The sequence below is a fragment of the Microcebus murinus genome, chromosome 8 (assembly GCF_040939455.1).
Source record: "Microcebus murinus isolate Inina chromosome 8, M.murinus_Inina_mat1.0, whole genome shotgun sequence".
Lineage (NCBI taxonomy): Eukaryota > Metazoa > Chordata > Mammalia > Primates > Cheirogaleidae > Microcebus > Microcebus murinus.
Window position 1 is genome coordinate 37001984 of NC_134111.1, and position 71640 is coordinate 37073623.

At 41.4% G+C, this 71640-nt stretch overlaps 2 protein-coding genes and 2 non-coding genes across 7 annotated transcripts; 1 reads left to right on the top strand and 3 right to left on the bottom strand.

The window, feature by feature from the left end:
• Positions 1–6108: 6108 nt before the first annotated feature.
• NR4A2 (nuclear receptor subfamily 4 group A member 2) lies at positions 6109–13859 on the bottom strand. Of its 4 annotated transcripts, none has more exons than XM_076005548.1 (8): positions 13529–13859; positions 11677–11793; positions 10326–11191; positions 9406–9535; positions 8849–9012; positions 7734–7936; positions 7157–7335; positions 6109–7007 (listed from the first exon to the last, which is right to left on the bottom strand). In XM_076005548.1, the coding sequence occupies exons 3-8, from the start codon at positions 11187–11189 to the stop codon at positions 6751–6753; spliced, it is 1797 nt and encodes a 598-aa protein (XP_075861663.1). In that variant the 5' UTR covers positions 11190–11191; positions 11677–11793; positions 13529–13859; the 3' UTR covers positions 6109–6750. The 4 variants fall into 4 exon arrangements, with proteins under 4 accessions (XP_075861663.1, XP_075861664.1, XP_012598179.2 ...); XM_076005549.1 differs by having other exon boundaries at positions 10326–11013; positions 11677–11797; XM_012742725.3 differs by having other exon boundaries at positions 11677–11797.
• An 8721-nt stretch (positions 13860–22580) lies between these two features.
• Positions 22581–59218, bottom strand: LOC142872320 (uncharacterized). Its single transcript, XM_076005393.1, has 4 exons — positions 59132–59218; positions 23448–23925; positions 23179–23348; positions 22581–23038 (listed from the first exon to the last, which is right to left on the bottom strand). The coding sequence occupies exons 1-4, from the start codon at positions 59216–59218 to the stop codon at positions 22976–22978; spliced, it is 798 nt and encodes a 265-aa protein (XP_075861508.1). The 3' UTR covers positions 22581–22975.
• Positions 59219–70181: 10963 nt separating this feature from the next.
• Positions 70182–70253, top strand: TRNAA-CGC (transfer RNA alanine (anticodon CGC)). Its single transcript has one exon. It is a non-coding gene; the product is annotated as a tRNA-Ala (tRNA).
• Positions 70254–70535: 282 nt separating this feature from the next.
• TRNAG-GCC (transfer RNA glycine (anticodon GCC)) lies at positions 70536–70606 on the bottom strand. The gene has a single exon. It is a non-coding gene; the product is annotated as a tRNA-Gly (tRNA).
• Between the last annotated feature and the right edge of the window lie 1034 nt (positions 70607–71640).

Consider the following 71640-nt stretch of genomic DNA (forward strand, 5'->3'; position numbering starts at 1 on the left):
TATTTGATATTGTGGTCCAAGAAGTTTCAGCAAACAATGTTCAGACTTCTTATACTTTTGCTACCGTATGCAAAGCACTCATAATTTTTATTCTCTTATTCTTTCATTTCTTTGGAAAAACAATTCAGACAACAACCCATTGTAATAACTTCACAAACCACTAATGGGTCAGGACCCTCAGTTTGAAAAACACTGGCCTACTTGCAGCTTATTGATGGAGAGTCCTCTCTGCCCTTATCCTGTGCCCTTTCCCAAATTGCAATTTAATTTGAGTTGTCAAAACAACTCTGTCATCCAAGCTTTCAGAGCAGGATAATCTTAGTGGGCTCAATCCCCTCTGAAAGTCCCTCTAGTACAGATTATCTGGTACAAACCATGCTAGACAAGTAGTCTTCTCACTGGCAGCAGCCCCTGGGCCACCCTCTACTGCCCCAGAGAAGTCTCTAGCAGAACCTCGGGCACTGTATTTGCTAGAACAGGTGGCACGCCTGGAAGCACGTCCTGGAAATCCTAGACCATCTAAACATAAGTTTAGATTTAAAAAATAAGAAGAAGAAGAAGTAGGAGTAAGAGAGATTCAGGGGGTTAGGGGAGAAGAAATGCGGAGGAAAGCATTGAAGTGGATGTCTCCTAGGATCCAGGTGCTGGATCAACGCTGCGTTCAGTTCAGTTAAGCGCGACAGAGCTCAGCTCAGCCGAGAAGAGGGCAGTGAGCGGCCCCCAGTCGGTGTCTTCAAGAGAGGAAGGAGCGCTCAGGGTCTCAGGCAGATAGGCTTAGTGGCGGCCCGGAGGCCCCTCCAGGCGCGCAGCACTGGTCTGGCCACTTGACTAGATGCTCACTCCCGGGCGCGCAGGCCGAGGGTTCATTACACGCGTCTCGAGGAGACCTGAAAGCGCGGCGGGGACAAGCGAGATCTACCTTCAGGCTTCGGGTCATGAGCACACGTGTGGAGCACGCTCTTGCATGGGTGTGGGGGCCAGTCCTTCCCGAGATGCGGACGCACCTCTGTCCCGCCTCTTTGTGTGCCCCCACAAGTAGAAAAAGAGTTTTCCCCAGTGTGACAGGAAGCCCCAGCCCAGCTTAGCACTCCAGAAGACCCGAGACCCACCGCGGACCGGTGAGTGCAGGGAGAAGCAGGAGGCGCGCTCGGCCGCACGTGCTCGCGCCCTGATGCACCTGACCTGAGCAAGCGGCCACTGGAGCCTGTTGCGCCTCTTCCCTGGGGGAGGAGGGGGTGTAGAACCCGTGGGAAAGATGCGGGGAGCAGCTGGGGAGGGAAGGAAGAGACAAGGAGGAAACAGAGTTAACCCGGGCGGGTCCGTCCTAATTGCTCCAGGGCTGTCTCCGAAAAATCTACCCGTGCAACGCAGAGTCAAACTCTAAATCTCCAAAGCGCAGTAGGCAGGCAGGAGCGCTTGCGTTTCCACATTCGCCCCAGGCCAGACTATGGACATTTGTCCTCTCCAGTAATCCTTGAGCCTCAAAATCAGACTAGGTGGGGAGAGGCGCCTAGGGAGAAGGGGTGGGGCGAGGAGAAAGCGGCAAAACCCCGGTTACCCGGAGTTCTTCCGCCACTGTCTGCAGGGCACTGAGTGCACGTCGTGGATAGGGACCCGGTGCGGCTCTCCTACGAGCGCCCCCTGCGTGGGGAGGGGCCCCGCTTCCCCGCGCACTGACCGCTGCACCAGGCGCTCGCCGACGGAAGCCGCACTTCTCCTAAGGAAGGGCAAACTCAAAGTCAGAGGAAAGACCCTGCGGCCCCAGCGGTAGCTCCTAATCGTGGTGATTAGAAAAGAGACTAAAGGAATATGACTTTAAATGAATGACAGTCTCGCCATCCTTAATGGTTATGTGTAATGTTTTGGTTTCTAGCAAAATTAAAAATTACAAGGAGATTGCCATGTATTTATTTTATTATTAAAAACGAATTACTAAAAAATGACTTGTTTGGAATTCATATCTTGCTTTACTAGCAAAGTCAGCCAGTATCAACTGAACCCAATAAATGCAGCAATGCAAAATGTGCTTGCTTGGGTTCGAGTTCTCTCAGATGCACGCATCTAAGAAGACCCTTTCGCGAAGACTGTTGCAACCGGGTGCGCTTTTTTTTTTTTTTTAATAGCTTAGTCCTATGGAGGAGGGGGTTAACTAGGCGTCAGCTGAGACCTCCGATGCCAGATGTCCTCCGGGAACTTCAAAACTGAGTAAAGTCCCTGCCCGAGGGGTGCTTGGGAAGTGTGGATCGCTGTGAAATTCCGGGGCACGCCCAAGAAGCAAGAGTTCCTATTCTCGAATAGCCAGGACAGTGGGGAGTGGAGGGGGAGGGGACACCAACTCTTAAAACCTCGTTTGGAGGAGAATGAATTAGAGGCACTCACTTCCAGACCTCTATCTAACCATCAAAATAATACTGAGAAAAAGTTTTTAAATCTGCAGGAGCAGATCCTCTCCCTTCCCCTTCCACCTTGAGGGAACCTGTCTCCATTTTCGACTTGGATTTGGGAGCAAAGGCCCTCGAGACAGGCATGTGTCCCTCTGAGGTAGGCGAGGCGAGGCGAGGCCCTCTCGAAAGACCCCCAGCCCCTCACTCTCCGCCGCCACCTCCGCGCTGCCGCGCGGCGGAAGAAAAAGGAAACGGAGTGTGCGCAGCGAGGCCGGGAGCTGGTGGCGCAAAAATGCGCAACACACGCGATGCCTGGAGGTGCTCTGGTGTCACTGCCCTGTATAGGACCTGGAGAGATGGAAATGTATCCTGTACTGGAAAACTCTGTGATCAAAATATTGCAATGAAATAAAACTTTTCCCTCGCAGACCTGTTTGTGTCTTGGAAGTATCTCTTCACTTCCAATGCCTAGGTTTAAAATACAATTAGATAATTGGATATTCGTGTCGACGCACTGACACCGAAAAAGCCAGAAGATTAGCAAGGTATAGTGAAATAGAACCTCCAAATGACATTCTTAAGTTGGCAAGAATATCTGTGTCTCCTTTTTTAGACTCTTTGCACTCAGAGAACCAGTGGCCCATAAGACTTATGACCTATATTTTTTGGAGAAAGACACCCAAATTATCTAGGGATGGTGTCGGGCACCCAAAAGAAGCACAAAAGATAAGGTCGTTGGGTGCCTCTATCACTGCGGGGTGCTGTCAGCTCCCGGGGTCATGCATATCTCTCCGGTTAGAATCAGGACCCGAAATACGATCTGTATCTCTGGCTCTCTCTCTCTCTCTCTTTCTCTTCCTGTCCCTGGACACCCTCACCTACCCAAAGTGGAATGTCCGAGCGAAAGCGGGCAGGGCACCCCGAGAGGCTGCGGCGGTCGCCCAGACCGAAGAAAAGCAGAACACAGCAAGGAAGGAGCCGGGGACAGCGCTGCTAACCCGAGCTTTGAATTAAGGGCATCTCTCCATAAAGTCAGAGCGTTCTAGGCAGTCGCTCAAATTGGGGCTAGACCGCGAACATTTAAAATTAGATCTTCTCTCAGAACTGAAAAGTGTATGGTCCTGTCTTCCTAACAATGATTATGTATTTTCCATTGCCGGGACCATACGCAATAGCTGAAATGTTTAAAAGGACGTGGGAAGACGAGGGCGATATGAAGCCCTCATTATATAAAGTTTTAATCACTTTCTAAAGAACGTCCATTTAACGTCTGGCTTTGGCGATGCAGCCTGTTTGTTGCTTTTCCTGAGCTTTACTCCTAGAAACACTGGGACAGGAAAAGTCCTCAGTCGTGCACATCTCGAAAGATGCGGAGCCGGTGCGCGCGAGGCTCTTTACGCGCACAACTCGGTGCGCACACCGGAGTTGGAAAGCGACTGTGTGAAACAGAAAAGGCACTGGCCACTTTGCAACTTAGGAATCACAATTGATTGTACGCCGAGCTGGCACAGTCTGCACGCGGACAAGGGAGAGCGCCATCCCTCCCTCCCTTCACCCCAAATTCTCGGGAGGCGCACGACCCAACGCCCCGCTGGCCTCGGAGGTAGCGCCGCCGCTTCCTTAAGGGAGAACCGTCAACAGAGTTCGTTTCTGGGTTGAACTCTCGGGGATTCTGTGACGGAATGTAATTGTCTCGGGGCTGCAGACACCTGGGAGATGAGCGCTGAAGGCTCTTCAGACTCCCAGCATTTCTAAAGAGCTTTCTCTTTCTCTCTGCTTATTAGTTTGCGGCTTTGGCTGGGCGTAAGATATGAAAATGAAATGACCAGCCTCATCTTTTCAAGAAAGCCAGGAAATTGAACATTTCGTTATTATTTCATCTTTTAAGTGGCCACCCTCTTGCCCCTGTTAGCCAGAGAGAAAGACATCGAGTAAAAATAACCTTAAATTACCACCAAGACCTGCCTTCTCTCTTTTGCCGACCCGCAAAACACGTCTTTTAAAAAGAGAGGGAAAAAGAGCAAAAGAAAAATAACCTGAGAGCTCTCGTGTAAATTTACTTTTCTAACTCTGCATTTTAAAAACAATAACGCTCTTTATAAATTTCAGTGCCCCAGTGGCCATCTGTAATTCACCAGGGTCAGCGAAAGAGACAGTCCTCATCTTGCACTCTCTATGCTTTCACAGCTGGCCGAAGGCGAAATTCGCTGGACCTTGTCCGCCCAAGGACAAGGGCTCCGAGCGGAAGCTCAGACTGTGGCAGCTTCTACAGCGTTAGTTTCCTCTCTTTCCTGAAAGTTGGTGCTGGATAGAATCCTAGAGACCCTGCTACAACTTGCTTGTACCAAACCCAGGACCTGACAAATGGATATTGGATTATTTATCTGAGAAACTTACAAAGCAGAAATTTTATAGTGAAACTGCAAATTGCAAAACTAATGGTCATCATCATCCACTGAAGTAGGAAAAGAAAAAGTTGCAAGATATGCCTTTACTGAATTCGGCTCTGTGCCAAAGACTGACCCAAGGCCCAAAGGGACCCAGATGGTTAGGCCTTCCTCTAAGACCCTTTCCAACAATTTTAAGTGGAGGAATTCAAAACTCAAAGGTGCTATACAACACTCCTCAAATCCGTATTGACTTCTTGAGTCTTAAAAAGATACTTCTTAAACACTGTGCAAGACAAGAACTTGAGGAGACTTGGGGCACTATAAAAGTTCAAAAGATTTTTGGTCTCCTGAACTTTTCTTCTGAAAGCTATACTTACTCCAAAAGTTAACAGAAGAGTTAAGAGAGTCTGAATCGATTCTAATAAAGATAGGTTGTCAGACTGGAAAAGTCTGGTTAGGGGAAAATGTTGTACTGAATTCTCTTGATAATTCCTTTAATTCTCCAAGTTCCTTTTGCTAGAATAGATTTAGATTGTCAAGTTTGAAATTCAGATGTCAAATAAGTGACCTAACCCAAATTAATCTCCAACTCTTATTTTATGTTGGCGTCTGGCCATCATTTTTTGCTGACCCCAAAAGAAGACAAAATTTTGTTCATTTACATGGTTTATTGTTGTAAACATTAAAATTGTCTTTCCCAAAGAAAGAATTTATCAGAAAAAAAATCAGCGTCTCTAACTGTCATACACCATAGAAAAAAAGGCAGTGACTCATATCATGTGCCATACTAGAAATATACAAAGAAAAATACTACAGAATATGGCAATATTAAAATTCTTACTCAAACATAAAATAATATATTAACTGACAATTTTAGACATTAAAAAAACAAAAAATTCAAAGTGCTCAGTAATTTCCAGGGAGTTATGTATATTATAAGCACTCTGGAAACAGTCAAAAGCTGCTGCATGCAAGTTTTGTTTAGCTTTAGACAACAAAATAATCAAGATATAAACTTTCTTTTATCAACATCAACAGTACATACAACACTTACAAACAAGGAATGTTGGACGGTGTTACAAACACTATGTGTCCCTTTTGTCAAGATTTTCTGATGTGTAATACTTGTGCCCACCTATTTTACAATTGAGAAAATGTTTAAGTTCAGATAACTACCAATCTTTATAAAATCTAACAGACTACATAGTGTCTGAAATACTATTTATATAATATAGACATTACTGAAGTAGCAAGTGCCTATAACATTTTCAACCTAGAATCAACATGCTTGTCCCTTTTTTATGTATTTATTTTCTTTTTTTTTGCAAACACACTTATCTTTTAGAATTTGTAATATTTATTCATAAATAGGCACAAAATAATTTAAAAAGCCAAACTGCATTGGATAAATTTACAAGCCTTTGCCTTCTTCAACTCATGCCACCCACGCAACATTTAGTTTTACTATATATTACAGCTTTCTTTACAGCAGAAAACTTTGAAGTCTTGTTAAAGGGCAATATTTGTGGGTCCCCTTTAAGATGTGTGTGTGTGTGTGTGTGTGTGTGTGTGTGTGTGTGTGTGTATGTTACCTTGTCTTAACTGCAACAACCAAGCATGGCCAAACATTTCCCATCATACATTAGCAATCTTTCTTCTGAACAATAAACTGATTTTTAAACTGATAATAAAAAGTTTATACCACTGTATTGTGAGTAGTCCGTGTTCTAAATCCAGGATGCCCCGGAGCCAAAATGCCCTTTCAGGTTCTGCCTGCAGGTTAGGAAATAGCAACAGTTTTTTGTTTGTTTGTTTGTTTGTTTTCTTTAGGGATTGAGGGGCTAGGGGAGTTTACAGAAGGGGGGGGACAGCTTAAGCTGAGACAGCTCAGGGGGCTATCTCTGCCCACGTGACTTGCCCCTTCTGGACAGTTTCAGTTTTCTTTCCAGTTCCTTTGAAGTGCATGGGATGAGGTCTTAGAAAGGTAAAGTGTCCAGAAACAGTTTGTCAATTATTGCTGGTGGTGGTACCAAGTCTTCCAGTTTCAGGTAGAAAATGCGCTGTAGCCCCTGTGTGCAAAGGGTACGCAGTTCTGGTAGCTTCCCCAACAGTTTGGACAAATAATTGGGGCGATTCAACCCCCCATTATTGAAAGTCACATGGTCTTTGAGACAATTTACAATCTTGTTTTGTAGTTCTTCCACTCGCTTGGGTTCCTTGAGCCCATGTCTCTCTGCAGAAAACAGAATCAGAAAGAAAAGAAGAATGCACAAGGCAGTTAGTTAGTTGGCAGGATAGGAGAGGATCTGTGACAAAGGAAAGCCAGGACAAATCCTGCTGGGAAGTTCTGGAGGGGAAGTGCCCTGCACCTGCAGTACTGACCTGTGACCATAGCCAGGGCAGCAATGCAGGAGAAGGCAGAAATGTCGATGTTCATATTCTGCAAGTTGGAGGAGAATTCAACAATGGAATCAATCCATTCCCCAAAGCCACGCACGCATTGCAACCTGTGCAAGACCACCCCATTGCAAAAGATGAGTTTACCCTCCACTGGGTTGGACCTGCAATTAATACCAAAGAGAGAGAGGGGAGAAAAAGAGAGAGAGAAAAGCTAAACAACTAATTACTTGAAGAGCAATAAATGAGGGATTTAAGAGGCACCTAATTACTGAAGAGTTAATAAAATGTAGACCAGTGGACCTTGAACGGGTTTAATTTCATAACAATCAAGAACGCCCCCCTATCCCAACTCCATTCCACTCATACAGGGCTTCTGGGCTGCTCCTTTCCTTCTTTTCCTTTTGTTTTCTATCTTTTCCTTCCTCTTTCCCTCTTTCATTTCCTATTCTGTCCTTGTCTCTCCCCCACTCCTCCTTTATATAGCCCTTTTCCTCTCTTTCTTCTGCTTGTTTGATTCCTCTCTTGGCCTCTCTGCATTGCCTCCTCCCTCATTCATTACCTGTATGCTAATCGCAGGACAAATAGTTCTAAGAACGCGGATTCAAAAAGCAGGTCCTGGTCGGCTTTGGGCAGGTCAGCGAAGCCGGGGATCTTTTCCGCCCAGCCCCTGATGATCTCCATGGAGCCAGTCAGGAGATCATAGAATTGCTGGATATGCTGGGTGTCGTCTCCACTCATCTGATAGTCAGGGTTCGCCTGGAACTGGAATTTCATTTTAAAAAGCACTTAATGAGGTTCTCTAAAATATATAACCCGTGAAATTGCTAACCCTGTTTCTAGTAGGGGAGCCAGGTTTTTATAACAATTAAACCTCTCTCTGACCAGTAAGGAAATTAGATGTTCCGGGGCAATTAATTCAATTAGGGATGGTGCTACGAGGTCGCCGCTTTAAATATGTAAATTACCATTTCCATACAGACTAAATACAGTGCCATCCAGCCCTGGGAAACGTTCACTCTTATCTCCACAAAACAATTGACACGTTAGTATTCATGCTAGTCCCAGAGTGGGTCTCGAGCTGAGATGTCCTCTGCAAATCTTAATAAAATTGCAGTCATGTCTAGGTTTGCCCAACATACTTTCTCCAATTAAAGTCCACATATTTTTCACAGCTGGAGTAAGAAAAGGAATCTGACCGCTTGATCCCCCCACCCCACTGTCATTCTTTGTACCCCTCTTCTTCCCTGACCCCCCTGGCACCAGGCCCCACATCCTTCCCCCAACAGTGCCAGAAAGGATGAGAATGAAAGCATCTCTTTGGAGGGCAGGGGGTGAAGCAGATGTGGGGGGATTTTGCACAGCCTCTGGTTTTTGCACTAGAGATGTTGGTGTGCATGGTGAGGGGAGGGGTCGTGGGGTAGCGGGAGTTCACTGAGCTTCAACCACTGTTGCATGTCCCTCTCCTCCTTTCTCTGCCCTGTCCTCACGTCTGTAGATACACGGATTGTCTAAAGGTCTAGGGATCTCCGGAGGCCCTGTCCAGAGCTGTGAGGCATATAGCTTTGCTTGCCTCCTTTACCCCTTGAGTCTGAGGGTTAGTGGTGGGTGGGTGTGGGGAAAGGGTCCTGCCCATCCGTGGGTTTGTCCACATGATACCCCCCGCCAGCTTCTTACCCTGGAATAGTCCAGGCTGGTCATAGCCGGGTTGGAGTCGACATGGGCCCTGACGAGGGCACTGATCAGACTCACCGGGGGCGAGGGGGGAGAGGGCTCCTGTGGGCTCTTCGGCTTCGAGGGCAAACGACCTCTCCGGCCTTTTAAACTGTCCGTGCGAACCACTGCAAAGGAATAGCCCTGTTAGCGCGGCTCCCCAGAGCCCAGGCCCAGCTGCTGCCTCAGCCCCTCCCCGGGGAAGGCGGCAGCCGCGGGGCGCCAGGCCGGGGCGGCGCAGGGCCCCACTGCTTGTAAAGCCTTTACTGACGAGAAGCATAAAAAAAATGCGGGGTTTTTTATGCCTTCCTCCAAATGGATTGTACAGTTAAAGGGGAGAAGGGCCTGGTGGCTTTCTCTAGGGGAGACTGGGCAAGCAGGCAGCTGCGGGGGCCGGGAGGCCAGGCTGGGGGAGGGGGCGACCGGAGATCCCAGGCTCTGGGAAGTGTAAAGTGCAAATGGGGTGTGAGCAAGTTTCCCAAGGGCGCAGACTGGGGGTTCAGCAGCCTGCCCCGACCTACCTTCTTTGACCATCCCAACAGCCAGGCACTTCTGAAATCGGCAGTACTGACAACGATTCCGGCGCCGCTTGTCCACTGGGCAATTTTTATTTGCTAAACACACGTATTTCGCATTTTTTTGCACCGTTCGCTGCAAAAGGAGACAATATAAGCCAAAAATTATTTTATTCTTTTGAAATTCCAGCAACTCGCAGACAATTTCTTAATGGCTGGGATCTACATTCCCTCCCCACAAACAAACACATACACACAATTCCTTTTCATTGTTTTTCTTTTCCTTTTCTTTCTCCTTCTTTTCTTTTTTCCTCCCCCAGGGCATTTAACTGAAGAAAATTGATAGCGTTAACATTTGAGCTAACCTTGCCGCTCCTTGCTGTGTTTTATATGCCAAGAGAAGGAGAAGGAGACGCTCAGTAAATACAAATCCGTGGGCATTCATATTATTTACATTCCTTGGAGACCTTCTCTATTTAAAATGATAAGATTATTCAATCAGGATGGCGAAATAAAGAGATCACTTAATTTGACCATAGGGAATTCTGTTCCACTTGGTTAGCTCAGACACGGTTCTCTGTCCTAACCAATTTCATTCTGAACAGAGAAGACAGCTCCTAGCACATGCAAATGACCCTCTTCCAACTCCGGCTCTGGCAACTTCGGGCGGGGGCCAGCCGGGTCGGCTGCGCGCGGGGGAATGCGACCCGGGGTTTCCTCGTCTTACTGCTTCCCTGTCTCAGATACCCCGAAGCCCCCGCCGCAGTCCGTGGGTGGCTGCAGGGCAGCCTCAGCGGACCCCGGAGAGTTAGGCCTTCCCCGAGCGAGCTGGGGCTGGGCTGCCGGCACCAAGGCAGAGGACACACTCCTGGATCCTGGGCACTAGGGGGTCCTTACCTGCCTACTCCACTCCCGCCCTTGCTCACCTTAAAGAAGCCTTTGCAGCCCTCACAGGTGCGCACGCCGTAGTGTTGGCAGGCCGCGTTGTCGCCACACACCGCGCACAGCCCCTCGTTGGAGGGGGAGCCCCGCGACGGCGGCGAGGGCACCTGCGTGTCGAGCAACTGCGAAGCGTGGCCGATCTGCAGGCCCGGGAAGCCCATGGACGCGGGCTTGCGAATGGGGTTGGGCACAGCGAAGGTCTGCCCATCCACCACGTGGTGGCTGCCCGCGGGCTCCGTGTTCATGGGGACGTGCAGGGGCCCGTCGAAGCGCATCTGGCAACTAGACACCGGGGTGCCCGGGGGCGACTGCTTAAAGGAGAAGAGGGAGAGGCGGGAGACTGGCGTTTTCCTCTGCTCGATCATGTGCGTAGTGGCCACGTAGTTCTGGTGGAAGTTGTGGAGAGACCCCGGGTCGTCCCACATGGGGCTGTGCTGCACCTGGAAGCCCGGGGTGGTGGGCGTCGGGGGTGAGGAGGGCTTGTAGTAAACCGACCCGGAGTGCGGCATCATCTCCTCGGACTGGGGGGGCAGGTGGCTGTGTTGCTGGTAGTTGTGCATCTGAATGTCTTCTACCTTAATGGAGGACTGCTGTCCGGACAGGGGCATTTGGTACAAGCAAGGTGGCTTGACGTCGTAGCCTGTGCTGTAGTTGTCCATAAAGGTACTGAAGCTGGGGAGAGAAGTGGTGGCAGTGATTTCAGTGTTGGTGAGGTCCATGCTAAACTTGACAAACTCTGGAGTTAAGAAATCGGAGCTGTATTCTCCCGAAGAGTGGTAACTGTAGCTCTGAGAAGCGGGGCTGGCTCCTTGAGGCGAGGACCCATACTGCGCCTGAACACAAGGCATGGCTGGAAATGAAACAGGGTGATATACACTCAGCCTGGTCAACTGAACACTTCCTCCCGGGCTCGGGTACACCTGGAGCTACACCGGCAGCCCGCGGCGGTCAGAGAGCGTGGAGGGGCGCGAGAGGAAGGGCGGGAGAGGGCGGATGCTGTCGAGCAACAGTGCAGGGGTGGAAAGACCGATCAAAGAAAGACCCAGAGCTAGAAAGCTATTGAGGGTCTACACTCCCGAATATTTTCAAACACCTCCCTCGACCCCCCCTTTTCACAGACAACCCCTCTTCTCTGAAGCTCAGGTTCAGCAAGCTCTATCTAGAAATGACCATCTAGAAATGAAGTTGAATCGCGCAATGAGAAAGTTGTTCCCGAATGCGATGGGTCCAGCAAACCTTAAGTCACAGGGTTTGCCGGAGAAGATGCCTTGCCCTGTTCCTTGATGCTTAGGGAACTCGGGAGAGGAAAGGAAAAAAAAATGAAGTTGCACTAACCTTCAGCCGAGTTACAGGCGTTTTCGAGGAAATTAAAGGTGGACAGTGTCGTAATTCAATGAAGGACAAAGTTTCCAAGATTTTTAGAAAAGCAATGGGGAGTCCAGCCTTTCCGATCTCCCTGAAATACAGACACAGGAAGCTTCAGGTGTCTTTTCCCACAGATTTGGCTGGGCATATGTAGACTCACCAGGCAGGCCCTTCTATGCCCTCCCTGTTTGTCTCATTGGAAATTACTGTGTAGCCTTTACTAAACTTAGCAGTTAAAATGAATGTGTAAAAGATATGGCTGGAAACAACAGAAAATGCCACCCATTGCACTGTATAAGTCCTTGCAGAGGGAGGACCCTGAAAGAGGAAAAGTATTCCATGAACTTATTTAACACTTATGATGTAATGAATTTGCCCCTTTGCTAGAGTATGGGTGAAGGGGTCATTTCCATTTTAGCTTAAATCAGACCTGAATACGAAGACTAGAGTCTAAGAGAAAATACAGTATTGGAACGAACCTTTTCTTGATTTTTTTTTCCCCTGTGGAGAAATTGTCTTTTCTTTTGGGAAGGAGGAAGAAAGTTAGTAGAAGTCAATAATAACAAGAGAAAGCAATCCTCCCCTCCCTTACAAAATATTAGTGAGGCCTGGACAATGGAGAAGCCAATTTGAGTGGAAGCGTCTGGGTTTCTAAAGTGCTTTTGACAGAGCACTGGGATTGGCGATACAGAGGAATTGATGTTCACTTTTCCAGAAAACTTGTCTTTCAACATCTTTAATGCCTATGGAATGGGAAGAGGGGACCTTACTGTTCCAGGAGAATCTTATGTTGTCTGCAAAGAGAGGGAAATATTGCTTACATGGTATTGGCACCAATGTTAGAAGTGCTTCCCAGTATAGCAAGCTGAACACCTTCCCCAAAATGCCTTCCACAATCTGCCTACTTGCTGGAACAAGGCATTTTTGTGTCCTAGTAATTTTCAGATGTTCCCACTTGGAAGGCATTCTAAAGCATAAACAATCTTATTACTAATGAAAAAGAAAGCCAAACATCCACTCCTTCTGTTCCCTCCCCTCCCCCATAATCTTGCTTCATGGGGTGGAGAAGGATTAATCAGAAAAAGTAGAAAGGAGACTCTTGACCGCCACAGCCCTTAGACATACGCCTGTGCTGGATATTAACCCCCTAGTAGCTTCACATTTTCAAAACTGTACTTTTCACATATTCATATTCATTCTTTCTCTTTCCTCCTCTCTCTATCTCTCTCTCTTTCTCTCTCTGATATATTCAAATACCCAGGGACGGCATATGTCAAAACCAGACAGAAATTTCAGACAACTTAGTAACAGGACACTTTACCAACACCACTCCTACTCAACAATACCCAGGAAACATCGGCACGCTGGCCGGCCAGCCGCTGAGACACAGTTCCCAAACAACGCATAAACTGAAGAACTTTCTCTGCCTGTCAGTTTGCAGGCAGCCTCCCCTCGTATACCCAGGATTTGCAGTCTCCATGTCTAAAGGCCACAATCAATTGCGCACTAAGACCAAACTTTCCGCACATTTCCGCGGGCAAGTCCGCAGCTCCCAAAACTGTGGAGTCTCCGGCCGTGCCCACCAATGAGAAGTCTGGAAGCCTCTGTGAGGAGCCAACTCCCCCCCAGTGCCGAAGCCGGAGTCCGAACAAATGCCCCCGGCAACTGCGCGCACTCACTCCCCATCCTCCGGCCCCACTCGCGCTAGCAGCTTCTGGCGCCCACTTCCAGAGAGCCTGTCCCATACCCACGTAAAGAAGAGACGTGCAAAAGAAGGAAGAAGCATAAAAGAATGCGAGCTGCTTGGGCTGCACCTACTCACTTAGGAGTTCTCCCGGTCTCTCTTCATTCATTCAACTCTGTCGAAGTGCAGTTCCCTCTGGGAGCCCGGGTGCCGGGGTCGGGGAGGGATGGACGAGCTGGGCGACGGGAGCGGGGACTCCAGCAGCGGGGCTGGAGCAAGGGCAGGCGGCCGGCTGGGCAGGCGAGCGGGACCGCGGAGCCTTGCGCGAGCCGCCGGGCGGACTGGCCCTGGCCGCCAATGTGCCTTTGTTTATGTGGCTCGCGCTGCCGCTGCCAACATGCACCTAAGTCTCCGCGCGTCAGCGCGCGTCAGCGGCCTGGCGCCCAATCGCTGCGCCGCCGCGCTCCCCGGACTCCTGGCCCGCGCTCGCTTTGGTATATTTCCGACCTGACGTCACGAGCAGGGCTGATTTTAAGGTGGGAACCGTTCTGCGTTCACCTTGGTAGCCGGCTTGGGTGGTTTTTTTTTTTTTTTTTTTCCGAAAGAGGTGTGACCTCTCCACCCAGGACCGCGCAGCCCGCAGCGTCGCTACACTACACCTTCCCCCAAGCCCCCAAGCCCTCACTGCCGCTCGGCCGCTCACACGTGGGGAGGGTGCAACAAAAGCCCGGGCGGAAAGGAAAGCTGGCGTGGGCCAGGTAGCCCGCACCTGGAGCGGCACGGGATGGGGTGTGCCTTGCGGCGCCTAACCTCACCCACCTACCTTCTTCACCCCCTTAGCGGAAGCACGGGCAGACGTCCCATGACACGAGACGCTCGGAGGGCTCAGGCAGTCGGGGTGGGATTTCCCTAGCCCAGTGCATCCCCTTTTTCTCTCTGTTCCTGTCTCTAGCCTCCAGCAGTATATTCTGTCTCTCTCTTTCTCTCTCTCTCTCTCTCTCTCTCTCTCTCTCTCTCTCTCTCTCTCTCTCTCTCTCTCTCTCTCTCTCTCACACACACACACACAGTCCGTGCTGAAAGGGAATGGCAGAGGGGGTAGGGCCTGCTTTTGAGCGTTCCCTTCTTTCCTTGCAGTGTCCACTTTCGAGGGAGGACGTGGTACATGGAGAGAGTGAAGGAGGGCAGGGGGTAGACAGTGACCCTGCCCTTCAGAGACCCCAAAAGTCAGAATGAAGCGTCGCCTGCTTTCCTTTCGCAGACAATGCAGCCGAGCAGCAGGCAACAGGTGCGCGTTCTACAGAAAGGTACTCTGATCCCACCTTCTGCCCACTCTGATACTTTGGGCACTCCCCTGCGCCCACCAGTTCGTACTTCCTCCACGAGTTTCAGGGAAATAAATCGACTTTGCTCTGAAACACAAGGGCTATCTTAGCCTCAATCTGAGCCCCAAGAGGGAAAGACAGGACAAGAGGAAGGCAGTGGGTGGGGGTGGGGAGAGCGTCTCCGCGAAGGGTAAAGTGTGTGCCCACAGCCCTGCCTGGAGAAGGGCCGGGGCGAGCTGCGGGAGCGTGTCCCATCCCCGCTGCGGTCCGGTCGCCGCGGACTCTGCTTTGCAAGTCAGTCCCCTGTGCCGCGCCGAGGGCACAAGGAGCGTTCTAGCAACAGAATCGCCGCTGCTCCCTCCGGAGTCCAAGCCTCCCTCCCGGTAGCCCAGCCCGAGCTGGGCGGGCTTCCCAGGGCTTCTCCCGTGGGCTGGAAGAGTCTGGGCCCAGGGAAGGGAGAGTTCGAAGGCGCCCCCCTTCCCTGCTTGCGGAGAGCGCTCCAGTCGCCCCTCCTCCCCCCTCGGCATGGCTTGCTCCCAGGCTGCCGGGGCCCCTTCGCAACTCGCCCCTTCCTGGTGTTCCCTGTAGGGGCCGAAAAAACCGCGATGGAAGCAACCGGGATACTGGGCTGCTCGGTTCTAACCTGCACCCCCGCCTTTGCGCACGCCCCGCCGCCCCCAGCTCCCCCGAGGCTGGCGAGGCGTGGCGACGAAATGCCCTGCGGCTGCCCCCGGGAAGCCGCGGGCTCTTCTGCGCCGCAGACTCGGGGAAAACCTACGTGACCACCTTAAGTTTCCCCCAGATGTTGCTGCTGCCGCCGCCGCTGCTGCTGCTGCAGCTCCGCGGTGCCCTAGCGGGCGCGAGAAAAAAAATCAAACCAGGAAGTGTGTGTGTGTGTAGGGAGGGAGGAGATGTTGTGGTGGCGGGCGAGGGTGTTGTGTGTAGGGGGAAGCGAGGGGGCAGGGCGAGGAATAGCTTATTAGCATGAGCTCGGTAGCGTCAGCGCCCCGTGGGCAGCAGCGATTCCATGCAAACGAAAGGGAAAAAGTGAGAGTTTGGAGAGCAGGGGAGAAGGAAGGGGGTGGGGGTGGCGGTGACGCAGGGGCTCAGGCATTGACGCACCGGCCAGGCTGGGCCCAAAATAGCAGCAACTCCAGCGCCGAGGCGCCCTCCCGGGTTCCCTTCCCCTTCTGCGAGCGAGCAGGGCGCGGCCGGAGGCAGCTTTCCTTGATCCCCGCGGTGGGCCCGGCTCCTGGCAGCTATTTTGAGGCAGTCGGAAACTCGAGCGCAGCCTCGCCGGGGTGGCAGCTACTGATTTTTAATGTAGTGGCAGGAAAGCGGGAGCCAGGAGAACTTTACGGTTGTAACCTTCACCCTCCGTACACGAATACTCCCGTCTAAGTACAGACGTTCACTCCGCACGCTCCTCCTCCCACATTGCCATTAAAAATACAGACTCAGTTTAGGTAGGGGTTAGTAAGCGAACAATTTGAAAATTCCCTCCCCCGAGGGCTGAAAAGTGTCCTGGAGTTCTTAAAGTGAGCTCCAAGGAAGCCAAGTAATTGTAACGTGATGCGTTATCCTTTAACAGCAACCTGTCGAGTATGGCTTCCTGATAACAGAGCGTTTGCCCAGGTCTTAATGCAACCAGAGTCGAAAGGTACTTCTCACAGAAGCTTATTATAACAATTATTGACTAATTGGGAATGGAGCGATGATCATTAACATGAGAGGAAAGGGGGACTTTTTCCTTCTACCCTACCATCCACGTAAGAGTTCTTTTCAAATTCCTCTTCTGGTTCCTGGGAAGCATTACTATTTCTTAGGAAGACACAACGGATGTAAGACTGATAAGCTTGCTTAAGCCAATTCTTAGATAAGCTATTTCTTAGGATGGGGTTTTTGGTAAGGCTGCACGTGCCCGGGGTGGAAAGGATTTAGCACATGGATCAGAAAGTGTGAAGAAGGGCCCACATGCCCAAAACCCCAGTCTTCTGTTTTCACCACCAGATTCTGATGGGACGAAGTCTCAGTAGCACTGCCAACGTCTGTAATTGACTGATCCAGTCAGTAGGGGGCCTGACTCCACAATGTTCAAGAGTCTCTCTCTCTCTCTCTCTCTCTCTCTCTCTCTCTCTCTCTCTCTCTCTCTCTCTCTCTCTCTCTCTCTCCCCCTCTCCCTGCCCCCCCTCACACACACACACACACACACACACACACACACACACTAGCTATTTACTATTTAAGCTAAGCCAGAGGAGAGAATGCTGCAGGCCCAAATACTCACATTGTGCTTGAATTCATAAATAACTACAAATCTTTGATTCTCTTCTATTTTCTCTAAAAGGGAAACAGTTTAACACACGGGATTAGGTTCCCAATAGCTTTTCTGTATTTCCTCTTGCCCATATTTAACTCACTGTTAGGTCACAGGGGGAAAAAAATCAAACTGGTAATAAAATCTCTCATTTTATCACCAAGCAGTTCAAATTGGCATATAGTTTGGAAAAATGAAAGCATGTTTTAAAATCCTATGATTACATGTTTAAATAAATTATAGTTTAGAAGAGGATTCCTGTGGGTGTATTTGCTAGTACATAAGAGAATGCTTTTGTGCACAGAGGTTTAATTACACATATAATGGAATCAAAATGTAGAATTGAACAACCTTTCAGAAAATGTTAAAATGATGCTTTAGGCTAAAAGAAACTGAAATTCTGCATTTATATGACTGCAACCCTTCAAGATTCTTGAACATAAATAGTTCAAATAAAGTATTTTATAACTCAATTAAAATGACAATAATGGCTTTTTTTCAGGACCCAGCATCTGATATAACTTTAAATTACTGCCATGTATAAATGTGTAAAGTTACTCAACAATGAAGGTCTATTTTCTTAATAATTTAAAGTAAATGGAAATAAAAATTGGTCCTATCCTCTTTTGAAACCAACTGCAATAAACTAAAAATTATCACTATGAATAAATACTATTAGATGACCTCAGAAAAGCATTTAAGAAGGTAATGTTACTATATTATCTTTTATATTAACAAATATTAAGCAGAACATATTGGCACATACATAGACAACATATTTTCATTAAAAATCACCATAAATAATACATACACTCACATCTAAACCAAAGTATTTTATTTTATGCATGGCTAAGCAGATTATACTTAATAAAATTGAGCTTTTGGTATAATTTAGAAAGCAAACATGGATGTAATCCCATAGGATTTTCTATCTTAATGCATGGGAAAGAGGCCTTTAGGAATTTATTTCACTATTCTCCCTCAATGAATTCAGAGTAAACCTTACAATGCAGATATAGTAAAACAGACATACCTGTTATGCTGTAAGAGTCGAGGCAACTTTAACATATTTCATAATAAAATTGCTTAGTGGAATCTATTTTTCCATTAAAATGATATATATCCTTTAAATTATATTTGGACAAACTTCCACTCATGGCATTTTTGCCACTCAGAAGGCACTTTTACATTAGTGATAGAAGAAAGAAATTTTCACTTTGAAAAAAATCTGCTTCTTAAAGTATAAAATCATTTTTAATATTCAAAGTTTTTTGTTTTGTTTTTGCCATTTCATTTGTATTGAAATGATATTAACCAACCAAATTGTCTCTTTCCCACAGGATACTCAGAGAACAAGTCAATTGCTTTTTTAATATTCACATTTGGGGTAGTTGTGGTTTTTATACAGTTTTACTCAGCCCATTTTTCACCAAAAACCACTTAACACAAAGACTTTAAAAATTATTTTTTACTTTGATTCAGAAGTCAAGTTCTAGAAATGTATAAAGATGTGCAGAAGAAAACAGCATTCCTTTTCTAGAAGCATCTTCTTGTAAATTAAAATTATAAAACTGAACATATGGTAAAACCTCATGCCACTCAAAAAGTATTTTGCATAATAAAAATCCTTCATCTTTTTGTTAATACTTGACTCACAGTAACCATCTCCTAAATATTTGCTTTTAAATTAACCACCTAGTATTTTCTTATGTAAGAATTATTTTTCATTAGACAAAGAAGGATAACTTTGATTTTAGATCATTGCTAATATCACTAAACATGGGTATCACTGGAATGTATAAAGTCCTAAAAGACATTTTGAAGATTCTGAAAACAAGTTGCTATATGCTAAGAAAATATCAGACAGACCCTAAAATTGCTAAAAATAACTAACATTAGTAACCCTAACAGTATTAGATAGCATTTCTTTAAGTAGATAAAATACATGTATTTTGCAACCATTGTTATATATATAAATCACAGCTGGCTAGTTTTTGTTCTACCTTTAATGATAAAATAACCCTCCCCCCCCCAGACCAACTGGTATATAAGAACCTCTCAATTTAATAAAAAAGGAAGATAAAGTATGGATATATTACTACAAAGACATATATGCCCTTTTCCTCATCATAATTCTGCAATTATCAAGCCTACAATTTTAACACTACAAAAGTAACTTATAGCAAGGACCCTTATAGTGATAAGTAATAAATCTAATTACCATATCCTTTGAATAGATGTAATATAAATTTCATTGCTCACTTAAAAGTTCTAAAGTTAACAGCATAAACTTGAAGTTGAGTAATTAAGTAATCCTTATATAGACACTTATTAAAGTATTTATACATATTATCTTAAATCTACATCTATCATTTTGCCAATTAAAATTAGGACTTTAATTGCAATTAAGTAATTTAATTGCCAATTGAACAGCAAAATTGCTAAGTGACTAATTTTAATGCCTATTTTAATTACCAATCATGACTGGGGAGGGAGCTAATCAAGTTACATCAAGCAGTACCAGAGTAATGATGTGAAAAAAAAAAAAAAAGTAGAACAAACATTCAAGGCTACATGCTTTAAAAAAAGAACATAAATTAAATAAATGCAAACACAATCTTATAAATGTATAAAAATACTGTATTTCAATATCTGAATACAGAACATGAAAGAGAACAAGATTAATTAAAGAAGCCTCTGTCAATCTTCAAAGTAAGGACAATGAAAGTCAAAATTTTTTGTGGTATTTACATGGCACTCATTCTAACCCAGATAAAAACAAAGTTGCAGATAGCTGAAAATAATAGGCTGTTTCCTGCTTAGCTGGTTAAATATTTACAGATAGACAGTTTTTAAAATTTTTTTCTTAAATGAAATGCTATGAAAGACAGAAACACGTTTCCAATGCAACAATGTGGATTCTGCATTTGAAAACCAAACAGGGCAAGTGCAATGGGACTATGCTATTTCCGGGTTGCTCTCCTCCTCCACCCCCCTCACTTGAATGAAGAGTTCCATTAGAGGCCCAATGCCTATCCATAACTGTCCCATGTTACCTTGAGAAAAATACACACCTGGCCAATCTTAAATATTTCAATTTTTTTCATTAGTAAAAATAAGAAAGCAGCTAGGATTACATCACAATTAAAATTACTTAGCATGGGAATATACCTAGTTCTAATAGTCTTTCTTCACTTTCAGTTAGAAGAAACATGCCAGCTCAAGATAAAGGCCGCAAACTAGCAGGCAACTAGAAACACCAGTGAAAATCTTTTTGGACAACAAAAACATATTTTCAAGAGTTTTCATATCCAAACTTATTCTCAGATTATCAATATGAAAGGGCAATACTGAAAGGAGGTGAGTTGAGAGCTCAAAAAACAGAAAGTCATTCCCGGTAGACAATAACAATTTTAGCACTTTCTGGCTATAGGGTTCCCCTTGGCATCCAGCCACCTCATTTAGAGTAACAATGGAGAGCCATCAAATCTTCATTTAAAATAAAAGGCATGCTGCAAGACACGTATCTTGTTTTTGTTGCCACATATGTATACCAAAAATATACATAGTAATGTCTACAAAAGGGCTCACAATTATTAATGAAATACATGTAAAGCTATAACTTGAGAAAAAGCAAGTAGTGCAGCTTGGGATTTTATTTACTAATGGACTTGAATTCTGAAATGAAGCACAGCAGGACTATCTGCCTGGCTTTTGAAGGAGGGACACTTTAATAATCACTGGCCCTGACAAAAGACTGCAATATCTGTTCATGACAATAACAGCTTTATAAGGCAAGTTCTGTGTGACTGATTAAAGGACACACTCACTGCTTATTCACAAGTCATGGAGATGGGGTCATTATCGACAAACTCACCACTGATCATGGTTAAAACACATGGAGTGCTGATGCTAAAAAGAGAAATAAAACCTCAGCCACTAAAAGATTACAAAAAACAGGCCCAGAAAAGAAGGGAGCCATAAATTAGATATATCTTAATATGCTCTATATAAGATTTTCTGCTATATGCATACACAAAAGATCTTATTTGATGATAATCAACAAAATTATTAAACTAACTCAAGCACTAGGTAAGAAGCCATTACAAAGGGGGAAAAAAAGAGAAACTTTGTCTTGTAATTTCAAAATGATTCTGCAAAAACATGGTATATATACAAACTTTTGAAGTGTTAATACTTTTTGAAACTTGACTGGAAGTATGTACTTTTTTAGACTGATCAATATTTTATGTGTTTTCCTAGTCTATCAGTTCACATGAATTAATGTGCTTTGCATATTGCCAGAGGCAAAAACTTTTAAAACATGGCATGTCTCTAGCTATCAGATATCCCTTAATAAGTAAAAGTAAAGTTTAAAAATTGTAATACATTATTTTACTTTTTTACCCTTAAGTTATTGCTTGTCTTTTAGTGTTATCTGCATTAGTGAATGAAAAAAAGTGATACAATAAAAGACAGCCATGTTTATAATCTGAAATTAGAAGGAATCGAAATATTTTACTAGTCACCAGGATATCTAAAAATAAATCCTGTGAAATATTACAGAATTATTCCAATAGGAGTGAAGCAGTGACTTCAGTACGCTATCACTGACATGTTGGGAGGAGACAGCAAACTATCAGTACCACCATATACATGATTCAAGTTAAGATACATAAATAGTGAGTGTGTGAGGCTGTGGGTAATAGAAATTGGTTTGCTGAGGAGGTCTTACTTACATTTCTTATAGTTCATATTTCTGAGAACTGTTTTCTGTAAGTTAATTTCCAAAGTTCAAGAATGAATGTTTAAAAATAAATGGAGAATTTCAAATAGTTAATGGATTTAGGAGTCATATTGAAACAACTAGCAGAAAACACATTTTCCCTAAGAGTCCTTTAATTTTCCGGATTTAAACGTATGGTGTTCCTAAAGATGGCCAACTCTTGTTTAAATAACTATGTCTGGAAGTAGTATTTCCCATTTCTCCATACTCTCATCGATTAGTCGGATGCTTGGCAACTTCCAAGACCACAGTTTTGGGAAACTTTATAAATATTGCATCGTCCAGAGGTGGGAGGGGGAGAAGGAAGGCAATGCAGAAACAGATTTTACAGCCAGAATGATTTGACAGGGCCCCTCAAACTACAAATAGATGTTATAGAATTTGAAATGTAGCTCTGTAGCTCAATTTATACCACAGAAATTGTGAGATGCTATCTTCCTGTTGTTATAACGTATCAGGTCAAGGGATATAAATTGTACCAGGTAATTCATTTTGCTGTTCAGAGAGTCATTAAGTTCCTCCCAGAATATATGTGATTGATATCCCTGGAGGTGAAAGGCTAAAGGAACCATATGGCAACATGTTGCATTCCGTATGCTATCTGCCCATCCGTGCTTAAGCTGTCATTAGCAACATCTGTACCTTACGGAAATCCAGCTGCGCCGACGACGGCTGACGGAATTGTACTTGGGGGGGAAATCTAGCTTAGCGCCATTAACTTGAGACTTAGAGCCTATCTACCAGGACGGATGGAGGCTTTCACAATTAGACGAGACGACACAAATGCTTTATTAAAGTTTAATTTTGAACTCCCAATTAGCGAGAGTGCATTACAAATCGCTTGTAATTTCCTAGAAGACACAGCAAGTTCTCTGCCTGCCTGCCACGTGCGAGAGCCTCCGGAGCGAGCTTTCCCAGCTCCCGGCAGCTGGAAGGGGACGGTTCAGAGCGGTCTCCGCATCCCAGCAAGTCCCTAAAATCCTCACCAGCCCCTCCTTCCGCGGGGCTGGGGCGTCCGCGAACTGCACCCGCGGGGCGGGGGGCGGGGGGCGCTCGAGCGAGGCGTCGGCGGGGTGGGGCGAGAGGAGGAGTGGACGGGGGCAGGGCGGCGGGCGGGAGAGGGGTGCTCTATTATCTCGGCTTCCCGGGAGGAGCCTCATCTAGTCAGTCACGCAGGAGAAGTTTCTCTTTCGCTCCTCGCGCCACACACCCAGATTGGCTTCCTGCGCGCAGGCGAGGGGGGCGGGAAGGAGGGGAGCGCGGAGTCCCGGAAGGGCTGCCCGGCGTTCACGACCCCCTCCGCTCCCCTCCCCGCGCCCCACACAAAGCCCCCTGCCCCCGCTCCAGGTCCGGGGTACGTTACCTGCCCGGCGCTCCCGGCCCCTCGGTCACCGCGTCCCCTGCTGGGCGCGCCCGGTGTGGGTCCCGCTCCCCGGGGCGCACAACGTGGTGGCCCCCGGCGGCCGGATAAGTCCCCCTCTCTCGTCATGTTGGGGCTTGTGGGGAGGGAAACGGGGGAAGTAGAAGCGGAGCCTGGGGCAAAGGGAACTTATTGATAAAATAGAAAAAAAAAAAAGAAAACAAAAGCCCGTGAGGCTCGGGTCCTGGCCGGGGGCGAAAGAGGCCGGTTACCTTTCCGGGGGTCGCGGCCGAGAGGTAGGGGAGTGGGGGAGCTGCCGCTCGCTCCCCTCCCCCAGCCCCCGGCGGCGGCGGCTGCACACACAGAAGCCCATTGTCGCCGGCGCCCGGCGCGCAGCCCCACGGACTCGGCCCCGCGGCCAAGCGCGTCAGCGGCCCAGTCAGCCGGGCCGGGCTCCGTGACGCGCGCGCAGCCCGCTCTATAAATAACCCGCCGCCGGGTTGCTGCTCGGGCGGCTTTCCAGTGACGCCGGGGCCCGGCGCGGGAGGAGGAGGGCGAAAGGAAACAATAAAACCGCCCGCCCCGGGCAGCCCTCGGCCGTTCGCGCCGCGCTCCCCTTTCCCCGCCCCGGCCCGCCCTTCGAGGAGCTCGGCTGGCGGAGGGGAAGGAGCCAGCCGAGCCGGGGCCGGACGCGCTCCCCCGAGGCGGGAGTGAGGGTCGCCCACACCCGCCGGGGTGGCGGGGAGGGAACTAGGCGACAAGTTTAGCGAAAGAATCACGGTGTTTCTCCCTAGTTGGTGTAAAACGTCTCGGTGCTTTCTCTGCTTCCCCTCCACACCCATTCTAGTACACATCGGATGTATTATTGTGGTAGTGTGTCCTCGATTAAAAACACAGACAGAAAAACTTCCGTCTTAAACGTAAGCATTATCTAGGTTTCTGTGGGGTCGGGCCCACGTTACTGTTTTAATTAAGGGGAGTCGAAGCAGCGTGGGTTCCATGACTTGAACTCTCAGCTCCCCTGTATTTCTGCAGGTCTTTGTGACCTTAAACTTAGCATATAGGCCTTGAACGTAGCTTATTTGAATTTTCTGAAAGTTTATGATCTTTCAACATTTTGGACTTTAATCACGACTACCACTTACAAGGGGCTTTCTTTCTAGGTAAATATTTTTGTAGAGACATTTCCGTTGCTAACTTCCATAGACAGGCAATTCTGTCACACACCCTGACGCCTGTCCTACTCATGAAGGTGTTGGTACAACTGGGAGGTAGTCTTGTTAATGAGCGCTTAAGCCCCTATTTCTTCCTAAGAAAAAGTCTCAAATATATATGCACCCCACATTTTCTGGGGTGCTGATATAGAGATAATTTGCAGATGCAAGCAAGGTGTTGAAGTAACTTGGCGTGGATTGAGTGAGGTAAAAAGGCTGAGGAAATGGTTCACAATCAAGGCCAAGTGGTACAGTGGAAGGTACGCTGGGCTGGGGTTTGGAAGATGAGGAACTGAGAGTTTTAATTATGTCTTCATTGTACTTTTCTGTGTCACCTTGCAGAAATCACAGCCTCTGCCTCACTTTCCTCATCTTTAAAAGGAAGAACTGGAGGTTCCTTTTCTACACTAACATTCTAGGACAATAAAGGATAGCACCATGGTCAGGTATAAAGTTTGATTAAACTAACATGAGCACCCAGTGTCTGGTAGGAAAGGGGTAACAAATGTAGAATAATTTGGTCTTCTGACATTTTAAAATTATGTACATTTTTAAATATATTAGGGCCACTTCAGAAAAAAAGAATGAATTTAAGCGTGCCATTAAAACTATTTGAATAGAAAAGAGTAGTTGTCAACTATATGTTTCATTTATGTGACAGCAGACACATTTACAGTCTGATAATGTCTTAGGCCCTTTCTAACACCACATTTTCTTATGTGCATAAATTGATCATAGGTAGCAAAATATGTTAATGTTAGGACCACTTTCTCCTATTTTGCCCCCATTTTTGGCTTGTGTGTTTTTTAAGAGGAATTTTTCAGGTGAAAGACACTAAATTGTTTATCAGTGAGTAGATTGCTGAGACAAGGGAAAATCTTCTGATTGACCTTCACCAGACAGTCAAAATATGCCTTATTCTTCTGTCTTCAGGTTGGTGAAGGCAGAAAACATAAAAGTGGCAAAAACAAGTTTGGAGCCAAAACATTTGCTTCACATAGACACCACGAAAGTGTGATCACAACTAAAAGTTAACCAATATTTTTCCAGTTCCAAAAGCACATCTGTCTCCCTTTCCCATAAAATGTTTGATATCTCTAATTTAACTTTGCCTTAAGATTCTTTCTTCTGCTCCTTATAGAAAGGTATTTTTTGTTCGCTGCTATTTTCCTGAAACATCCAGCTTCTCACATAGTTTTAAATTAAAACTCTTTTGCTTACTTCTTATCCCTTTTTTGCCTTGATCAGTTTCCTTCCCCCTTATCCCTGCCCTTAAAATTTAATAGAGTGAGAACTAGCATATTCTAGCTAAATTTGAAACATACCCAGTTTTATAAGGGAGGAGGAAAAAAAGCTTAGCTCTAGGAACAGTAGAAATAGGGTAAAACAACCAGTTTTCTCAAAACAAAGCAAAAAAAGTCATGCAAAATTTGTGAAATAGGGGACTGAAAAATATGAAAAATCTTTTATTTGGATCTCCTTGATAGTATAAAGCTTGTTACAATTTTTCAAACATAGTGAATGTTTTAGAATGTGGACATTTCCCGATACTTCCAAAGTTTCTGTCTATCTGAGGTTAAATCCTTTGAAAGACTCTTCTACCGTAACAGTATTGAAGAATTTATTAGAGAAACTACTGTGCACTCTTGCCTTATTACTCAGTTAATCCTGATCTATATTTAGAGAGTGATGCCAGCCAGGTTGAGGCTTCAAAGGAATGAGCACAAATATTTGCCATATCCTGTGCAGTATAGTTTTGGTGATTGAAATGAAATTCATCTTGGAAAATATCACTGAAGTTATAGTATAAGCAAATCTCAGCAACCTTCAAATGGATAAATAGAAGGTTAACAAGAAAAGTGATGAGGGATTCTCAGTATTCCAAATGAAAGAAAAGGGACAACCCAGGTTATAGAGCTAGGAGCTTTCTTTATATAAAAGGCCAGGAAACTTAGGCAGTCAGTGTTCTTGAAAATAATGTTGGGCTCAGTGGCTCTTCTCTGTAATCCTAGCGTTTGGGGAGTTGGAGGCAGGAGAATCACTTAAGGCCAGGAGTTAGAGACTAGCCTGGGCAATAGCGAGAACCTGTCTCTATAGAAAATAAAAAATTAGCCAGACATGGTACCACGCATCTATAGTATCAGCTACTCAGGAGGCTGAGGCAGGAGGATCACTTGAGTCCAGAAATTTGAGGTGGCTGTGAACCATAAGGACACTGCTGCACTCTAGCCCAGGCAACAGAGCAAGACCTTGTCTGGAAATAAATAAATAAATAAGGTTGACAAAGTTCAGTAAAATTGCAGGGCTCCCAACATCAATTCAAAATACGGACGTTCATACATGCCCAGCCCTTCTGATAAGGTTGTCCTGATTCTAATGGTTAATCCTTCAATGGAAAGTATCTCATTGATTGGAGCCATTGCAAACAACTTTGTTGTTCCAGTATAAATTATCAACATCAAACCCGTTAACACAATGAATTTTTTAAAATCCTTTGTGAGGGTTTCGGGTCCTAGGCCTATTTGTCCTCAGATCCATTCCTGGCTCCTCTTTCCCCTCCTCTGGTCCATATCACAGGGGCACTGATTCCTGCAGACTGCATTTGCAAGGCTCTCTAAGATGTGAGCTGGCTGCCACTGGGTTTGAATGGGAAGCACCAGCAGGAAAGCCAACAGCTGGAGGGTGAGAAAAGCCAGGGTATTCTCTACCTCACCCCCACACTCCAGCTCCTACCAAATGACCTGTGACCTCTGACCTGGGGCTTCAGTAACACAGCCTCTTCCCTTATTCATCCATCTTAGTAGTTATAGTGGCTTCATCCTATTGAAAATTACTGGCTCCTTTCAGGTTTCTCAATTCTTCTGTCACCTGTTTCACAAATTACTTGTGTTAAATTCTCCCTGTGTTAAATAACTAGAGCAATTTCTGTTTTTCTGGTTGGAGCCTAAATCCATACATTCCATGGAGAGGTATCATTGGATGGTACATATGGAAAATCCAATGACTCCTTGAGTTTCTTTTGCTAGAAATTCTTTTTTAAAAAATGTGTGTTTAGAAATGCTAATAAAGGATTCAATACTCAGAAAAGCAGAAACTAAGCTAATACATTTTTAAAAATCAATTTTCCATGGGCATGATATTAAAAATTATGAACACAAAAGATTACTTAACTTTACTATACACAAGTAGGAACAGGGCAAATTCTTAGCTGAGATTGAGAAATAAGTTCCATGATAATAAAAAGAGTGGCATATAATACCTGTCAAGGTTTAATTTACATTACATCTCCTGTGAGGCCCTCTCATTCACCAGCTTATTTTCCAATGGTCTTCACCTCCTCAGATCTCAAAAGACAGAAAAAGAGAGAGAAAGCAAAGAAAAAACTTCCTGCATGACTAATGTGAAACATCATTATGTACGTGATTCCTTGGGATAATATTTTGAAATCTATAGTATGTGTGTATTTTTCTTCTCTCTGTATTTTCTACTATTGCTCCTCTTCTCGCTCCCCACCCCTATAAGCAGATCTCCTTCTTGGTGATCACTGTCCCAGGAAGAGGCAAAAAGAAGGGCAAACAAAAACGGTCTATAAGTATTTCTGGCTTTGTTTTATGAAATCCTAAATTCTCAAGGGAAAGGGTCCAAAGTATCTGGAAGAAACTTCAAAGGGGAAAGAATTTTCCTGAAACTAGAAAAAGGCTCTTCATGGACACATACAAGGGGAGAGAGAAAGGGAGAATGATCGGAGTTTCCTGAGGGAGAAACAGGGAACTGGAAGCTGAGACAGGAGGAAGAGCCCAAGAAAGAAGAGGTCCAGGATAGACTTGGCAAAGGAGTCCCATGAGGTCATGGTGTTAGCATCCAGGTGTGTCATGGAGTATGAATCATCACATAAATACTACCTAGACCTCACTCATCTGCACCGGAGATTACACTAGTTCTTCCTTCCATGGAGCAGTCTGCACCCACGGGAGCCAAAGTGACGTGTCGAGACTTGTGTGGGAGCCATCAGGAAGGATCTCTCTGTTTTTCTGTTCTTTGTGCTTAAACATGGAAAAGTGTAAACTGCCACTACAGGGCACGAGGCTGCAGTAGAATAGAGCCAACACAGAAAAAGTAGATCCAAGAGATGGAGAAGGAAAATCTGGGTGCTGAAGACCTCTGAGCTTAAAGCAAGCTGTTTCTGGAGCTAGACTTAACCATTGGCCTTTCAAGTCAAGTAAGCGTGTTCTCTTTTAGCTAAAGTCAGTTTGGGTTGAATTTTCAGTTATTTGAATTAGGAAAAGCCCTAATTCATATGTTTATCCCAACTACCTAGTCAAGACCTTAGTGCTGGGGCATAGTAAGTACAGAACTTACCTGTTGACTGACATCAATGCATACACATATGATATTGACTTATTATACTTACTGCTACTGGACAGGGGAAGGGGAGATTTAATATTATCACACATGTGGCATGTCAAAATCAAATTGGAGTGCTCATTTTTTATTAAATTTCCAGAGAGGATGGAACTCTTCTTGCCACAGAGATATAAAACCCTCCTATCACTACTAGGGAAAATTCAGGGTCAAAGCTGGAGATATGACATAATAGACTTTGTCCCCTGTGGATCTCCCACCTTTTTCCTTGCTGCAGCCACACCTCCAACTTCCAGTCCTGGTCAACTAATAGTAGTTCCCCAGATTGCCCATGCTGCTTCGTGCATTAGCACCTCTGCACTAGCTATTTCCTTAATCTGGAATGAACGTCCCCACACTGTCTACCCTTTAAGACTCCGCTCAAGGCCAGGTGAGTGGCTAACTCCTGTAATCCTAGCACTCTAGGAGGCAGAGGTGGGAGGATCGCTTGAGCTCAGGAGTTGGAGACCAGCCTGAGCAAGAGCAAGACCCCATCTCTACAGTACTAAAAATAGGAAAAATTAGCCGGGTGTGGTGGCTTGTACCTGTAGTCCCAGCTACTTGGGAGGCTGAGACAGAAGGATCACTTGAGCCCAGAAGTCTGAGGTTGCTGTGAGCTAGGCTGACACCATGGCGCTCTAGCCTAGGCAACGGAGTGAGACAGGCAACCATCTCAAAAAAGAAAAAAAGACTCAGCTCAAATGCCCTGGCCTATGTGAAATTTTACTTGATACTTGACACTGTCCTGCTCCTCATGCCTCCCACCTGTATACTCTAAAAAGATCACTGAAAAAATAAAAAATAAAATAAAATAAAATAGATCACTGACTTAGGTCACATCCCTCTATTGTGGCCTATATGCCTTTTTTGTTTGTTTATTTCTCTAGCTCTTCTGCTATTAGACTGAGCTCCATGAGGGCAGGAATTTTCTCCAATTCATCTTGCAATTTTTAAGGGCCTGGCCATTAAGCTATCAATAATTATCTATGAATAGTGGAAATAAGTAATTGGATACATTAAATTAATGAGTGAGAAAGCAGAGAGATTCATTTTTATGGTTGGGAGCTGAGAGTTCATCTAATCCTTGTGAATTAAAATATGTATCACAATAGCAAGAAGCGCTAAATTAAAAATTCTAACAGAATGAAAGTTCTAATTTCACCAGAACTCATCATATGATAGCATTCTATATTTTATGCTTGCATAAGTATAGTAATATATTACAGAGTATAAGAATTCTTATTCTTTAAATTTGCCAATCTTTCTTCTCTATTTTAAATTGAAGACCTTCTTTCTATTCCCTTCAAGCATTTTATTTCTTATGTATGTCTGATTACTCCCCAAATCTATACAATATTTATGAGTACATAGTATTTTATTATAGCCAAGAACCAAAGCAAATAGCTCAAATAGTCAATAAATTTATAGATACCTTAAAGAGCCAAGCTAAACAAAACTGGAAAAATGGTTCTCCACCCACTTTATACAAACACACACACATATACACACACATTCATATCTATACTCTTGAATAATCCCATGATTTCAGTATCTTTGTGCAGGAAGGGAGTTGCTGTCACTTGAAAAGTTTACTGTAATGGATCCTTTTTCTTGCAGACCTGAAGGAATCTGGACATGCTTAGAAGCAGAAGGAGGAACAAAGTGGCAATCAACAATTACCCTGCATAAAAATGTATCCAGTTGTCTCCATTTAGAATAGACTCAGTACAGATTATATTATGTTTGGAGAAATATTTATTTTCTTTAATGTGAATTGCTTTTAATAATAATTGTTTGCCCTTGGGATATATGTATGTACTACAGAGAGATGAGGAAAGACGCATTCTAAGAGGAGAGTACATAATGGTGAACTTTGAGACAAGGAGCCAAGACTAGGAATGAGGGTGTGCTTTTATGGGGATACCTGTGAAAATTTTTCAGTTTTTTGTTGCTCTCTTCCTTTGAACTATTGGTAAAGTTCTATTTAACAAAGAGTTTTTATTGGCATAGGGATGTGTAACCTTCTGCATGCACATTGCACCTCCCCAAGGCCAATGTTATGGTCCCAACATCGAGGAGCATTCTGGCAAGTAGCAGGGAAATGAGTGGAGGCCTGCAGAGGAGCATGGAGGAGAACGTGGCCCCTGAATGAGCTATGGGTAAGCAGATAACTCAAGAGCAGACATGAGGAAAACAAAACAAAACAACTTTCCTTCCCAAAGGAATCAGAGCATCCTGTCAATTCTGCCATTAAACACCACCCTCCTCCACAAAAAAATAAAAATTAAAAAATGTGGCTGGCCGGGCGCCATTCCTCACACCTGTAATCCTAGCACTCTGGGAGGCCCAGGTGGGCGGATCACTCAAGGTCAGGAGTTCGAAACTAGCAACTGAGCAAGAGTGAGAGCCCGTCTCTACTGTAAATAGAAAGAAATTAATTGGCCAACTAAAAATATATGTAGAAAAAAATTAGGCGGGCATGGTGGCACATGCCTGTAGTTCCAGCTACTCAGGAGGCTGAGGCAGGAGGATTGCTTGAGCCCAGGAGTTTGAGGTTGCTGTGAGCTAGGCTGATGCCACGGCACTGTAGCCCAGGCAAGTGAGTGAGACTCTGTCTCAAAAAAATAAATAAATAAATAAATAATGTGGCTGTTTCTTCCCTCTTACTTTAATATTTATCACTTCTTACCTGGACTTTGGCAGCAGCTGCCTATGTTGCCTCCTATCTCCAGTCACTCTTGCCCTGGTGTGATTCTACTCCACACTTTCTCCATGGTTGTTTTCGTAAAGCTCCTGGGATCAGGTCCCTCCCCAGTGCTCTGCCAGTAGCACCAGTGAAACCTTTCTGCCTGTTTATTGTGCTCAGGATTTCTACTGAAAGCTACTCCTTTCATTCAGAGCTATTCAAAGCTAGTGGATTGGGCCATTTGTAGAACCATTAAAAAATGTGTTATTTTGTTCAGTTAAGAAGTGCCATTAAAGTCATTTGTCATGCTAAGAGGATTCCATTTAAAGATTTACCCATTTAAAGATTACCCAAGTTTTCAGTATTGAGACAGATGGCACCACAGTAAAAGCAATGATGTCCTTGAAAAGCTGTCGATTTTGTTTAGCAAAGTAAACATTCAAATAGTGATCAATAAAGCTTGTGGGATAGGTGTCTTTAGTAATTGTATAATTCCATCAAATGTTTTTGGTCCTAGATGAATCTGGGTGGAGAGAGATGGTTATATGGCATTTGATAGAGAGCACAATAAGGTCTGTGAACATAGATTTTGGATACAAATGGATTTGTTCTGACGCATCAGTTGTGGAATGCTTGGGCAGGGCTCTTAATCTCTGCACCATAGCATCCTCATGTTATATCGGGGGTTTTCATTGCACACACATTCCACTTAATTTCCTAAATATTAGTTATTTATAGCATTTTCAAAGATCTTCTCTAAAGTTAAGTTCATGCCCAATTTCTAACATGCATAACCGATAAGGTTATAAATACATTGAAGAGAAAGGAAGAACCTGAAAATATCCTCCTTTATCCATGCCAGTACTCCAAGACATTGCAAAAGGACCCAGGCATGGCTTTGAAATCCAGTTCAGAATTCCTATGACCCCTCTCTTTCCATATCTCTGGTCTATCTTAATTAAACAGATAGCATAAAGCTATAGAGTTTGTCCTCATCTGTATCACAGAGAAGTACGTGACAGATGTCTTCATAAATATCGTTGATGTAAGATTTCTCCTATATCAACAATGACTTTATAATACATTCAACTTTGGTATTTAGTTTATATGCCTTACATTCAAAAGCTCTTCACCCACTGCTGCCCACATATGCTGACAACTGTTCTGATCCCAGCAGGAGTAACAGATTTTATTTCTTAAGCATTGCAGAACTACGACCAGAGTGTTATTATTAGATGAAAGATCCTCATACTGGCTTTGCAACAGAAGGAAAAGAAAGAATTGAGATGAAAATATTATTAACGTAGGACTGTGGTCCCCAACCCCCGGGGCTACAGACCAGTATTGGGTCCACAGCCTGTTAGGGTTCAGGCTGCAGAGCTCTGCTGCCCCCACCCCCACCCTGTGGAAAAATTGTCTTCTGTGAAACTTAGGAAGTGGGGGGAGGGGCACACAGCAGGAAGTGTATTTACAGCTGCTCCCCTCCCCGTTGCTAGTGTCACCAGCTGAGCTCAGCCTCCCCCTCACCCAACACCATCTGTGGAAAAATTATCTTCCATGAAACTGGTCCCTGGTGCCAAAAAGGTTGGGGACCACTGATCTAGGCTATTTAAAAATGCCCCACATTTTTAAAATTGTAATTCAATTTGGTTTTCAAAGACAACATATTCAAATGCTCAAAATTCAAACAGTACAAAATTGTATATGGAGAATAATTTCTATCGTATCTTTGTTCCCCTTTTATTAAATTCTTTCCAGGCTAAACCAATCTTACAAAATGTTTGTATTTTCTCACAGAAGTAGTCTATGTATATACAAACACATACGTGTTTGAGTATGTATCTTGTCTATTTTCTCTTAACAACTTATCTGGGGATAGATTAGTATAAGAGCTTTTATATAAAGAACTTTTACATTTTTTCTGCTTGCATACTATTCTACTGAAAGAATATACATAATTTATTTTATCAGTACCAAGTAGATGGACAAGTAAGTTTTTTCCAGTATTTTTCTAGGATGAAGATATCCCTGCACCTATATCACTTTGCTTATGGGTAGATATTTCCTTAGATTTAACTCTTAGAAGTGAAATTTCTTGGTGAAAGTTATGTGTATTTTTTAAGAAATATAATTTATTTCTTTCTAAATTGTAATTTTTAAAAATTCAAAAGAAACAAAAGGATAAATTTTGAAAAGTAAGCCTTCCTCACAACCCCTTCGCCCAACTGCACATCTTTCCTGAGGACCAAACGATTCCACTTCTCATACATCTTTTCAGAGATTTTACACACGCACAAACACACAAGCATGCATGTGTACACACATGAAAGTTCATATAAGAGAATTTAGTTTATTTATGCAGATTTGTATTGTCCTCTGCACTGTATTCTATAAAAGTCAAAAGGTGCTGGCTCAAAGGATTCAGTGTATCCATTTAAGACAGGAACATACTGATATTATGTCATACATTGTATCATTTAAAGTGATCATATAAATTCCACCAATTTTCTCTATGCACGTCTGTTCTGTGTGGAGGGAAGTGAGGCTATAGATAGATAGCCCTGCCCTGTCCTCAGCCAAGCATTTTCCAACGAGATCCACTCTCTAGAGTTTGCCCTGTTTGCCTGGTGAACAGCAGCCGCCCTGTAATCATATCCTCCTCCTGGGAACCCCCTTCCTCTTTCTCTTGTGTTGTATGCCTGTTTCCTCTGGTTCATACAATCCTCTTTTTCTCAATGTTCTGTCTATCTCTCTGTCTCTCCTCCACCCTTCTGCACGCATTTTTCTCTCAGAATATATCTCCCAATAGCCCCACAGCAAGCAAGAGTGTCTGAGAGGTAAATTTTTTTAGATCTCACATTTTGGAAAATCTCTTTATTCTTCCCTTCTATCTCATTAATGGTCTGGCTGGTAATAGAGTTCTAGGTGGAAAAAAAATTTTCATTCAGAAATTTAGGCATTACTCCAGTCTTACCATTGCATTCAATGCCATGTGATTTCTGCCCAGTTTTTTTCTTCTCTGGACGATTTCATGATTTTCTATTTGTCCTCAATGTTCTAAAAAATTCCATTGATATGCTTTGACATTTTATTTTCATCTATTATATTGAGAGTTGGGTAGGTCTTTCAATTTGGAAGCTACAGTTTGGGGGAATTTTCTTAAATTACTTCATTAGTGATTTCCTTCTAGATGCTTCCTTTTTATCTCTCTTTCTGAAACTCCTTTTTAAAAAAGAAAATGTTGGACCTGTTAGAATGGTTCTCCAATTTTCCCTTATCTTCTCTACTCATCTTATTTTGGTTTCTGCTCTATTTTCTGAGAAAATTCCTCAACTTTATTTTCCAACTTACATTATTATATATTTCAAGTTTTATTTATCTATTTGTAATGTGGCAAAATATACATAACATAAAATTTACCATTTTAACCAATTTTGAGCATACAATTCAGTGGTATTAAGTACACTCACGTTGTGTGCAACCATCACCACCATCATCTCCAGAAGTTTTTCATCTTCCCAGACTGAAACTCTGTACCCATTGAACAGCCCGCCCACCATTCAGAAGGATGGGCATAGGTTATACGCAAATGCTAAACCATTTTATACAAGGGACTTGAGCATTCACGGATTGTGTATCCATGGAAGGTCCTAGACCAAATCCCGCTGGATACTGAGGGACACTGTACATTTTGTTTATCGATTCATTTTTTGGTGTACAGTTGGGTTGCTTCTACATTTTGGCTATTGTAATGTTGCTATGAACATTTTTGTTTTTCATATACTATTATATTTTTTTTTATTTTTCAGGAGTTCTCTTGTTCTCTGAATGTTCCATTTTTTTCTTTTTTCAAGGCTAAAATATCTTTTTCTAAAATCTTTGAAGATATGAATGATAGCTTGTATGTATATGTATATGAATATATGTGTATGCATATATATTTTTAAATTATTTCTCTCTACATAGTATCCATTTCCTCAAGTTGTACTTGATTGTTTAATTCGGTCTCTTTTCCATGTTAGATATTTGTTCTTGCTTAAGAAAGAGAGACTAAAAAGCTGATTGGGAGCTTTGCATGTATAACCTAGAGTTTTACAGCAAGATAATCTGGGAGGGTGTTTCTTGGGCATCCTAGTTCACAGTATTTTAGTGTCTTTCCTGGTTGGGCTGGTCAGGTTACCAGGGAAAAGTCCACCTCTCTCCTTCCTGGAGGGGAGGGGTCTGGCTGCCAATGTCCTGGGAGTTGAGTGTGGAAAGAGAGATGAAGGGATGTTTTCGACAAAATATTCAGACTTCAAATGTGCCCAGCCGCCCTTAGTCCATAAGCACCATTGTGCATTTCTCCAGAAAATACAACTACAGATTTACGACCAAGTGGGTCTTATGACCAAGAGTCAGTCCCACACTGGCCTGAAGTTGGGAGGGAGACTAAGGAGAGGACTGCTTCTCAGTCAGTTTTCACTGCATCCTTCCTACTTTAGCACTCACCATTCCTCCTGCACTTTCCATTCCAGGATTACCTAGTGATACCGTTTCCTGAAACTTTGGAGGATTCTGTTGTATTACGGAAGGTGTTTCTCAGCTTTCTCCATTACCAGCTTAGTTTCCACTCTCTGGGGTCTGTAAAGGCAGTCGGGTTTCACTCACCTATTTTCCAGCTTTCAAAAATATGTTGCTCTTATCTCCTTTCTTTCTCCTCATCTTTTTGTGTCTTTGAAAAAAAAAAAGTCCTTAAGATTGCTTTCACAGAATGTCCTGAAGTGGTGACAGTGAGTGTGTGTGAGCGGCACTCACTCTAACCCTGCGCTGACACGGCACAGTCAATGCTTGCTGGGAAAAGAGGAGAAGGATCTTCTTGATTCACCAAACTTCCAATAAATTTAAGGATTTAGAATTTAGTTTCATTCCAGTAACTGAATGTTGCCTTATTGAAAATCCTCTCATTCCCTCATTTTAAGGTAATATTTAGCAATTGGCTTGTTTCTGTACAATGAATCCTTTAAAGGTTGAGCCTACATCATATGAAATGCCCATTCTGAAAAGCCAAATTGACATGTCAGGAAATAAATCTATTTCTAAAAATTATTGTGAAATTTGCCTATAGATACTCTCTTAGAAGAAAAAAAATCAGTGAGAAAATTATATTTACTCATGCTGGATTTTAAATTATAAATGACTTGGGTTGTTTGGTCCCCATTTATCAACAAAAGGGCTCCTCTAGGTGGTGGTTTTGAAGAATTTTTACATATATTCTTGGAGGTCATTGCAAATGGTCAAATTCAAGTAGTGTTGCAGTAATCAAATGAATCTACAAGAAAAAAATAAACTTAAAAATAAAAATGGCACCTGGTTATTACCCAGATATATCTGTTCCCTCTGCTTCATTTTAGTCATAGCTATTTAATTTCCTGAAACAAAAAACAAACAGATTTTTCACTAATGTCAGTACTGCAGAGTTAGCATAGGACAGAAGAGCCAGCTGTACTTGATTTCGTCTTATGCATCATCAACAAAATTGGCAGCTAAGTTCTGATTTCAGAGTCTTTATGGTTAATGATGATGTACAAGCTGTGCTTGATTTTCAGATACAAGACTGATCTTACTTTGCTGACAGAAAAATCTATTTTTGATTTGTAAATTGAGCAAATCTGATGCAAAATTATTGATGTAGGATAAACGCAGATCATGAAGATATCATTTTTAGCTCACATCTCTAACCCTAAAACCACTTAAGCTTATTATTATTATTATCATCATCATCATCCTTATAATTATTAGCATTAGGATGATGGAAACTAAGCATTTAGCTAAAATCATAGTTAAATTTTGTTAATGAGTCATGTATCGATAAGTATTATACCAACTTAAGAATGTGATTGCAATGAAAAGGAGCAACAAAACTAATTAGCAACTGATTATATTAGTATGCCTGTTCTGGGTCATAATGATAATTCAGAATCATGTTGCAGGTGGTCATGGGTAAAATCTAACATTTATGTAAAGAATGATGAAGCAAATAGGTGTGAAAGAGGGAAAAAATGTTTCCTTGATTATAAGCTCTTTGACAATAGATATTATGTCATTGCTTAGAGCAGCTACTATATTTTTAAAATTCATATAAATTGATTTGATCATACTTGGTAATGATATATTGTTGAACTTTTTTTAAAGGAAGCAATATTGGCCTTGTGCAAAGTTATATAGTTATAAAATTTCATTTTAGATGTTCTTTCATCTTGTTCCCATTTAGGCGCTCTCACCCCAGATACTCAGTTCTTTCATACTGCCTGTTTCCAGAAGGTAGTACTCCCTACCTACCTCCTGTTCAGGTTTGTCTCTCCCGTATTCCATACCTGTTACTCCTTAACCCTATCAAAACATCCGGGTTCTTCGGCCCATTTCTTTAAGATTTTGCAAGGACACACATGTTAAAAGCCTGAAAATGTTTATTTTTTAAATATGTTTTCCTTCTAGGAGCACAGATTTGCATGTTTAAGAAGAACTCTTGAAGACCTATTGCCAGCAGTTGAAATGTCACATCTCTCTGTCTGTCAAGAGTGGCAAAAATCCATATCCTACAATAACTGGCTTTTACTTATTGATTCTACCCAGCTTAAAATGTGTGTTTCTGAAGCATAATGAGATAGAGATTAAGATCAAAGGCTTTGCAGTCAGACAGACCTAGTTTTCAAACTCAACCTTGCACCTTACTAGCTGTTAGTGACGATTTATTTACCTTTAAGATAACATAAGGGTACTCACCTCATAGGGTTGTAGGGCAAAGTAAATCAATTAATGCATGTAATTACTGTAAAGTCGAGTAATATGAAGGGTTCAGTAATTAAGAACTGCTATTATTATTTATGTAATTGGTATTATGTAATTCAAACTTTCCTTCTGAATTTTTACTGGTCTCAAATATAAGTCATATATATTTACATGTATAGGAATACTTGGCATCTTATGCAAAGAAAAAGTAAATCTTAATAAACCAAGGATATGTAAGGTATCAAGCCTTGCTTAACTTTGTTTCCTCAACAGTATATGGCACAATACTTTGTATATAATAATTGCTAAATGAATGTGTTGAGTTTTATTCAATCACCATGAAATATCTTTGATAACAATACATATTTTATGTAAGTCAGAAACAGCTTCAATAAAAGAAAAAGAAAGATTTGTACACTAATATACTTTAAATGCTTATTTTTATGCTTTTCTTCAGTTAAAGTTGAATGGAACATTTTCTTAAAAGGCTCATCTCTTTTGTCACCAGTATAACAGAAACCTCACGAGTTATAAGTAATAAATCAGTATGTCAGGGCATAATTTACTGTCAAGAAGTATATTAGGTACTTTCAGGTTACTAGAAAAGTGTGTGAAGTTATACTCCAAATGTCTGAAAGAGTTAATGTCTCCCTATAAATTATAACCTGGCTTATTATCAGGGAATAATTTAAACATTTCGAGAATTTGTTTTAATAACATCAAACAAAATAACAGCAGCATCTGTGATGATTGGTCCAATTCTATAAGGTATAATTAGTGGTCTGAGAGTTAAAAATCTTTCAGAAGTAGGAGATGAAAATCTGTTGTTCAAGAATTATTAAAAATGGGCATCCAAGAGACCATCTCAGGGTACAGAGTTCACTAAGAATTTACAGTGAGTTCAATCCATGGATCTGTTTAAACTGTTTCTACAGATTGAGTTCAAGGTGCTGTCATAAGTGACTAGTAAGTGACTCTAAGTGTGTCTGATACAAACAATAGACCCTCAATTAGACAATCTGATGTCTGACAAAATCTCAAAGCCTGCTTGATTGGAAGCTGTAAAATCATTTTTAAATATTAAAGAAACCTGAATTAAGGATGTAGACATGAGCTGAGTAAGAAAACCTTGCCTATTCCGTATTTACTGATGCTTGTGTCTTTTTTCTTAGAAACTGAAAGCGTTCCTACTTTGCCCTTTCCCCTGGAGTTGGAATCAACTCATTGGAGTGAACGACACTAATCATCCTAGAAAAGAGATGGTTGCAAGCCTCCAGTTGAGAGCCTACCATTCCGTATTACACAGGGGCACTGAAAGGCAGATGTACTCACCAAATTATTGTTCTTTGTCAAGCAGTCACAGTAGTTCCATGTCAAAGTCTTTTCTCATTCCTGTCTACCACACCTGGGAGCAGAAGATTCTTGGTAGCTTCACATCTTCTATCTTAAACTGGCATTCCTCCTTCAGTAGGAAAGTATCGAACACTCCTACTTTGACCCACTATTCTACTTCTTACCTCAGTCATCATCAGAAATCCAAGCTCTCTTTATTATGAGCTCTGTTTATTACCCATTTGTCAAATCCAGCCCATTTTATAAATAAAATGTTATTGGATTACTGCCAAGACCAGTTGGAATATCCTTTCCTTTACATATTGTATGTGGCTGCTTTCACTCTAAAAAGGTAGAGTTGAGTACTTGCAACAGAGGCCATCTGGCCTGAAAAGCTTAAAATGTTTAGCGTCTGTCCCTTTATCAAAAAGTTTGCTGACCCCTAGCCTAGATATTCCTTCTTGTCCTACTGCATATATCACTCAGCAGACCTGCTGTTTCACTTCTCCTGCCATTCCAAACCCTTCCACTCTGCCATTTAGAGTTGATGGTCCATCATCAGCAAATCTGTCTGCATCTTCAACTTCATCTCTGAATCTTCCCTTTGCTTTCTTGCTCTAGGAAAAACCTGTCTATGCGGTGTTGAAAATCGCTTCCGTTGTAGTCCTAGGCAGTGGAGGCTGTTCTTCTTTTGCATCCTACCTAGCTGCAGGCCTACCTCTGGGGTGAGTGTTTTTCCTCCGTTCTCCAGGGCCATTTCCAAACCTACTCTCTTCCTTCATTCTTCCAAACCTCCATTCCTGTTGAAGTTTGTCCTATCAGACTTTGCTACCTGCTGCCCCTTTTGGATGTTGTCATCTAGAGAATTCAGTTACTTTCATTCTTCGATAACTTTAGCACCTGGCTTATTGTCTTTTTATTATTCTTCTATTATTCTTATTGACTCCTTACTGACACTAATACTCATGCAAATAGTACATCTAATACTTTGCACTCCAGTTTCCAGCTCTCCCTACCTTACAGTAGAATGATGTTATTTCTTACCCATCCTCAGCTACTCACTCCTATCTATGGTCATACTTTTGACCTTGTAAGCATCAATAAGTCCATTATTTTCAATATCTCAAGTTCAAGCATGCCACTCTCTGACTACTGTCTATCCTAATAGCTCTTGAAATCAAGTATATCTATACAAGCAACATCTTGACTTTATTAATACTTTCTAAACTGTTGTATATGACTATATCACTATCAATATGCCCTCCTCAGGTGTTCCCCGAGGATGGTGTTCTACCCATCTTAGATCCTATGATAAATTATGAAGCCATTGTTGATGACACTCTTAACTCTCTTGCCTCTGCCATACTCCTTCACCTGTTTAAGCTGCAACCCTGTTATACTCAATAGTCCCAGAGCACAAACACAACTGAGCATTGGTAAAGACACAAGAACTGCACTGGCTAGTATCATTTTAAATTCTGGCCATAAATCTCAAGTGGGTAGTTGAGAGCAATCTTATTACTCCCAGGGGACTTTTGCATTTCCACTTTTTGGAATGATAATTTCACCTCATGTTTTTGTTCTTTAAATCTCCTAATTCATTTTATTTTACATACTCTCAGCTTATAACATTGCTTCATAAATTGCTGAGAAAATAGAAGTAGTTTGACAAGAATTCCTCACCTTTCCAATCTAAAATTACCTACTCTCCTCACTCTATAACTGTTTTCTGCTGCCTCAATTTATTATAGAGCAAGTGTCTCTGTGCCATCGCTGGCACATCTTCTAGTTTTACTCTAGATTTCCTGACCCCTCAGCTTCTCAGGGGCTTGATTTCTCAATTATCTGCTCACTCTCTCCTGAATCACCACTTCCCTCCTCAATCACTCCTAGCGTCATAAACCACATCTAGTAATTTCTTTCTTAAACACACACACGCACATACCAACAACTAAAACACCAATAATGATGGCAAAAATAGAAGCAAAAAGACTTTCACTTCATCTTACATTCTCCTCCAGTGGTCTGTTTGGTCTCAGCTTAAGTGTTTTTTCAGAGGAGTCTTCCCTGGCCACCAATTTAAAAGTAGCCAACCAGTTACTGTTCGTCATACCATTCCATTTGAAGTCTCCACATTGCATTTATCACTGTCTTATATGTATATATATTGTTGTTTGTTTACCATTTTTCTCTCCCCATATTACATAAGTTCTGTCAAAGTATCTTCTTTTTCACCTCCATATTTTCAGCACACATGACAGACATAGAAGGTCCTCAGTAATAATCTTTGAATGGATGAATGAATGATCTCCTCTTTCTTTCCCTACTGCTAGACCATAGGATTCGCAAGGACTTTGTGTCTTGTGTGTCTTTGTAGTTGGTGTTTAATAAATACTTCTTGCATGAGTGAATGAATCATTGCTACAAATGAGCAATAACCTAAAGATAAAAGTTATTAACATGATGTTCTACTTTTAAAATTTGCATTGGCATTTTTACTTTAGAAAAATCGGAATGATTTCTTTTAGGGTTATACTAATTCCTTTTAAACTAGTGCTAATTTGTGTGACTTATCCATATGCACCTAAATTAATTTTTCTAACTTTAACTAGAGCTTATAAATAAATAAGTATACATATATGTATGTAGATGGATGGCTATATATACACCTACCCACACATATATAAAACATATGTTAGTCCTGTTCTAAGGATCTGCCAAACTTTCCTGGTAAGACTTGCCAATTGCAATCATGTGACAGGATGACAGTTCTCTTCTCTGGGAGAAGTCCAGGCTTCCAGTGTCTGGGACAGAAATAATATAGACCAAGAAACATTTATAGCTGATGATGGATGATTTCTTGGCTCTCATAATGTGAGGTTTGGTCTTCTTATTGGGAGACTATGAAAATCATTAGAGCAGAAATTATTTTTATTTCTACTCAGCTGAAAGAAGTTGTTCTTGTTGTATCTCTGTATGCAGGCATGCTGCAAAGACAATTTGCTTGGTCAATATGGGTTTATACTAAACTCTATGACTCAATGATAGAAGGAGATCTTTTTGCCAGTGTAGCTGTCTTATATTTATTGGCATAGTAAGTATGTGTCCAAACATACCCAATTACAGATGTTTTCTTGTTATCAATAATATGGTACTATTTAAGGGTGAAGATGTTTTCACTCTCAGGCAGAACTGATTCTGAGGACATGACACTCAGTATTTGCATTTATGCACACGGAGGAGGTAATGAGAATGCTTTCAGTTGCAAGCAACAAAAAAATCAACTACCAGTGCTTCCACAAATTGGGGCTCAGCGGCTCAGTGGCATCAAGCCGTCTCTGCAATTCCACTGGCCTTCCTATCAAAGCCAAATGATGGCTGCCACACAAAAGTGTTCTGGCACACTTGTCCTAACAAAAAAAGTGCCCAAATGCAGGCAGCAGGAGGTGGTGTGGCAAGTCAGTTGCTCTTTGTGTAATGTCCTTTTAACAAGGAAAGAAAACCCTCCCTTGAAACCCTCCAACAAACTTTCTCCTTGCATGTTACTGGCTGCCAATTGGTCCCATGAGGGTTCCCAGACCAGTTGCTGAAGCTACCTTTCCTGAGAACCAGAGATCCTTGCCTGATTTCTGAACAAACTGGTGATCCATTTGAAAGAATGGAAAGAAGTGTGGCTTTTGTGTTGGCAAGGAATAGAGTCTGCCACATTGGGCTACCAAGCGCACTCATGAGGTTTCATGGAGGAGATCATGCTGATGTTGAATCTTGAATTCAAGTAAAAGTTGGCTGGGCAATAAACATTATAAAGGTTGAAAAGGCAGAGAGAGCTGCTTCTACAAATGTTTGAAGCAATCAGAGAACTGCAAATAATTAGTTACAGCTGAGTCTTCTGTATGTGTAGACTAGTAAGAGAAGAAACTGCAGAGGTCAGCAGGGGCCATGCCATAAAGGCAATGTGGAAGCTGAGAGCCAAGTTCTCACACCTTCAGGCATTCACTCTTAGGTTGTTGTTAAAGGGGCAAATAAATATCTGCCTGGGCTTTCCCTCCATACATGGCTGAGAAAGATATTTCAAGGCCAATTCCATCATCTCTCTATATTGAACAGGAAAGGGAGAGCAGTCATTGCTTATGATACCTTGTTGCTCGCTCTCTCCTTAGCTAACCCTTACCTGAGGGTTTTTCAGCTCTTTGCTAAACTGGATTGTATTCAATGGGTTATGGAACTTCAGAAGATTTTCCAGCTACACTTCCCCTACTAAAACTTTTGAGGAAAAGAAACTGGGTTCTTAGAGTAAAACCAGTTCTGCTACCCTGATCATTGTTGATCAGGCCAACAGGAGTGTACCTTATTGGGTAATGACAAACTAACATTATTAGATCTCCTCACCTTGGAAAGGTCAACTGAATGAGGGATGGATGCCAGAAATGTCAGTAGCAGAGGCAAGGTGCAGAGGATAGGGGAGAGAAGGTAGAGAGAAAGAGCCAGAGAGAATTTGAGAAGGAGGGAAAACAAACAATAGCTGAGCTCTAGAAATTAACATAATAAGTCTCTGATCTTAGAAACTGGGGGGATAAAAGAACATAGAAAGTGTCAATTCCCAAACAATTCTTCAGTGACATGAGCCATATTATCATCATCATTGAGATTCATTAAATTTATTCTCAAAATGCAATCAAATCCTATTCCTCCAAAGAACATAACATAGATAAAATTATTGATGAATGTGACAATCATAAATTATTTTTGATCAGGTTGAATTACTCCCCACCTTCCAGAGTTAGCCTTCCAGGTGTGAGGTCTTTGGGAGTGGTCATGCTGATGTTTCCTCGGTAAGTTGTGGTGAATGGCTCAGAGAGAAGCCTTCCTTTCTTCCCTGGGTAGTTCTGAATAAGAAAACAATAGTCAAAATGGAATGTAAGGCCAGGCGCGGTGGCTCACGCCTGTAATCCTAGCTCTCTGGGAGGCCGAAGTGGGCGGATTGCTCAAGGTCAGGAGTTCAAAACCAGCCTGAGCAACAGCGAGACCCCGTCTCTACTATAAATAGAAAGAAATTAATTGGCCAACTGATATATATATAAAAAATTAGCCGGGCATGGTGGCGCATGCCTGTAGTCCCAGCCACTCGGGAGGCTGAGGCAGCAGGATCGCTTGAGCCCAGGAGTTTCAGGAGTTTGAGGTTGCTGTGAGCTAGGCTGACGCCACGGCACTCACTCTAGCCTGGACAACAAAGTGAGACTCTGTCTCAAAAAAAAAAAAAAAAAAAAAATGGAATGTAATCATGAGGCAACAAGAGAAAGAGGAATAATATTTAGATATCAAAACTGAGGGCCAGAAGAGACATGATTCATAGATCTGCCAAACTGAGAAGTACAGCCTGAAGTGTAAACAGGAGCAGATTGGAGAACAAGAAAGAAACTTATGGAGAGTGTGGCAGAAGGGACCTGTTCTAGAATGGTAGTTCTCCATCCTGGCTACCTGTCAGAATTACCTGGAGTTCTTTTAGAAAAAAAAAATACATTTCCAGACCTCATTCATGTCCTATTGAATCAAAATATGACTCTTTATGCAGCTGGCCTGGCACCCACACGTGATGGAGCGTTCCCCTGTCCCCAGGAAAGCAGCCACGTAATGAGAGCAACCGTTCCTTCTCTAGAAGGATTGTCCTTTGTTCTCAGACCAAGGCCATCTGAATATTTCATTATAATGTTCTTCCTTTCATGAAATTGTTGTATTCACAGTAAAACATTGTAAGGTTTTTTGGGTCTTTTTTAATGTTCTTAGCAAAATAAAAATTAGCAAAACCATTGCTAGGTTTGCAACCTTGGATAGTTCACCAACATCATTATCACTAATTTTCTAACTTTAAAATGACAGGAAAAAAAACCTGTCAGTATGGTTTTGCATAGACGAAATGCAATAACCTGTATAATGTGCCTGGTGCATAAGCAACACTCAAAATGTTCTCTGTCTATGTTATCAGGTGAAATACTTTGGTTTGCAAACTTTAACTCTTCTGGCATTGTTCCAAATAAGTGAAACATCTATATTTCGTGGTGGGCATCAGGTCTTGTTCGAGCGGGACTCTATTTTTCTGTATTCTTTCTGCTCGGCCCTTCTCTATGTTTTGTTTTTGCCTCTGTACTAGCTTTGCAATGTGGCTTCCGGTATGCACACAGCCAGAGAGAATGCTGTTTCCTCAACTTGGAGCAAAATTCCATCCCTAAGAAGATTGGACCACCCCTAAGCTAATGGGTTTGGCCAGAGATGTCATGCACTGATTAACTCAGTCCTGAGTCAGTCTGTTCCTGAGCCCATGCTGGTGCTAAGGAAAATGGATTACCCTAAACAATGTGGTACACCAGGACCCACCTCTGAAACTAGAGATGCTGTATGTACCGTCAAAACCATAAGGTTGCCATGATATGGGCAGGAGGAGATCGAAATTATAGGAAAATTGCCACAATTGCCCTCCTAATCTTATTCCCTAATGTACTTAACTATTATCTACTTGCATACAGCAGCCTCTTCACATATCCTTACTGTCTGTCAGAAAGGAGTTTGGGTTAAATTTAGAGAAGCTACCAGCATTGCCTTTAATGAAATTTCATTGACTTTACTTAATACTTAGAAGTACTAAAATGTTGTCCCTGAAGTTTGAAAAATATAGAAAATTAGAAGGGGAAAAAACCCTCTTATTCAACGAGGAGGGTAACCATTATTAAAAAGTAATATATTATCATTGTCTTTATATCAGGCATGTATATTATGTTACATACAAAATTTTGTATGCTTATATTTTATTTAAATTGAGTTTTAACCTAATAGATTTGTTTCTTCATTTGAAAAAATATACAATCAGATCTAAATAGAAAAATTTAGACATGTAAAGCAATAAAGGAAGGTTGAAAAGAAGGAAGGAAAGAAGGGAGTGAGGGAGGAAGAAGAGAAGGAAAGAAAAGAAATATCATTGAGACATCATCTCTATTTTTCAGTGTACATCAAATATTTGTTTTACGTAGTTGAAGAAAAGTTATACTTGTGTTTTAAGCATAATTAACAAATGTTCATTTGTCTTAGATGACAGATAATATCTACCACTAAGATGGTTTATTATTCTTTCCCAATTAAAAGAATGACTCAGGTAATCAATATGAATTTTAAAGATGTGGAGACTCATAATTCAAGTTTCAAGTTTCTTAGCAATAAAAATGACCACAATATTGTTGTATGTAGCTCTATTTTATAGAAAGAAGGAAAGGAACTATAACAATTCTCCCAATGTGACTCACAATTTTGTAAATAGAGTAGCCCTTTTTGTAAATTTTTTTTTTATCAAAGTAGTATATACATATGCTATGGCCTGAAAGTTTGTGTCCCCCTAAATTTATATGTTGAAATCCTAACCCCTCAAGGTGATGGTATTAGGGGGTGAGGCCTTTGGGAGGTGATTAGGTCATGAGAGCGGAGGACTCATGGATGGAATTAGTGCCCTTACAGAAGGGCCCTGGAGAGCTTATTGCCCCTTCTACGCTGTGAGGACACAGTGAGAAGGTGCCATCTATGAGTCAGAAGGAAGGCCCTCACCAGACAGCAAATCTGACAGCATCTTGATCTTGGACTTCCCCTCCTCCAGAGCCATGAGAAATACATTTCTGTCCTTAAGCCACTCAGTCTATGGTATTTTGTTATAGCAACTCAAACATAAAAGAAAGCAAACAATTTTAAAAGACAAATCCAAACACACAAGTTCTCTGCTCTATCTGTCCTAGCGGATCCTCTTAGTTTATCACCCCAGAGGAAAACATTATGAATTCTTTTAGCTATGTCTTCTGGGCTCTACTGTTATGTCTCTTAACCATTTGAGTGCCATATATTGTTGCTGATTTTAGACATTACTTTTGCATCCCAACTCTAAAAGATGAGAATCTAGCTAACTCTTCCTCTACAACCCCTTATCCTCTAAATATTATTATATCACAATTTTTCATTAAATAAACATAAATTGTTTTGGTTACTATGCCCATGTAAATATTGTTTATAAATGAATATGTAATTTATCATGATTACATTTCCTTTCTTCTATAACCTTGTTTTCCTGAGCTAATTATTGTCTCATTTTTATTGTTGTTATTGTTATGGTTGTTTTACTTTCTATATACCTAATATTATTTACCCTCCAAAAATGTTAATATTAACTTTTTAAAAGCAAACTATCCTACTGACATATAAATCCTAAATTTGCAGTTACCTTTCCTTGAAATGTGAGCTCTGCTTCCTCTCTGGAAGCTCTTACCTTTAATACAGGTGTTCTGAAATGTTATCATTATGAGTTTTGATGTCTCTATATTCTCATGTGTTGTACCAAGAACTCAGTGAGAATATGTTCTTCAGTAACAGGACATTTCCTTATATTATTTCTTTGGCAATTTTCTCTTATCCATTTGTTCTCTCTCTGTGTCTGAAAGTCTATTGATTTGATTTTGAACCTCTTGTGTTGGCATGCTTTATTATCTATTTTTCCTGTCCTGTAGCTAGTCTTTTTTTTTGAGACAGAGTTTCACTCTGTTGCCTGGGCTAGAGTGCCGTGGCATCAGCCTAGCTCACAGCAACCTCAAATACCTGGGCTCAAGCAATCCTTCTGCTTCAGCCTCCTGAGTAGCTGGGTCTACAGGCACGCGCCACCATACCTGTCTAAATTTTTCTAGAGATATTTTTAGTTGTCCAGCTAATTTCTCTCTATTTTTAGTAGAGATATGGATCTCACTCTTGCTCAGGCTGATCTCGAACTCCTGAGCTCAAACGATCCACCCGTCTCGACCTTCCAGAGTGCTAGGATAACAGGCATGAGCCACCGCACCCGGGCTCTATTTGCCTTTTATACTATTTTTCCTGGATGATTTTCCCCAACTTTATATTCCAAACATTCTATTAATTTAAAAATTTTCTGCTAACATTTTAAAAAATTTTCTATTAAATTATATTTTTCTCCACTTCTTTTTCTTTAACACACTGTACTTGATTTATAAATACAATCTCCCTCTTTTGTATGACCCCCCATTTCTGTTTCTTCTGCATCCAGTCTTGTCCTTTTTTTTAAAAAAGTCTTTTGAACATTTTTTTATTTTGGAGATTTCACTCACATTCCTGGGATATTTGGCAGTATGTTCAGATTCAAGACAGAAGCTCTATATAGACAGAAGCTCTATAATTAAAGGCTCTATGCGTGTGTGTGTGTGTGTGTGTGTGTGTGCACTTGTGCATGTCGAAGAGGGAGGGAGGGTTGGGGAGGGGGTTGAAGTGAGGGGGAGGTTTGTTGACTTGAAGCTTTTACTAGACTACTATAGGGTGAGAGGGACCTAGCTGTTCAATCTCAGTATTCGTTGGCTCTTTCTTTCTTTCTTTCTTTCTTTCTTTCTTTCTTTCTTTCTTTCTTTCTTTCTTTCTTTCTTTCTTTCTTTCTTTCTTTCTTTCTTTCTTTTAGAGATAGGGTCTTGTGGTGTTGCCCACGCTCATCTCCAACTCTTGGCCTCAAGCAATCCTCCTGCCTCAGCCTCCCAAGTTGCTGGGATTACAGGCATGAGCCACTGTGCCCAGCTTCATTGGCCTTTTATTTTTGCCAGTCTCTTTGTACTAGTTTTCAACAACAAATTACCACAAATTTATTGGTTTAAAGCAGGGGTCCTCAAACTTTTTAAACAGAGGGCCAGTTCACTGTCCCTCAGACTGTTGGAGGGCCGTTGGAGAATGTGGTGCACATTCCACATATGCGCACTGTGGGCCCGGGACGAGTCGGCTGCTAAGCAGGACAGGCAGCGGTGGCAAAAACACCCGGTGGGCCAGATAAATGTCCTCAGTGGGCCACATGTGACCCACAGGCCATAGTTTGAGGATGCCTGGTTTAAAGCAACACAAATGTATCCTATAACTCTGTAGTTCAGGAGTCCTGCAATGGATCTCATTGGGCTGAAATTAAAATGTGGGCATGGCTGCATTTTTTGGAGGGTCTATAGAGTATCCATTTTGTTGCTTTTCCGGTTTCCAGAGGTTGACCTCATTTCCTCACTCATGGTCCCCCTTCCATTTTCAAAGCCAGCAATGACTGTTTGGGTCTTTCTCACATTTCATTATTCTGACATTGATTTCTCTGCCTCCCTCTTCCACATTTAAAAGACCCTGTAACTACATTGAGCCACTTAGATAATCCAGGATCATCTTATTTTAAAACCAGCCAATTAGCAACCTTAATTCCATCTGCAACCTTAATTTCCCCTTGTGGTATAACATAATGTACTCAAAGGTTTGGGGGATTAGGATGTGAACATCTTTAGGGAGTTACTATTCTGCCTAACACACACTAAATTTCCTATCTGATGATCTTTTCTAGGAGCAGAGCATGGAATAGGGCTGAGATGTTTCAATATTTTGTGAGAATTTCACACATTCCCCATTTTCAGCAAGGGCTCACTTCCCCTTCTCTGATGTGCGTTGTTTCCACAAGTGTGGATTTTCTACGGTTTAATTTATCTGAAAAATGAATCTCTGGCTCTTTCCAGAGATAGAAAGAAATCTAACCAGAAGCTTAAAATCTGCTTTGGAGGGCAATACGATAGTTTCCTAGAAGGCAGGGTCTGAGGGCATGCTCATGCTATTTGGGTAGCTGCTAGGCTTTGAATGGTGTGAGATGACAGGATGCTGGAAGCTAGCAGCTCCTTTTTCAGACTTTTAGACTTTCGAATAATCCTTCCATTTTCAATTCCAGCCACTACCCCTACCTTTTCAGATACCTGGTGTATTCCTGAACCTTCTTCCCAGGATTCATCCAATCTGCTTTCCCTCCTTCCATAAAAGTATTAACTTCTTGTCTATGATTTCCTCTCACATTATTTTTCCTCTTGTGGATTTATACTTTATTTTATTCCTTTATTTTTATTTTAGTGAGATTTTAAAAAGGATCAGAGATAAACAAATGTGATCATTAAACAGAAGTTGTTTATCATTTTTTAACAAGTGATGAAACCAGAGAACAACAGATATTATTTTAAGTTGTCAATAAACACAGAGAGGAGTTCTACATAAATTGAGAGGTAAAGATTTGGACATAAACATTCATGTTCAGCTAATTGGAAAAGTAAAATAAAAAAGAAGAAAGAGCAGATTAGGGAAGCATTGCAGATTGAGATTTTTTTCAAAGTTGCAGAATTCCTCTGACCACATTTTCAAATGGATTAATGAAAGGGGTCCAGACTAAATGGGAAAAACTATGCAAGTTCTTTTATATCACTATTTCTGTTTTTTTTTAACTCCTAATTTTGAATCATCCCTGAGTTATCCAGATTATAACTCCAGGACATTCTATTTTCTGAGATAATACATATCTAAGAATGTCTTTCCTTTACCCTCATGCCTGAAAGACAACTCGTCCGACTATAAAATCTTTTAGTTTTTTTTTTCTTCAAATCCCTTTAGATATTCTGCATTGTGTTGGGAATGTATTCTTATGCAGAAGTTTGAGGCCAGCTTCATTTTTGTTCATTTCTATACAGCCTGCTTATATGCTTCTAAGAACTTTTTTCTTCATCTTTTAGTTCTTGAAATCATAAATGTTGACAAATTTGGGTTATATGCTATTGACAGTCCAAAGATAACACCAAAATCACTGTCTGTAGTAGACATACATATTGACACATTTCTGAGCTTAAGGAAAAATATGGAATAATGTTATTATAATCCAGAGTTCTTTGGATCAGAAGCAGTCCTGCTTAATTATCTGTTCTGATTAAAAGATGTCTTAATTTTTAAATCAGGTTTTCCGTGAGTTATTAATAACAACTGTTATTATGAAATAAAAATCTGTAATAAGCAGAATCACGTAATAGTCTGGAAATTTTTTACTTTAAAATCTGTGTAAATCTATATAACTACTTTCACCCTCCTATTTCAAAATATCAAAACTATAAAGGCTAGCTAGCATTTACTCTTTTTTAGAAAGTGACATATATGTAGAGCTCTAGCTTTTATATCAGAGAGTGGATATTGTTATAATACAACTTGGTCGTTTTATAGGCAAAAACACTATTTAAGAAGATTTAATTATCATTTTAATTTTTCACTTTTTTTTCATTTTGGAGAAATTATTATTCAAATTACAAGCATTGTTTTGTTTCTTTCTCATCTTGTTGTCTCAGGGTATCATTTTTATAGGCTATAAGGTCCTTAAAGGTAGAGTCAAGTATGATTCATTTCTATATTTGTAGGACCATGCCTAACAATAAATTTAAAAGGAGCTGAGAGGGAGCAAACTGTGTGTTGTGTGCATTTATACCAAGCCTACATTTAAGAAAGGAGTCACAGTAGCCTAACTCTCACCACTATATGCTCCTCTGAGCCTCCGAGATCAGACAGCCGACCCTCTGGCTCTAGTTGTGAACATCCCATCTGAAGGCACGGGTTGCAATTGCACATACACAGAATATTTGCCTTTGGAAGGTCCATTGCTCACAACACCCATGCAGATTAACTGAGGAATGGTACTGTCAACAGTATATCTCAAGACACTGTCAACAGTATCTTGAGAGTCTGAGGTTAGGGCTAGGATCCATGTTGTGAAGCTTTAGTATAGTTTAATCAATAATAGCCAATACAATGCAAACACTGAAGGAGAAAAAGGAATGCAAGTTCTGAAATCTTCTCAGAGAAGTGAGATTTAGCTAAGTAGCAGTACCAGAGAACAACATAAGATACAAACAATTCATTGCTAACTTATGTTTGGCACAGAGCATAAGGAATCTGGAGTCATACATAATGGGTTCTCAAAACATGTGTGGAAACATGGAATTAAAAGATAAAAATAAAAATATAAACTTTAGTTCTCAACATAAGCTCGACCAAGTTCAAGACATTTCTGTAAGTGATAATACCAGCCATTTAGTCCATCTTTAAAGAACTGAGGTTCTTGGGAATTGCAATCTTTTGTCAATGCAGTCCTTTTTACATTATTAATTGAAGATAAAAGGGTGTTCTTTACAGATTTTTTAAGATTAGGAAACAAAGAGAATTCAGAACTGTCAGTTTGCTGCAATTTTGATGTTTGGCCCCTCCAAATCTTATGCTGAAACATGATTCCCAGTTTTGGAAATGGTACCTAATGGGAAGTGTTTGGGTCATGAGAGTGGATCCCTTATGAATAGATTAATCCCTTCTCTGGGGAGGAGAGAGATGAGTGAGTTCTCTCAATTAGTTTCTGCAAGAGCTAGTTGTTAAAATGAGTCTGAGCCAGGCATGGTGGCTCACACCTGTAATCCTAGCTCTCTGGGAGGCCGAGGCAGGCGAATTGTTTGAGTTCAGGAGTTCGAAACCAACCTGAGTAAGAGCGAGACCCCGTCTCTACTATAAATGGAAAGAAATTAATTGGCCAACTAATATATATATAAAAAAAAATTAGCCAGGCATGGTGGCACATGCCTGTAGTACCAGCTACTCGGGAGGCTGAGGCAGAAGGATTATTTGAGCCCAGGAGTTTGAGGTTGCTGTGAGCTAGGCTGACACCATGGCACTCACTCTAGCCTGGGCAACAAAGTGAGACTCTGTCTCAAAAAAAAAAAAAAAGGAGTCTGACACCTTCTCCACATACTCTGCGTCCTCTCTTGCCTGTGCTCTCTACACAGGCTGGCTCCCTTTTGCCTTTTCCATGAGTGAAAGTACCTGAGAATCTCACCAGAAGCCAACCAGATGCCAGCATCTTGCTTCTTGCATAGCCCACAGAACCATGAGCCAGATAAATCTTTTTTCCTTATAAATTGTCCAGTCTCAGTTATTTTTATAGCAATACAAATGGACTAAAACAAAGGTGGATGGCAATGATTTCCCATCAAAATTTTCACAAAATTGCCCTTGTTTGATGAGAAGAATGAGCAAGAGTATTGTCATGGTGAATAAAGACTATCTGGTGAAGGTTTCCTGGGAATTTTTCTGCTAAAGCTTTGGTTAACTTTCTCAAAACTGTCTCATAATAAGTAGATGTTATTACTCTTTGGCCCTCCAGAAATTCAATAAGCAAAATGCCTTGCACATCCCCAAAAACTATTACCATGACCTTTGCTCTTGACCAGTTTGCTTTTGCTTTGACTGGACACATCTATCTTTTGGTAGCCATTGCTTTGGTTGTGCTTTGTCTTCAGGATCATATCAATAAAGCCATGTTTCATCTCCTGTTACAATTCTTTAAATAAATGTTTCAGGGATCTTGATCCCACTTGTTTACATTTCCATGGAAAGCTCTGTCTTATCTGTAGACTATCTGGGCATGATAGTTTTAGCACTCATGGAGAGGAAATTTTGCTCAACTTTAATGTTTTAATCAGGACTGTGTAAGTTGAACCAGTTGAGATGTTCATGGTGTTGGCTATTGTTTCTGCTGTTAATCATCAGTCCTCTTCAACTAGACCACAAACAAGATCATTTTTTCCCTTGCAAATTGATACTGATGGTCTGCCACTGCAGGCTTCATTTTCAACATTATCTCATCCCTTCTTAAAACAAGTTGTCCATTTGTTAATTGCTAATTTCTTTGGGTCATTATCCCATAAACTTATTATTAAGCATCAGTGATTTCACCATTCTTCCACTCAAGCTTTACCATATATTTGATGTTTGTTCTTGCTTTAATTTTAGCAAGATTCATGTTGTGCTGATAAGAGCTCTTGTCAAACTAATGTCTTATCTTTCACAGTCCTTCAAAGTAGATCCTGTTCAGACATGTTATAATAAGTTAATATGAATTTATTTTGGTGCCAAAAAAAATTGAAATCCATGCATAATTTTTTAAGGATGCATTTTCCATGAACTTTTTGAATACTCCTCATATAGCCAAAGAAAGTCTCAATATTAACTGAATTAGGCTCTGGACATTTTAGGGCAACACTATTCTCTTCATATCTTCAGGGCATATATACCTATATTGTAAATTGCACTATAGTTTATCCCCATTTAAATTAAAACTATTTAATCTCCATTCCCCAAAGGATTTTTAAATCATATTTTCTGACCATTCTTTGGTGAACAGCTAAAGAAAGGCCTGTCAGTAGCTTAAATATTCAAACAACTATCAGATGGACTTGTGAGCAGAAACTTTCATTGCAACGGCTAGGTCATTGCCAATAGAACTGAACTTCTTTACCTAATTAAAACAAGGTAAATCAGGGATTCTTCATCATGAATTACACTCTGGATTTACATTTCAGCTTCTAGCCTTGTTGCAGTTTGTGAGAGATCTGGTTAGAGTTAAAGAACTGCCTTCCTGGTGAGTAGGAGCAACACTTGTGCCCCCTCTCATGTTGTTCCCTAGCAAACTTCTCTAGCATTCTCTGATACTTTTGTCTGGTAGAATTCCAGAGTCGTGATGGCTCAGATCAGTCAAAATCATTTGGGAATGATATCATCCAAATCCTAAAACTATCATTAAATAGATATTAAAACTGTATATAATCACAAATAATAATCACGGAAGAATCTTTAACTACCTCCTACTATATGATTACTTCTTTATGATGCAAGTTGAAATTCAAGGCAAGAATTAAAATTCTTCAAGGCAATAAATAAAAAAATAAAGTAAAAATTCAAAACAATAAGTAAAAAATAAGGAACTTATTTCAAATTCCTCCCAAATTTATCCTGTCTATGTATCCCAAGGAACTCATGTATAGCTTCCAAACTCTATGATATCTATCTTCCTGGTAACTAATCTATATATTTTATTCTGTTTAATGCAATTTAGAAATAGCTAATATGAATTACTTCTAAATACCCACCACTGTTCTAAGTGATTTGCATATATTTACTATTCAATCTGCATTTACCGTTTGTTATTTGTATTTAGAAACTGAGACACGAAGACAAAATTAACTTTCTCAAGGTTTCACAGGTAGGAAATGATGGACTAAGATTCAGTCCCCAGCAATCTGATTCCAGCATGAAAGTGCTTATGACACACAAGAATGCCTCTTGAAAACTCTTAATTTGCTATACACATTTATCAAATCCTATAATTTTAAATAGAGTTTCCTGAGTGGGAGGGGGAAGCAAAGAAGAGCTGCTCAAAAAATGTTAGAATCAAATGTTATACTGCTGTGTTCGTTTTAAAAAAATCTTTTACTGTCCTCATGAGTACAAAGAAATGTGTCACCACCCAGATACACACTAAATTGGGTGTTCCAGAAATGGATTTGAATTCAAAATCTTTGATAATTATAGATAAGAGATATGGGAGAACCTAATCTAAACAAAATGATTTGAGCTAAACACAAAGCTCAAATTAATTGTACAACCTAGAAATGCTCTCTGAAAGGCTAAATCTTTGGATTTTTATACTATTTGGAAGAGGAGTGAGTTCTGTTAATAGGACAGACTTCGTGCAACATATGTTAAGAAAAAATTTGGAAGCACTTAAAAAATACAAGCTTGGAAGCTCAATCTTGCAAAAAAAGGAAAAAAAAATCCTTAAAATATTTTGGAGCTTTTAGGAGAAAGTCAATATTAAAATTAGTACAGAACATAGAGAAAGGGCTTTATGAGTCGAGTGACTGTTGTTTTTCTAAATGTCAGCATGGAAACCCAAACAGAAAGAGGTGAGTTTGGTCCTTGGAAATAGTGACTGGGAAAGCTGAGTGTTAAGTTTGTGACGTGGTTGATGGCAACCAAAAATTGTCAAGTGCATGATGACAAAGTATTTCCTGGAACTAAGGGCTGCTGAAAGGCATATAAACAAGGGTAATGTTGTGGGGGCCTGTGCTTTAAACCAACATAGGATCTATATGTGGCAATATTACTGGCAGTTTGAACAGTATTAGAGCTCTCTGGAATTTAGAAACCACTCATAGATAGTTTGAGCTCTATTGGCAATCGTCTGCATTGTCAATTTTTATTGAGAAGAAAATAACCAATTTTGAAACACAACTTATACTCTGCTTTTATTTTAGCATCATGGAAAAGAACCAATTTTAAAGCATAACTGCTTTCATTTAACACCATGATCTTGAAAATATAATACTTGGCTATTAACAAAGGCTAAAACTTACTTCATTATAGCTCACTAAAGAGAGACCCTGAAATTGTATTTAACCAAGTACTTAATTATAATCAAAGATAAACTTCTCTAAAGGTGTAACCACCTGCTCTAAGGAAAGCAGGAAAGTATGTTCTAGTTCAAGGTAACCAAATCTCTCTGGGCTTTAGCTTTCTCATCTGTAAAAACGAAGGATTGGTTGCAACCATTCGTAAGAGTTTGTGGGGATTGTTGTTGTCAATTTATACGATCCCTCATAATCAAACTCAGATGTTGTTGATAGGAACCTTTCTTAGATTGGAGATCAGTTCCAACAGAGGAGAAAGGAGGCCCAGAGGTATGTAAATGTGTGTACCAGACACACTCACACATACTAATGTACATATGTATTATACTCACAAATGAATATGGTGCTTGAGAAATTTATGACACTGTAAACTCAATAAGAAACTCTGTGAAAATCAGGAAAAAAAAAAACCATCTAATTTCCCCAACATGCTCTCTGTAGAAGATTTTTTCTCCCCATAGATTCTAACGCACCAGCCTAAATAGAGTTGTGACTCTTTCTAAGGCCTTGGCTATTTCTGGCTGATACCTTACCATTTATGGGGGAAATTGAGTGTTTTTATTTAAAAATCTTTCCCCTCTAATTAAGCAGAGGTGGAACTGACTCAACAATGGAGTTCCGGAAGCTAACAAACTAAAATGTCGATAAGCTAATGAATGGCACGCTCTGTCCAGAGATACCATGAAGTGGCATTGATCCTGAATCCTAAGAAGGGAAAAAGGCCTTTATATTAGAAAACAGGCCTTAGGAGGAGCTGAGGAACATTAGACTAACCATGATTCTTTCCCATTACCAACTCTCTCTGATCCACATAGGCTAGAGAGAGAAGGCCAAGGAAGGCTTGCCGGTTTTTCAGGGAAGAGAAAAATCCCATACTCCTCCAGCCATGAAGCACTTGTATTGTCTATATAGTACCTCCCAACCCTTTTGAAAAACGAAGTAAATTTGTTTAGCAGGAGGCCACCAGTGCTAAGGAAGCAGATGATCTGGGTGGCATACAATGATTGTGTCTTTTATCTATCTTTATTCTTAGGGGTGGGGTAGGGAATTCTTTATACATTGACCACAGAGCAGCCTCAGCCTCCATAAAACTTTTACCTAAACCAATAGATCTCAAATTCTACAGTGATGACTGCACAGCATTGTGAGCATACTAAAAACCACTGAATTGTACATGGTATGTACAATGGGTGAATTGTATGGTATGTGAATTCTATCTTAACAAGGTTATCATAAAAAAAATTTTAGTATGTGTAGAGTCAACTAGGATGCTAATATTTAAAATAAAGATTCTTGAGTTTCTGGGGAAAGGGCAGAATCAGTAGGTGCTGGATATGGTCAACTGCATTTTAAACAAATATCTCAAATGATTCTGTTGCAATGACCCACACTTTTAAAGGAATCAAAAAGAGATGGTATGTTTTGGTATTTCCTCTAAAGCAACAAAAGAAACCCCACAAAAGTTCAGAATGATCAATTTTAAAAACCCATCCTTCAGAAACCATATTTGATCTCTAATTCCTTATCATGAACATTATTATTATTATTATTGGAATCATGACCAAAAATTCTTCACTAAAGCCAGATCAGGAGTCCTCTCAGATGATTATTAATATGAGCATTTAACAGGCTTTAAAAGAACTTTTTGTACATTTTCTTACTGAATCTTCACAAAGACCTTATAGAGTTATAAGAGTTATAATTCACCAGGTTTAAATGTTTTGCCTCAAAACACCCAACTGATAATTGAACAATTGGTTTGGAAACCAGGTCTTCTGGCTCCTGGTTCAGCACTTTTTTCACTGTAAAAAATTTGCCTTTAAAAATGCTTTTTCAGCATGTACCAGCATGGCCTGCCCCTAACCTTTAGAAGCTATTGTTTGAGCACATTTATGAAGTTCTATTGTTAATGGTGCTAAAAAATTGCACATCTTTTTTTCTATCTGCAACACAAAAAGAAAATGTACAGTTTGACACGCTTCCCCCAAATTCTCTGTGACAATTGTGCCTAAAAAACTGAATTCATGTATGTCAGTAGGGAAGAGCATATGTGAGTGCGTGCATTAAGGGAGAGAAGCATATTGTATCTCTATGTGTTTGTAGAAAGAAGGATGGAACATTATTTGAATGTGAAATTATAATATAGAATCATTTATTAATTTGTATGTGAACTATTAAGGGAAATTAACATTTATAGGATAATTACTATGCTGTAAATCTACCTCCCTCCTGTCACTAAGCCCCTGCCCCATTCTTTGAAGATATATGCATCAGGCTCACTGACAACTCCACCCAGACCCCCCTATATTCTCCTCAGGTGAATTAAAGGTGAATGTCTCAGGCCTCTCAATTCCTTGATCTTCTCATCTTTATTAACCTTTACCTCCACTCTGCTTTAGGTATCCATTCTGGAAACATGCTATTACCCTGAACTTCTTCATCTTTGAAATACTTATTCCAAGAATCCCACTGGCCGCCACTCTCTGATTGACTTCAAGGAGTTCTCCAAGCATCTGGTCAACCCGTTCTTCTCTATACTTCCTTTCAGGAAAATCTTAGCCTTCATGTTCATCTCTTTAGTCATACTCATGTTAATTCCCAAACTTCCAGCCCCATTGTCCTTTTGACACAGACACCTGACAGATCTCCAGCCAGGCGATCAGGTGATCTCCTTCCTCCGCAGCAGTGACGGAGGGATCTGTGGCTCTCTGCAGTCCTCCCTCAAGCCTCATTTGGGTCTCAGGGCTGCCTGGAAATCTTTCCAGTCCTTTAGAAAGTGTTACTACTTTCTTTTAAATCTTTAAACACAATAAGTTGGCTTTAAGGCAAGTTAGATAAACTCTCCCTCTTTTTTTTTTTTTGCAGAGAAAATAGAAACCTTTTTCATGGGAATGTCCTCAATTTACTATCTCCAAATCTATAAAATTAACTACATACTACAACCCATCTGTTCCTGCTTTTCTTTTGCTATGATGAGGTAGGTGTGTCTCCCTTCTATTCAAGGGAGGCACTTAGGGAGGTACTTCACACACCTTTACTGTCTCCCTCTCTCTGACTCCTTCATATTTTCATTCAAGTATCTGGAACCCTATTCTATCTTAAAATAAAAACAACTAATTACCCTAATCTGATCTCTACACATCATATACATTGAAACGTCACTGTGTACTCTATAAATACATATAAGGATTATATGACAATTAAAATTAATTAATTTTTTTAAAATAGGCCAGGCATGGTGGCTCACATCTGTAATTCCAGCACTTTGGGAGGCCCAGGCAGGAGGGTCACTTAAAGCCAGAAGTACGAGGCTACAGTGAGCCAGGATCTCACCATTGCACTTCAGCCTGGGTGACAGGGCAAGATCCGGTCTCTAAAAATAATGAATGAATGAAAAACAAACAAACAAACACACAAAGAAACCTTTCCATCCTCAGGCTCTCCGCAACCCACCACCCTTTCATTTAGTTGCTCATTTCAGAAGCTTGGCAATCATCATTTATTCCTTCCTCTTCCTTATCCTTTGTATACAATTGATAAACAAGTTCTACCAAACCCACCTCCTCAATACATCATTATTCATGTACTTTTCTCCATTTCTAGTGAAAAGTCCCTAAGTCTGTGCTGTTCAATAAAAATATAATGTGAGCCACATTGCTAAAATTTTTAATTTTCTAGGACCTACAGAAAAAGTAAAAAGAAACAATGGAATTAATTTTACTTAATCCTTTATATCAAAAATATTGTCACTCTAGAGGCTACAAAATGGATGAACCTTGAAGGTATTACACTAAATGAAGTAAGCTAGTTACAAAAAGATAAGTACTGTATGATTCTACTTATATGAGATACCTGGAATAGTCAAATATAGAGAGACAGAAAGTAGGATGGCAGTCACCAGGGCCTGAGGGAAAGGCAGGAGAGTTAATGGGTATAGAGTTTTAGTTTTGACTGGGCACGATGGCTCACACCTATAATTCTAGCACTCTGGGAGGCCAAGGGGTGAGGATCACTCAAGGTCAGGAGTTTGAGACCCGCCTGAGCAAGAGCAAGATTCTGTCTCTACTGAAAAATAGAAAGAAATCAGATGGACAACTAAAAATATATAGAAAAAAATTAGCCGGGCATGGTGGCACACACCTGTAGTCCAAGCTACTCGGGAGGCTGAGGCAGGAGGATCCCTTGAGCCCAGGAGTTTGAGGTTACTGTGAGCTAGGCTGATGCCACGGCACTCTAGCCCAGGCAACGGAGTGAGACTCTGTCTCCAAAAAAAAAAAAAAAAATACAGAGTTTCAGTTTTATAAGATAAAGAGAGTTCTGGAACTGAATGGTGGTGATGGCTGTGTAACAGTATGAATGTACTTAATATCATGGAACTGCACACTTAATAGTGTGGTTAACATGATAGACTTTATGTTATGTATATTTTACTACAATAAAAAAATATTTTTAAAAAATTGTCATTTTGGCCAGGCGAGGTGGCTCACACCTGTAATCCTAGCACTCTGGGAGGCCGAGGCGGGTGGATTGCTCAAGGTCAGGAGTTCGAAACCAGCCTGAGCAAGAGCTAGACCCCATCTCTATTAAAAATAGAAAGAAATTAACTGGCCAACTAATATATATAGAAAATATTAGCCAAGCATGGTGGCGCATGCCTGTAGTCCCAGCTACTTGGGAGGCTGAGGCATGGTGGTGCATGCCTGTAGTCCCAGCTACTTGGGAGGCTGAGGCAGCAGGATCGCTTGAGCCCAGGAGTTTGAGGTTGCTGTGAGCTAGGCTGACGCCATGCCACTCACTCTAGCCTGGGCATTAAAGCAAGACTCTGTCTCAAAAAAAAAAAAAAAATTGTCATTTCAATGTGGAGTCATTATAAAAAATATTGAGATATTTTACATCCTCAATTTGAATTAGTGACATATTAATAGACATACGTTGCTAGTGGCTACCATTTTGGATAGCATAGCTTGATCATTTCTTACCCAAGTCTATTATCTCCTGCCTCAGCCTCCCGGGTAGCTGGGACTACAGGCGCGCCAAGTCTATTATCTCTTTGCTGGATGGAAAGAGACCCAAGAGGAAGCTTCCAGTGGTCTCCTTGCTTCCTGTTGAGATCCCCTTTTATAAGGTCTATATATTATAGTCAGAGTGATTTTCCTAAAAATAAAATCCATGTTGTTATCCACCATAGAACTTGGCATATTTCTCCCAGCTCTGTGAGCTCTTAGGATAATTTACAAGGCTCTGCAAACTGGACCATGTCAACTTTCTAGCTTCATCTCCACATTTTCATAGCCCACAATACAGCATGTGCACAAACACATGCATGCACACACAGGCAAAAGTTATTTTTGTTCTTTAAAGCCCTTGTCATCTTCTTGGCTTCTGGGTCACTGTGTGTTCTGTTCCTTCTATTTAGAATGCTCTTCCTCATCCACCTTAGGCTAAGTGTTGCTCATACTGCAAGTCTCCTCAGAAACTTTCCCTGATCCCCTAGGTCTGGATTAAGTGTTCCTCCTGTGTGCTCACATGGAACTCTCAGCTCCTTCTACCATACCCTTTATGACACTATTGTTACCTTCTTTATATTTACATGCTTGCCCCCTTGACCCTAAGCGTATCCAGGGCAAGTACAAGCACTAACTTTGTTCCTTCCCCCCACCCCCAACTCCAAGCATAGTGCCTAGCATATGGTAGGTGCTCAACAGACATTCATTGAATAAGTACATGGATAAATGTAGTAGTCTTTTTTTAGGACCAGAAATGAAGAGAAACTTTTCAATTTGCAAAGTCTCTTGTAATTTATAGATAATTTCTTTCTCTTGTCCTTTTTTGATTTTTTGGATCTCACTAATTACCGGATGAATTTGTTTAGAAAGAAATAGTTTCTTCAAGGTGGGTATTAAAAGGTAAAGAACAGGGGCCGGGCGTGGTGGCTCACGCCTGTAATCCTAGCTCTCTGGGAGGCCGAGACGGGCGGATTGCTCAAGGTCAGGAGTTCGAAACCAGCCTGAGCAAGAGCGAGACCTCGTCTCTACTATAAATAGAAAGAAATTAATTGGCCAACTAATATATATAGAAAAAATTAGCATGCCTGTAGTCCCAGCTACTCGGGAGGCTGAGGCAGGAGGATCGCTTGAGCCCAGGAGTTTGAGGTTGCTGTGAGCTAGGCTGACGCCACGGCACTCACTCTAGCTTGGGCAACAAGTGAGACTCCTTGTCTCAAAAAAAATAAAAAAAATAAAAAAAAATAAAAATAAAAGGTAAAGAACAGGAAATAGCTGTTTCAATAGAAGAAAGACAGGAAAACTTCCCAGACAGAAGGACTGAATTGCATAGCATACATTAGGAGAATTACAATAACATTCAATTTTGAGGTAAAATAAGCGTTATTAAAGTGAACTGATGATCTCCATGTCTCTCAATCTCATGGACATTTTAAATCTGAGTATCTTACCTAACTTCCCAGGTGCCAGTCTTTTAAAAGTTGTCTCCTTTTGGAAGCATTCTTTTCCCATTGGGTCCCTGAAACCTAATTCTTCTGGTTTTCCTCCTGTCTCTCTCTTTGTATCTTTTCATTGTCCTTTCTCAATCTTTAAAGGTCAGAGCTCCTCAAAGCTAGACATTCAGTCCCTTCTAGTCTCTTTCTCTGCTCTCTCCCTAAACTCTCCCATTCAAGTCCGTGACTTTATTTTCTCTACAGCAGGATCTCTCAAATATATATTTTAATGCCAAACCTGTCTTCATATCTCCAAAGCCACCATCTAAGTATCTACCTAAAATCTCCCTTGGGAGAGATGAATATACCCCGAATTGAACGAAACAAAAATATAATTAATGACCACCTACAAAACTCACTCTCCCTCCTTCCAATGTTTTCTGTTTCATTGCTGTTTGACTGACTGACACCATCCTGTATGCAATTGTTCAAGCCAGAAAACTAGGAATTACTTTACATACCTTCTCTCATAATCCCTATTTCCAATATATTCTTATGTCAATCAATATGTACTGAATAATAGAAATGTGCATTAAGAAACCTGTACAGTGTACTTAAAGCATACATATTATTATATATTATTATTATATGTATATTTGCAGAGCTATGGAATTTTGTCTGGGATTCCACACATTTGTTTAAATGCTATTAAGTGTAGAGGAATTTTTATTATTGTTTCTGCCTTGCGGTACACCTGCAGAAAACTCAGTTTCCCTAGTGAGGATAAGGGGAATGTCATCGCAGCATCCCCTTTTTTATTCAAGACTGACAAGAAATATGGGTGTTTTGGATACCAATTAACATTTATATCCTGGTTCCCACTGTTTTAGAAGTTTGTAACATGGTAACAAAAGCTTAGGATTGGACTAGAACAGCACGAGGTAGAACCTTTGAGAGTTTAACCTCTGAATCTAAAGGAAAAGCTATGGCTATTTGTTTCTTCTTAATTTGCCTCTAATCAGCTAAGGATAGTTAGAATAGCAGGGACAATACTGAGAAAGAGTATTTCATTATGGTGCAATTGCCAGGTTTACCTCCCTTTTCCTTCTTTTGATAAGTAAGGAGGAACGTTCTATATCCTTTCTTTACCTAGAATTAGTGAAAAAGAAAATCGCTGGCTGCCAATCAGCCTGTCTGTGCCCAACCTTACTGGCAGTACCTAGAGAGCCTTAGCATGGTTTTATAAAATTGACAAGACTGCCTCTCATCAGACTATGTCTCATGGAGACATGGGCAACATATCTCCATATGCTTATTTTTGTCCCAGAGAGCATCATTTTTTTTATTAATTGGAATTTAGGTTATATTGTGGGACATAGAGATACCAAATAAAGTGACTTAAACATGAAGAAAGTTTATTTCTCTCTCATAAAACTTCAGATGCAGACCACTCAGTGCTGGCATGGTGGCTACACAGCTGTTCAGGGCCCATGCTTCGCCCACCTGCCCAGATGTGGCCTTCCTCTTTAAGTTTCAGCCTTCATTCTGCAGCTAGATTTAGCCGCTAGACTAAGTTCTGGCTAATGGAGTGTGAAGGGAAATGAGACTCACAACTTCTGGGAAGTTGTGTCCTTAAAGGAAGGGGATATGATATACCTTTTCTGCCACACTATTGCTTGAGAAGGTAAAAAATGTCATCATTCCTTGTGGCCATATGTCCAGCTAAAAGTCAGAAGATTTATTGTCATAAAAGGGAGAAGAGACATTGAAGGCAAGTAGCAATCTTTAACATAGTCTTAGAAAGCATTTCTGCACACTTGGGGTACTGAGTTAAGGGTGAGATAACCTTGGTTTTTACCTTTGCTTTTAACTTCTCTATCTGTGTGAACTTGGGCAGTTACAATGTTCTTGAGTGTTTGTTTTTTCCTTTAATATTCCATGCAAAGCTCCATTATAGAATTTGTCACGTTGTACTGCAGTTTGTCTTTGTGTCCCCCTGTTCTTAGTGTAGCACTTTGCATAAAGTCAGCACTCCCTATCCACGTTAACAGTTATTGGCTCCTTCTTAATGGTATTTTCCTACCTCTGTAACAACTATTTGCTCCTTTCCTTCTGCAGTCATAGGAACCATTGTATTCCATCACCTCTTTTCTTTTTCACATCAGTTACACAGTCTGTATGAGTAACTTCTCACTGTCACATGAATTCCATTCCATTGTTAACACATTCCAGCCAGGCGCAGTGACTCATACCTATAATCCTAGCACTCTGGGATGCCAGGGTGGGAGGATCGTTGAGCTCTGGAGTTGGAGACCAGCCTGAGCAAGAGTGAGACCCCATCTCTACTAAAAACAGAAAAATTAGCCAGGTGTAGTGGCACGTGCCTGTAGTCCCAGCTACTCAGGAGGCTGAGACAGCAAGGTTGTCTGAGCCCAGGAGTTTGAGGTTACACTGAGCTATGATCCTGCCACTGCACTTTAGCTGGGGCAACAGAGAAAGACTCTGTCTCAAAGAAAGAATAAAACACATACACACACATTCCATATCCTCCCTTTTTTTTAAATAAGTTATAATTTACATATAAAATCACCTATTTTAAATTGTACAATTAAGTGATTTATAGTTACGATTACTAAACTGTACAACCATCATCACAATCCAGTTTTAGAATATCTTCATCATCCCAGTAGAATCCCTTTTGCTCATTTACCCTTAAACATCCTTTTTACCAATCTCCCACATGAAATTGTGAGCCAGCATGTATCATACACCTATTGAGAACCAGTCAGTGCTTAGTGCTCTAGGGAACTCATATAGAATAGAATACAATACCTAATCTCAGGGGGCTAGCTAGTTGCCAAAATAAGATCTCAGTCAGAGACCACCATGAGAAAATATGTGTCCTATTCCCAGCCTTTGTGAATGAGCTAATGCTATACAACTACAGAAACTCCTATAGTTGAGCAGATCATCTCAATGTGAAAAAAATCTTACCTACTCCAGAAAGATAGCTATTTTTTTCTCCTTTCAGTCTTAAAACACCCTTTCTTAAATTGACCATTAATAGTTTCCAGATGTATGGGCTTTTTGTAACATCTCTTTCCTCTTAAATGTCATCTTAAATATTGTGTTAGTCTATTTTCAGCTGCTATAACAGAATACCACAAACTGAGTCATCTATAAAGAAAAGAGATTTCTTTCATTCACAGTTCTGGAGACTAGGAAGTCCAAGACCACAGCACTGGCACCTGGTGAGGGTCATCTCAAGGCAGAAGATGAAAGATGGAAATGACACACAGACAAAAATGAGGGCCAAACTTATCCTTTTATCAGTAGCCCACTTCTGGTCCCAAGATAATGGCATTAATCCATTCATGACGACAGAGTCTTCATGACCTAATCACCTCTTAAATGACCCACCTCTTAGTACTGTTACAATGGCAATTAAGTTTCCAACACATGAACTTTTGGAGGACATGTTCAAACCATAGCAAATATGTACCTCCTTCTGTTTCCATTTATTTGTAACCAGAATCTAAATTATATATTTGCATCTTTCCAAGTAGGATCTAACTTACTCTTCAAAAATACTGCTAATTCTAAATGAAAATTATGATCACTATAATTTTTCACTTTCAGTTACTTATTGAAAAGACTAATATTTATTAACTTTCTCAGAATTAAATGTAACCAGCAGCTTTTTTGGCCCTCAGGTTACTATTAATGATAATTAACTGTGGTGATGAAGAATTACTAATAGTTATGATCCTGAAGTGCCAAATAATGTATTTCAAAAAGCTGCTTGTTCCCTTAGGTATTCCGTAAAGCAAACCAGTTTTGTTTTCTGGGTTTTTTTTTTTTTTTTCCATCCAGGAAGCCATGAACACTAGGCATTCCTAGGTGCCAAGTGCAGATTATTCTCTTCCCACACATCTCCTAGTCGCTTCTTGAGCCTTTCTCATAGCCAAGAAATCAGCAGGAACACCCCACTCAAGGAATGCATTCATGTAACATGATTGTGGGGTGGAAGAGACAGAATATACAAGGTTAAGAAATGCTTGCTTTTAGCACTTGAACACTTGCCTCCACCAGTTTCATTTTTCTCTTTTTGACATGCAAATAGCCCTAAGGAGTGGCTCTCAGCCTTAGCTGCATATTGGAATCACCTAAATGTTTAAGAAGATATTGATGTGGAGGAAATGGGGAAATGTTAGTCAAAGGGTACAAAACTTCAGTTATAAAATGAACAAGTTTTACAGATCTAATGTCCAGCATAGGTGGTGATGAATGTGTTAATTAATTTGATTGTGGTAAGCATTATACAATGTATACATATATCAATCATCACATTATATACTTTGAATATATTGAATATTTATTTGTCAATTAAATTGTTTTTAAAAGATAGTGGTGCCTGGACCAACCACTAGAGATCTTGATCTAATTGTTCTGAGTTTGGCCTCAAGCAAGCATCAGCATTTTTCAACACCTTCCCCAGTCATTCCAATGGGCATTCAGGAGTAAGAACCACTATTTGGACTCAGAATAAACATAGTAGCTCATGGCCAGCTCTGAGGGAAGGATGCTCAACATCTGCTGGACAAAGAGTTTTAACAGCTGAAGCAAGAAATTTGAAAACAGTGCCAGAGATAGACATGCCAACCGCTTCAGAAGGGGGCCCAAGGTCAATCTTTGTGAATGGTGTGTGTGTGTGTGTGTGTGTGTGCACTGTAGTGAGGTGAGTGTCTATGTGTGACCTCACTACACTACACTTGTTCGATGTGAGAGAGAGACTGAGAATAGAGGAAATTTGTCTCCAACCAAGAGAGATCTGGGAAGCATAGATGATAGAACTGGATTTTTAAATATTTCATAATTTTAGACATTTGGCCAGCTTCTTTACATCTTTAAGCAGAGATGGATCCAAGAAATTTTCCTGAAAAGACCCTCAACCCAAAAGTGCACCTCCTGCTCTCTCATCAACCACAGTGTCTGAAAAGGTTCACTAAATAAGAGCCTTTCTTTTTGGTTAAACCAGGTCAGTAAAACAATTTCACATCCTCTTTTGGCTTTAGAGCTCTAAGTCACCTTTACATTCTCTGTTGGTTTTAAAGATCAGTTTCATTTTCTTTATTAAGTGCACCTATACATGCCTTGGTCTCTTAGAATAGGAGTGAGCATTTAAGAGGGGCCTTGTCTGAGCTTAGCTCTGAAATTTAAGAATTGCCTGAGAAGGAAGTCCCCAAAAGGGAAGGCCTCAGGTGCCGGAGAAATAAGCCAGAACATGAGGATTGGGATCCTCAAGAGGATGACAAAGTGAGGTATAGTTGTAATTTGCACTGGGGAAAACCTTGGGATGGAGAATTGGCCCTGTCTGTTTCCTGATTTAGAATTAATTGAAGGTGTACATGTTTCAGTGCTGCAGGATGGAATACAGGGGTTAATTAGGAAGTGTTCAAGCTTAGAGCAGAGCTCTTTGATGACTGTCTACTGATGCCGTGGATTTTTTTTGTTTTGTTTTGGGAGGTTTTGTTTGTTTTGGACACTGTGTATTATGGTTGAATTTTTAATAGATTAGCTCGTGGCCTGTTCTAGTTGAAACCAACCTCCAATTATGAGCCACGGTTTGTTTAAAATCACTGTAAGCAAGCTCGATAATTTATTTTTAATACAGAAATTGATTATGAAGCTTGCTGTTTACCCAGAATGATTCCGAAACTTCTACTTTCTGTTCTGGCTTTTGGCCTGCTAACCAAATGATCATTTATCAGGGGTGCTCTTCGCAACTGAAGGGAGTAGAAATTCTAGGCCCTCGCAGTGCTACCTGTTGGGGGTGAGGCTTAAAGGCCGGCTGGAAGTGATGGCAACCCAGCTCCCCTGACCACAGACCTCTCCCCTGCTCCCATCGGGGTGTCTGAGGCCTCTACCACCCAGCCTTCGCCTGACTGGGGTGGTGTCAGCTTAAACCACACCGAAGGGTCACACACACAGTCACCTCTCTACACTGCAAGTAAACTCATCGATTTGCTGCTACCCAGCACTCAACCAGCTGGAGACAGGCAGTTTTCTTCGAGAGAACAGGACTCATCGGAGGTCTTTTAATTTGGAGCTGGGGGTGCAATTAGTGGTTAGGGAGGGTCCAGAGGACATTAAAGGAGGTGTTCAGTGACCTACATTGCTGTCATCACCCATCAGTCAGTAAGATTGGCCCAAGGTGTAAATATCAAACGGAGAGAAAAATCTATGTTGAGCAAGTCCCCTATCTTGATTTCATCATTTACATTACACAGGATTAAGCTACAGAGAGAGTGGAGGTGTCATTTTCTTTCTTTTCAGTTTGAGCCCCATGAAATTGAAGAGCGAATTGCGAGATCATTTTTACCTGCACGCACGGGGTTGTCTGGCCTTAACCCCTACATAACTCAGTTATGGGCGCTGCCGTGAAAACGTCGTTTTCCTGAGATGTGGGGTTTTTCGGGGGGGGGGGGGGATTAAGGGTGTTCAGGTAAATCCACAAGGTTTTCCTGTGGGAACAGGTCTCCACCGCTCTGCTCCAGGAACCGCGCTGCCGAGGCACGAGGGACGACGCTCGCGGCGCTGCCCGAGTGCTGGGTCCCGCTCGGGTTCCCGGGCCGGGCCGGGGCAGGGTGCAGACGGAGGTTCGAGCCCGCCGCCGGGCCGGAGACCAGAAGCGCAGTGGAGCTGCACCTCCGGCGCCTGCGCGGAGAGCGACCCCGCCTGGGGCAGGCGCTCTGGGCCGCGAAGTCCCGCCCACCTGGCCCGCAGGGCCCAATCCGCACCGTGCTCCAGGCGCCCGGCGGGAGAGCTGGGGAGTGAACGCTGGCTGAGCGCTTGCCTGCTGGCTCGCTGCGCGGCCTCCCGATAGCACCACAGAGGCAGCTTAAGATGGCAGTGGGAAGGGAAGAAACATATTTCAGAAACGCCTGCCAGAATAAATTTTTCAACCGCCTAGCACAAAAATTCGACTAGGGCTAAACAGACTGAATGAGTACCTACACCAGAAAACAGGCCTTCGGCTGGGGGATGTAGCTCAGTGGTAGAGCGCGCGCTTCGCATGTGTGAGGTCCCGGGTTCAATCCCCGGCATCTCCAAACAGCCGCGGTCTGGTTTTTTTTCTACCCCCAATTGATGTCTTAGAACACTATCTGTACATTCCTTTTGCTGACATCTAGGGCGCCCAAGAACAACCTAAAAAGAAGAGCGAAAAAAATCAGCGAAGCGGAGGGAAAGAACCCTCCTGATTGCTCGAATTAAAAGTGAAACAAGAAACTATCTTTGATTAAAGTTTCTTCATTTGCACAAGGCCAACGTTACGGTGTGGTTATTAAACTTTCTGGCTCCTGGGAGGAGCATGAAAGAAAAAGAGCTGACAGTGCATTGGCCGGGAATCGAACCCGGGCCTCCCGCGTGGCAGGCGAGAATTCTACCACTGAACCACCAATGCTTGCCCTAGCAATCCCTTTTTATTCATTACTAGAAGACATCTTGATATAAACAATCATTCCTTTCTCTTAGTAATTGTGTATTTGTGTTTACATTTAGAAAAAGCAGTATAATTATTACTTAAATCATTATCACAAAGTATTTAAAGAACGTTAGCAACTACAAAAATTCTCATTATACTAACTTCTGTTAAACTGTATGAGGAGATTCTTATGAAACTGTCCTTGGTGAACAAGGCAAAAGAATATTTTATTATGTCTGTAGATTACTCAACCGCTTAGCCTCTCTTCAGACACTTAGAGGGACAACCTCGCCTTTTTTTTTTTTTTTCTTATCATTGTAGCTAATCAGACAAATACATCATGGAGATTTGTTAGGGATTGGGAGTAGTGACGAGGGAACAGGGAACAGAAATTTTGGACACTGGCCCAAATTTATAATTTGGAAATTGGCAAATTCGAACTATATGAGATCATGTAGTTCTCATATATGAGCATCAGGAACTTAGAAACATTGGTGACTCTAGCCAAGTGACCTGAATTCTCTAAACTGCCCGTTTCTTCCTTTGTGAATGACTTGACTTTGGGATCTTTTTCAACTATAATCCTTCACCTTTAGTTTCCATGGAAAGTGAAATTGCCGATGATACAACAGAGATGCATAAAGGGGAGAAAGTAGAGTGAAGGAAACACATTTTTGGAAATGGTGATAAGTACTAGATAGAAGGCTGTGGACGTAGGCATCACTGGCTCTTTGCCTCTGGGAGGGAAATTCCCAACAATTTCCAGGAACTTTGACTGGCTAAGGAGGATTTGGGGGGAAAAAAAATATGAGAATAGCTAACACATAGCAGTTACTATGTGCCAGGCTATGTAAGTGCATAGCCTGGACATGGACTTTAACCCAGTGAAGTAGATATTATTATTACCCCAACTTAATAAATGAAGAAACTTAGAGACAAGATTGGAATACATAGTATTATGCTTGAAATCTGGGTGCTTAGCCACTGCCCTGTTCTGCCTACAACAGAATAAA

Coding starts and splice junctions, on each gene's coding strand:
- LOC142872320 (XM_076005393.1), bottom strand. CDS start 59,218: ATGCTTGGAGAACTCCTTGAAGTCAATCAGAGAGTGGCGGCCAGTGGG. Junction 23,349..23,447: donor CGGCCGCGACCCCCGGAAAG/GTAACCGGCCTC, acceptor CCTTTGCCCCAG/GCTCCGCTTCTACTTCCCCC. Junction 23,039..23,178: donor GGGCCGGGAGCGCCGGGCAG/GTAACGTACCCC, acceptor GCCTGCGCGCAG/GAAGCCAATCTGGGTGTGTG.
- NR4A2 (XM_076005548.1), bottom strand. CDS start 11,189: ATGCCTTGTGTTCAGGCGCAGTATGGGTCCTCGCCTCAAGGAGCCAGC. Junction 9,536..10,325: donor GCTGCAAAGGCTTCTTTAAG/GTGAGCAAGGGC, acceptor CTCCTTTTGCAG/CGAACGGTGCAAAAAAATGC. Junction 9,013..9,405: donor TGTTGGGATGGTCAAAGAAG/GTAGGTCGGGGC, acceptor ATTCCTTTGCAG/TGGTTCGCACGGACAGTTTA.